The 68808-nt window shown below is 52.0% G+C and overlaps 4 protein-coding genes and 1 long non-coding RNA gene across 22 annotated transcripts in view; 1 reads left to right on the top strand and 4 right to left on the bottom strand.

The window, feature by feature from the left end:
- LOC129041146 (uncharacterized) overlaps positions 1–2246 on the bottom strand; it is a 14510-nt gene extending 12264 nt beyond the window's left edge. The window contains exon 1 of the long non-coding RNA XR_008503810.1: positions 2071–2246. This is a non-coding gene — a long non-coding RNA (uncharacterized LOC129041146). The remainder of the gene's footprint in view (positions 1–2070) is intronic.
- A 20820-nt stretch (positions 2247–23066) lies between these two features.
- Positions 23067–31091, bottom strand: LOC129040122 (zinc finger and SCAN domain-containing protein 2). 6 transcript variants are annotated; one of them, XM_063667943.1, is made up of 4 exons: positions 30046–31091; positions 27029–27933; positions 26733–26875; positions 23067–25354 (listed from the first exon to the last, which is right to left on the bottom strand). In XM_063667943.1, exons 1-2 carry the CDS (start codon positions 30373–30375, stop codon positions 27034–27036), a joined length of 1230 nt encoding a protein of 409 aa, XP_063524013.1. In that variant the 5' UTR covers positions 30376–31091; the 3' UTR covers positions 23067–25354; positions 26733–26875; positions 27029–27033. The 6 variants fall into 6 exon arrangements, 5 of the variants coding, with proteins under 5 accessions (XP_063524013.1, XP_054350033.1, XP_054350034.1 ...); XM_054494058.2 differs by lacking the exon at positions 26733–26875 and having other exon boundaries at positions 29620–31087; XM_054494059.2 differs by lacking the exon at positions 26733–26875 and having other exon boundaries at positions 30207–30315.
- A 5775-nt stretch (positions 31092–36866) lies between these two features.
- Positions 36867–56019, bottom strand: ZNF775 (zinc finger protein 775). 5 transcript variants are annotated; one of them, XM_054494046.2, is made up of 4 exons: positions 55890–55980; positions 52438–52554; positions 46925–47004; positions 36867–38984 (listed from the first exon to the last, which is right to left on the bottom strand). In XM_054494046.2, exons 3-4 carry the CDS (start codon positions 46953–46955, stop codon positions 37402–37404), a joined length of 1614 nt encoding a protein of 537 aa, XP_054350021.1. In that variant the 5' UTR covers positions 46956–47004; positions 52438–52554; positions 55890–55980; the 3' UTR covers positions 36867–37401. The 5 variants fall into 5 exon arrangements, with proteins under 5 accessions (XP_054350021.1, XP_054350019.1, XP_054350020.1 ...); XM_054494044.2 differs by lacking the exon at positions 55890–55980 and adding an exon at positions 53023–54020; XM_054494045.1 differs by lacking the exon at positions 52438–52554 and having other exon boundaries at positions 55890–56019.
- Positions 56020–61275: 5256 nt separating this feature from the next.
- REPIN1 (replication initiator 1) lies at positions 61276–66540 on the bottom strand. Of its 9 annotated transcripts, none has more exons than XM_054494036.2 (3): positions 66403–66534; positions 65476–65673; positions 61276–64091 (listed from the first exon to the last, which is right to left on the bottom strand). In XM_054494036.2, the coding sequence occupies exons 2-3, from the start codon at positions 65630–65632 to the stop codon at positions 62374–62376; spliced, it is 1875 nt and encodes a 624-aa protein (XP_054350011.1). In that variant the 5' UTR covers positions 65633–65673; positions 66403–66534; the 3' UTR covers positions 61276–62373. The 9 variants fall into 9 exon arrangements, with proteins under 9 accessions (XP_054350011.1, XP_054350013.1, XP_054350012.1 ...); XM_054494038.2 differs by having other exon boundaries at positions 61276–64088; XM_054494037.2 differs by having other exon boundaries at positions 66331–66462.
- Positions 66541–66603: 63 nt separating this feature from the next.
- Positions 66604–67248, top strand: LOC129040121 (uncharacterized). Its single transcript, XM_054494049.2, has one exon. The coding sequence runs from the start codon at positions 66737–66739 to the stop codon at positions 67145–67147; it is 411 nt and encodes a 136-aa protein (XP_054350024.1). The 5' UTR covers positions 66604–66736; the 3' UTR covers positions 67148–67248.
- The last annotated feature ends 1560 nt before the right edge of the window (positions 67249–68808 follow it).

Here is a 68808-nt window from a genome sequence, read left to right as displayed (position 1 = left end):
GGCCAGTAGATGCCTACAGGGTCTTACAAGGGGCGGGCTGAGACCGGGAACCCTCTCACTTTGCCCCATTCTAGTGGCCAAAGCAAGTCACAAGACCAAACCCAAACTCAATGGGCAGGGAAATACAGTCCACCCAAGATGAACAATGGCATGGGAATGAATGGAGGACAGGAAAGAATTGGAGTCAATCCTTCAATCCCTCACAGTACGGAGGGCAGGGCCTGCTGACAAGCAGCAAGAGGTACCCAGGAAGGCAGGGCCTGGCTGTCCCCACCAGCACCCCAGATACCCACCTCAGCCCAAAGAATGGCTCAGAGCCACGCTTTCTAGGCCACGAAAGGAGAGGGGCCCTTTCCCTCATGACCCCAGAGCAGATGGCAGAATACAGACTGGGAGGAAGTTCCAGGAGGAACATGAGAAACCTCACAAGCCTCGTGCAGTTTAGTTTCTGGTAACCACTTCTCTTTCTTGGTCTCATGTTTCCCTTCCTTCCTGAAGTTCCTAGAAAGTGTAAATTTTTCCTTACCTTTAATTTTTTCTTTAATTTTTCTTTACCTTTTTTTTAAGTTGCCATCTAATCTACCCTTGAAATGCTCTATTCTGTGCCAGTTGTCCATTTCAAGATGGAGTCACTTGTGTCAAACCCAAGCAAAGTAGAGTCAGGAGCCTAAGAAGGGAGGGTCCTCATGCACATGCGCCTACAATAAGAACAATTACAGCCAAACACAGTGTCTCGCACCTATGGTCCCAGCTACTTGCGAGGCTGAGGTGGGAGGATCACTGGAGCCCAGGAGTTGAGCTCAGGCTGCAGTAAACTATGATCATGTCGCTGCACTCCAGCCTGGGCGACAAGGGAAGACCCCATTTCTAAAAAGAAAAGAAAAAAAAAGAACTATTACAAAGACTCTCTGAAGGCTGTGACACACATATGCCTGTAATAAGGACTCTTTCCAAGAGCCTTCCAAACTGCAGCCTGCCACAGGAGTCACTGGACGGCCAGCCACGTGTTGGAGCACTCTCACCTCACATGCCATCTCCACTAAGAAACTGACCTCAACTCCTGTGCCCCAGTAACCAATGTTCTCTTTGTTCAAAAACAACTGAACAACTCCTGTGCACTCCTCCTTTTGCCTTTATTTTTTTGAGACCGAGTTTCTCTCTTGTTGCCCAGGCTAGAGTGCAATGGTACGATCTTGACTCACTGCAACCTCTGCCTCCCAAGTTCAAGTGATTCTCCTGCCTCAGCCACTCAAGTAGCTGGGATTACAGGCATGTGCCATCATGCCCAGCTAATTTTGTATTTTCAGTAGAAACGGGGTTTCACCCATGTTTATCAGGCTGGTCTTGAACTCCTGACCTCAAGTGATCCACCCGGCTCAGCCTCCCAAAGTGCTGGGATTATAGGCGTGAGTCACCAGACCCAGTCTTCCTTGTGCCCTTAAAAGCTTCCCCTTGCCTCAGCCTCCTGGATGCACCCATGGCTGCCGTGGCATGGGCACTCCGCATCACAATCACGCTGCTCATTTCCAGATAAATTCATCATCTTTGGAGAATCACTTCCGTTTGTTATTTAGGTTGATAATTCTTCAAACAAAAAAAAGTCTATGACTTTAGTGACAAAGAGGGAAGCTGGGGGGTCGGGAGGAAGGTGTGTTAGGAGGAATGCGTCTGACTCTGTGGTTAGTTGGGGAGGAGACCCTTCAGCCTCCTGAGTAGGAGCAGCAGGCCTGGGAACAGGGAAGTCTCCTTCCTAGGTCCTATTGCCTAGGCCCACATGATGCCTACCTGAGGCATACGCACAAAGAAAAAGTCCTTAAAATTTTGTTTTTCTCCAGAACAACCTACAATCCTAGGGACAGACACACCATCCTCCTAAGTCCTATCACACCCTGGAAAATTGTAACAAAAAGGTGACTGTCTCCTTGGGGCATTGCCTGCAGCCTTAGCTAGGGGCCATCCTAGTTATCTCAATTACTCATCCAATTTGTGATCAGCCCTAAGTTCTGGCTCACTCTAGCTCTCTCCTTCGACTTCCTCATCTCCCAAATGGAAGTGACTACCCCGACCTACCAGGCTGTTGTGGGAACCGAACGATGTGGCAGAGAGTCCAGCTCAGCTTCCTACCACTCCACGGGGGCCACTGAAAGGCCAGTCCTCTTCGGCCTGCAATGAGAGAGATTGAAAGTGGAAGCAGGTCTAAGCTCACAGAATCAGAAAGAAGGTAGAATGCTGAATACACTTCTTCCTCCAATCCCAAATGCTAGAACTGTGTTCCTATCGAAGTTTTGTCATGGACTTTTTAGAATCAGAAAAATGATTAAGAAACATGAGCTGAGATATGCAGGTGCCTTGAGCAAATAGGATTTTGTACAGCAGACACCTCCTGGTTTCTCGTTTCCTGAGATCCCCAAAGTGAGAGATAAGAAAGCTGTGGCCACAGCAGAGACTTGAAACAGTGACCAGAGACCAACTCTTCCACAGGAAGGTGTCTGCACAGAAGACTCACAGGGGCAGCTGATGAAGATCTGTCTATAGCCTGGTCCACAATAAAGATCAGGGGTTGGACAGGGGTGAGATACCCAACAGGGTGGCTGGAGCCACCCCCTGTAACTATCCAGAAACTTGCGGCCGAAGGTCGAGCACAAATAAGTGGGCACAGAAAGACATTTCAGGACACGAGCTACAGAGAGGCAGCGACCTGGCCATCCTCCAGCTGTCTGAGGTTTGCAGATGCCCTTGATGCCGCCTCCTATCCCTCCCAAGCACTCTCCTCTATGTGCACACAGATGCTTAACAAGAGCACCTATGACTCTCCACAGACCAGAGCACCAGGGACACAGTGCCCCTGGGAGATGCTGCCACCAAGGCCAGATGGAAAGAACACCCCTGCGTTCTTGCTCCATGGTTGGCATCTGAGACGCACCTGCCAGGGTTCCCCAGCAGGATCAAGCTCAGTGGCCCATAGTGGAAATGAGCTTACCCGTCACCCTCCAGTGGCCTCCTGTCTTTCTCACTTTCCCACTGCCCCACCAGGGTTTCTCGGGATCCACTCTCAAATAAACTACTTGCCCTTGAATCCTTAATTTAGGGGGAATCAAAACAAGGACGACCAATCAAAGACAAATATTAACCATAATGATGTCTATTACTCAGATAGGATTGAAATCAACTCAGAAGGGCAGGAATGTGTGAAATCTTCTCCCTTTCCCTTCTCTGCTGAGTAATTGACTCTCTTGCCCTAGAGCCTTCTCTACCCCTCTATGAGCACGTGGATTCAAAACTGAATGTCCAAGTTCAAACCCAACTCCCCATAACCCAACGTTCCCACGTCATCTACAGAAATTTGCTTCGCCTCTTCAAGTCTCCATTTCTCCAATGTTAAGACAGGAGAGTCTCCGACAGTTCACAGCAACCAACCCATCCCTACTCAGCCACCACCCACATAACATCTTATTGGGAGATTTCTCCCACTGAATTCAAGTTCACAGCTGGAGAATATGGAAACTGCACACTCACCATGGAAGATAACACAAAGAAGTCTTTGTCTTTCCTGCCTTCTGCTTTGGTCATCTGCCCCCTCCCACCAGACTATGTTTCTCCATGACACCCTGTAGTTTGGGCACAGCCAAGCAGATCTGAAGACCATTGCCTCCAGAAGTTGGCATGAAAATTCTAAGTTCTCCAGGTGGGAAGAGGAGGGGGATTTACTTATGTTTTTTAAATGTTCTAGGACTTGTGTGTCCTGTTGAACTTCAAGATCTTTGGAAAAGGGAGTCACAAGAAAGACAAAATTCTCATAGTCCAGCTTCACAGGCACAGAAGGGCCTCAGCACCACCATGGAGTAGGCCCAGACACAGGGCTGAAGCGGGAGCCAGAGTCTCCCCAGCACCTAAGCAAAGCCTCTCTTCCCCACAGCTCAAGGTTTCAACGGCCCCTCCTTCTCACTCCTTTTTCCCCTCCAAGTCTTCCAAGTATGCACTCCAGACTGGTGTTGGTATTCAGTGTGGGCCGATGAAGGGAGAGTGGGGTGACAGAGTTGGTCTGTCCCTTTTCAATAACTGCCAAGAGGACTGTTGATGTTCTCTCTAGAATCTGAGGTACTTGACTGTCCTCGACTTTGAATAGAATATTCAAAGTGGGAATACAAGCTTTCCCACTCAAAAGCTATTTACACCTAGGAAAGAAAATCAACGGTATGTTTTTATAAGCAGTATACAAAATAGTTGCCTAATTTTCTCCTTTTCCTTATAGCCCTGTGAAACTGTTTTGGAATGCACGTCATTTAAAAATATATTCATAACCCAGCACAGTGGCTCATGCCTGTAATTCCAACTCTTTGGGAGGCCAAGGCAGGAAAATCGCTTGAACTCCAGAGTTCCAGACCAGCCTGGGCATAATAGCAAGACTCCATCTCTACAAAAAATAAAAAATTAGCTGGGTGTAGTAGTGCATGCCTGTAGTCCCAGCTACTCAGGAGGCTGAGGTGGGAGGAGCACTTGAGTCCAGGAGGTTGAGGTTGCAGTGAGCTGTGTTTGCACCACTGCACTCCAGTCTGGGCAACAGTGAGACCCCCATCTCAAAAAAAAAAATGTATCTCAAGACTTGTTCACTTCAAGAAAAGTTTAGAGTAGCCCAATCCCCTGAGGAAATTGGAACCAAAGGACAATGAAACAAGGGTCGTATCTCCTTTTTGGCTTCTCTGCTGATATGGTTCTTTCCCGAGAATCATATAAACTTTTCCCAGTGGGCAGAGCAATAGCACAGCCAGGAGTGTCTGGGGAAACTGCACCGTCCTGAGCCCCCTCCCGAGTCATCTGTGTCTGGGTTCCCTGCTTATGCCCCACAAGTAGGACATTCAAACAAGTACCCCATAGTACCCAAGTAGGACATTCAAACAAGCACCCCGGACACAGAATGTAATCCGCACCACAGCCCAGCGTATGGCCTGGCTTTTTCTCTTCATCTTCATCCTTGTATATCCAAAGAGAAATGTTTGGGTGGGAGGAAATGACATTTGAGTTCGTTAATTCAAAACACTGGTGGTAAGATGACATTCCAGGAACTTCAGTTCTGGATTTCATCAAATAAACTCAGGGACTCAACAGAAGAAAGTGACCATCTTGGGAGTCCACTGAGCTCTGTCTCCAGAACAGAACCCCAAGGAGTCGAACACAAGAGCAGCAAAGTGCAGGCTGCCCACTGCACCCACACCAAGGGGAAGGCACGGTCTCTGCAGGCACCTGCCTCCTACCCCAGCAGCTGCACGTTGCTGCCAGCGCCTGGGGACTGCTGCCTCAGATGGAGAAGCTGGAACTCAGATCCTAGACTATTCCCTTGGGGGAATGAGATGATGGTTTCTAAACTTCACAGGTGCAGGCAAGGTTCAAACCTCTGCTTTGCCCTTCCCAACTACCTGAACTTGAGCAAGTGACCTCCTCCCCCAAGTACTTCAGGTTCCTGATCTGTAGAAGGAAGATCATAACGATAATGGTCTTGTGGAGTAGGATGAGGATTAAATAATCTCTCTCCAGTGGGGACTGTTTATTATCTCACACCCCAGGGACAGAAAATGGGGTTAAGGGGCAGGGCGTGGTGGTGCACACCTGTGGTCCCAGCTGCTCTGGAGGCTGAAGCAGGAGGATCGCTTGAGCCCAGGAGGTCGAGACTGCAGTGAGCCGTGATTGCACCACTGCACTCCAGCCTGGGTGACCAAGGGAGACCCTGTCTCCAAAACAATAGTGTGGTTAGAGTTAGCATCTCCCTTGCTCCTTGGCTTTCAGGCCATAGCTCTTCTCCTTTTTGAGAACTAGTCGGCCTCTTCGAGTGTTAGCTGCTGGTCACTTCCCTTCGTGCTTTGAGGTATGGGCGTCCAGCTCAGTCCCCTCCTCCGTCCCCAGGCTTTGTCCCAGGACATGCCAGGTGTATTTGTTCCCCATTGCTGCATAATAAACTACCACAAAAAGTGGTTTAAACAACACAGACTTACTCTTTTAGCGTTCTGAAGTCCAGAGTCTGAAATGAACCTACAGGGCTAAAATCAAGGTGTCCACAGGGCAGGTTCCTTCTGGAGGCTCCAAGGGAGAATCTCACTGTTCCATGTCTCCTTCAGCATGAGACAGAGAAAGAAAGAGGGAGAGGTGGGGGGTTGGTGAGGTAGAAGGTGCCACACACTTTTCAATGACCAGATCTCATGCGAACTCAGAGCGAGAGCTCACTCATCACCAGGAGGATGGCCCAAGCCATTCATGAGAGATCTGACCCCATGGCCCAAACACTTCCCACCAGGCACCTCTAACACTGCAGATTCCATTTCATTCAACACGAGATTTGGGCAGGGACAAATATCCAAACTGTATCAGCTATTAAAGTCCCCAAACCTTCACTTTAGCCTCCAGCTGCTTTCCTTTGGCTTCTGGGGCAGCCTGCAGAGGGCAAGTGCCTTTGCTCTGACAGCAGCTGAGTAAGAACACTGCCTTCTCTGACTACATTGAGCACCAGCCCCCCATTCACCAGGCATCCGACTCTCTGCCTCCAAACAACTGCTTTATGCAGGTCCAGGGGCTGGGCCTGGCTATTCTACGCCACCCTTGGGAGTCCTTCCCATCTTCAAGGATTTTCTGAAAGGTCAAGCATGTCTGCACTGGGGAAGGGAATGTGGAAGCCACAGCCCCTCCTAGCTGGCAGCCTGGGCAGCAACTGGAGGAGGTGGAGCATTTTCCTCTCCCTGTGGAGCTGAGGACTGTGCAGAAAATGAGCCTGCAGGTTCTTTCCAGGTTGCTCAGGAAGGGGTCTAGGGATGTATCTGAGGGGATAAGGGTTTGGGTAGGGACCCAGGCCGGGACTCCAAAGCCCCAGTGCCCTGGCCCTGAGAGCTTGCCTGCCAGTGACTTCTACCTTGGCTGGAATGCACTTTGCCTTTCCCTCTGTAGACACTTCCTGGGGCAGGTGCGGCCATCCGGTCTACTCCACAGGAGGTGGGAGTGACAGCAGCAAATAAAGAAGACAGGAAGAAGGCGGCCAAGGGCTGTGTGAGTGAACATAAACAGCAGGAGGGCACTTTACCTGGTGTGACTTCTGAATCGTGCCTCTGAAAGTCCCTGTGTGTGCACGCAGCTGTGGGCAGTGCTTACATTTCTCTGCATGTGTCTGGACAGTGTGGTTGGGGATCGGAGGGGGTACCTGTGAATTCCTTAGAGAATCCTGGAGGGTGGGACTCTATGGGACCTGCAAGCAAGTCCAGTGGGTTCCAAATGTTTTCTGAAGGTTCTGGTGGGAGCCCCCGGACACCTAAGGGGCGGGCCCAGCAGACAAGGTTGCTGGGGAGAGGGAGACCCATCCCACGCTGTAGCTGGAACACTCCTGGGGTGATCCATGGGTCTTCCCAGTGAGATTTTGAAGAAATAAGATTTTACTTTCATTAAAAAGAAAAAAAACTTTGGAAGTAGTGACTTCCTGTCCAACCTCCTCATTCTTCAGTGAAGAAACTGTAGCCCCCAGAAAGGAAGTGACTTCCCCAAGGTCGTGAAGGAACCAGCTGGGGGAGAGTTTCAGGCCTCCTGACTCCAAAGTGGGCGCCATCCACAGTTGATCTTGCATCTCTCTGCCTGCAGGGCTGTGGAGGTACAAGTGGCTGGAGGGTGCACTCTGCCCAGCCTCACCCCGGTGAGGACCAAGTGTCCCGGTTCTGAGGAACACAAGGCAAGGCCTCCCGCTTCTAAAGTCTCTTCTTGTTTCCTGAACTGCTGCACTAGTCAGGCCTCCGGTGAAAGGCGCTCAAGGCCCTCAGCACCCTCATGTGACCTGGGAGCCCCAATACGCACGGAGCTGTTGGCACCACTTGCCACTGCTTGGCCTGGAGAAGTTCTCATTAGCCCTACAGGGACATGGGACAGCGGGATACATAAGTTGTGGTGGATGGAGGATGGAAAATCGGCCCCGTAAGCATCAAGAGCGTGCAGCTGCAGAGTCAGGGCACCTGACAGGCAGCCAGGTGGTGACAGCTGGGAGCCCTGCTGGGCACTGACGCAGCCCATGCTGCAGGGCTGAGAGCCCTTCCTGCCTCAGGTGTGGCCTCCCACTAAGAGGATTTGCCCAGTGAAGGGCAGAGTGGGCCCACACACCTGGCAGGAAGGGCAGAGAGACACGGTGGTTGGGAAAGGCAGAGGGTGCAGCCCCCAGGGAACAAATCAGCAACATGAGGAGTCACCGAAGATGCCAAGTACTTTAGGCAGACGCTGCAAAGTCAGGGGTCGGTGTGAGCCATACACACACACACACACACACACACACACACACACACACACATTACCACCATAATGGCTCCTCCCCCCACCACCACCACATTCTCCCTGATGGGGCAGGAGGAGGCCCCAGCACACAACTATTTCAGAGACACCTGTGCCTGTGCTCAAGCCCCTGCTGCTTTAGAACAAGACACAGGGGACAATGACTGCATAATTCCCCCACATACACACACACACACATACACACACACACACACACACACGGAGCCCTTGAAATTGAGGAGAAGAGTCTGTCCTTGGGGAGACAGTCAAGTGACATTCAATGTGGCAAAGGGAATGTTCTATCGATCAAAATACCTTCCCCTCCCAGCAAGTGAAGGGGCCGAGCCGTCACCAGGGGCAGATCCAGGATTTGTGGAGCTTGAAGCTTAAAGAACTTGGGGGGCCTCTTTTTCAAAAAATTCAAAAATGAAAGTACTAAATTAGTGACCTTGTATCTATTGATTTCTTTTTAACCAGTAAGGCTTGACGTCTCAAATTTTCCAAATTGAGTCCTCCTATTTAGTCACTTTGTTAATAATAATAATAATAATAATAATCTCTACACCTATTGAATTTCAAGTGCTACCAGCAGTGCTGATTTTCCTTTCTCCTTTATAAGATTGGGATTCACCAAACATATCATAATATGCAGAATACATGAAGAATAACCCCATATCAAAAAGCCCTACACATTTAAACACACAAAGTCATTTTACACATAAGGTATTCAAGGTTATACAAAATAGATGACATTGGTGCCTATCACAACCTCTGTGCCTCCGGGTATGACTGGCAATAATTGTGTTCTTGGCAAAATACTATAAACTATTTTTCTGGAAAACATTAAGCAGTTTATTTTTCCCAAAAAGAGGTTCCCTGCCTTCCCATTGAATGGATGTGGCCAAAATTAATCACTTACCTTCAATTCATATTGCCATGAGGCCAGGCGAGGTGGCTCATGCCTGTAATCCTGGCACTTGGGGAGGCCGAGGTGGGCGGACCACCTAGGTCAGGAGTTCAAGACCAGCCCGGCCAACATGGTGAAATGCCATCTCTACTAAAAATACAAAACAAAAAAAAAAAGCTGGGCATGATGGCGAGCACCTGTAGTCCCAGCTACTCAGGAGGCTGAGGCGGGAGAATCGCTTGAACCCGGGAGGTGAAGGCTGCAGTGAGTTGAGATCATGCCACTGCACTCCAGCCTGGGTGACAGAGCCAGACTCCATCTCAAAAACATATATATATATTGCTACCAGATGGGAAAGGCTCTCCATGTTCTTTAGCCTCATCTCTGCATCTGTATGTTGGAGAATGTGAAAAAAATATTGGCTCATTGCATTTGAGAGAAATACTGCTTGATTTTCTATTTCATCCATTTTCAAATACCTCAAACTTAAATGCTATACAACTAACAACTGAAGAGCCATTACTCAATACAAAAACCAAATGTTTCGAGGGGAGATCAAGGCAGGCAGATCACTTGAGTCCAGGAGTGCCAGACCAGCCTGGCAACATGTTGAAACCCCATCTCTACAATAAAAAAGAAAGAAAGAGAGAGAGAGAGAGAGAGGGAGGGAGGAAGGAAGGAAGGAAGGATGGAAGGAAGGAAGGAAGGAATTAGCTGGTCGTGGTGGCACACTCCTGTCATCTCAGCTACTAAGGGGGCTGAGGTGGGAGGATCACTTGAGCCCGGGTGTTAGAGGTTGCAGTGAGCCGAGATTGCATCACTGCACTCCAGCCTGGACAACAAGGACAAACCCCATCTCAAACACACACACACACACACACACACACACACAAGTTTTTAACGTGTATGACTTTGTCAAATTCAAGGAATTTTAACCCTCTAGTTTGACCTATCCACAGCACTGACCATGTAGCCTACCACAGTGGCAGGAAACAAATCACAAAACTAATTGTATTCCAGCTGGAGATTGAGGAGTGTAATGATAGGTATACATCTAAAATAACTGAAAGAAGGATATCGAGAGACATTTGTACACTCATATCCGCAATGTCATTATTCACAATAGCCAAAACGTAGAGGCAACCCAAATGTCCATTGACAGATGAATGGATAAACAGAATATGGTATATACATGCAATGGAATATTGTGCAGGCCTTAAAGGGAAGGAAATCCAGTCTCAACATGCTACAACATGGATAAACCTTGAGGACATCATGCTAAGTGAAACAAGCCAGTCACAAAATTAAAAATACCACCTGATTTTATTTATATGAGGTATCTAGAGTAGTCAAATTCATAGAAACAGAAAGTAGAATGGTGGTTGCAAAGACCTGTGGGGAGGGGAAAATGGGGAGTTGTTGTATAATGGGTGTGGAATTTCAGTTTTGCAAAATGAAAATGTCCTGGAGATTGGTTGCACCACAATATGAGTATATTTAACACTACTGAACCATCCCCTTAAACATGGTTACGATAATGTCTAAGTCTGTTTGCGCTGCTATAACAAAATACCTGAGACTGGGTAATTTATAAAGTACAAAAATTTATAAAATTATAAAAAACAGAAATTTTCTCCCAATTCTGAAGTCTGGGAAGTCCAAGATCAAGGCGCCAACAGATTCAGTGTCTGGTGAGGGCTTCCCTCTGCTTCCAAGATGGCGCCTTCTTGTTGTGTCCCCACATGGAAGGGCAAAAAAAGACCTAGCTAATTCCCTCCAGCCCTTTTATAAGGTTGTTAATCCCATTCATGAGGGCTTTGCCCTCAGGACTTAATCACCTCCTAAAGTCCCCACCTCTTAATACTGTTGCATTGGGGATTAAGTTTCAACATGAATTTTGGGAGGGCACACAAGCATTCAAACCATAGCAGATAGTAAATGTTATGTTATGTGTATTTTACCACAATCCTTAAAAAAAAAAAGAAAGAAAGGCATAAGGAACCCCTAGTTACCTCTCATCCAGCTTCAAAATTGTCAACGCATGGTCAGTCTTGTCTTATCTGCCCCTCACCCACCCTTTTCCAGAAAGAAGACCCAGAGGATTCCACATCTGCCTGGAAACCACGACCAGTCTCGACTGGAAGTTGATGTTAATGTTGCATGTCTTCATACAACCTCTAGTCATTTCTAGTGTCCCTCAGAATTTTTCCAAATTCAGGCAAACACAGAAATTACTTCCAAAAATTCAGCAGAGCAGTCACTTAGCCTTAATTCAGAGGATTCTGTTACAGATGGGCATCAGCATCTGAAATGCTGGCATGAGCTGGGCATTCCCCACCTGCACCCCCAATTTAGTATCCAAGTGGCTGAGAGATCAGTTGAAGATAACAGTCATTTTAAACAGCTGGAATTCTCAAAAATTATTTATATCATTTTTCCTTTTAAAAGCATTTAGTTCAAAACAGCAAAGACCATCAAAGCATTCCCATTTAGAACTGTCATTCTGGAGAGTCAAACACTGGCACATGTCAAGCTGTGAAAAGACATGGGGGAATTTTAAATGCATATTATGAAGTGAAAGGAGCCAATCCAAACAGGCTACATACCATATGACTCCAACTCTGGAACATTCTGGAACAGGCAAAACCTTGGAGACAGTAAAAACATCAGTGGTTCCCAGGGGTTTCGGTAGAGGGAGGGATAAATAGGTGGAGCATGGAGGAGTTTTAGGGCAGTGGAAAGACTGTACAGTGGATACGTGTCATTATACGTTTGTCCTAACCCATAGAACATACAACATCAAGAGTGAGCCCTAATGGAAACTATGAACTTAGGGTGATAATGACGTGTCAATGCAGACTCATCGATTGTGTGAAGTGTACCACTCTGACAGTGGGGGAGGCTGTGCTTGTGGGGATAGAGAGTATATGAGAAATTGCTGTACTTTCTGCTCAATTTTGCTCTGAACCTAAAACTGCTCTAAAAATAAAGTATTTTTTAACAAAAGTTGCTTCATACTCAACTATCCAATGGACAGCAAAAAGGTGTTTGATGCAATTCTATTTATTCAGTATTATTTGGAAAACTTCATATTTTCTAGTGAATATAGAAAAGTAGGTTCTCCCCTGACTGGGGCAGTGAAGAGGAAAAGAAAAAAGAAGAATAAAAGAAAAGTGGATTCATCCTCCCATCAATTCAACCACAAAAAAATTATTTGGATCAATTATCTCATTAGTTTGCCTTTCCCAATCTTTCTTTTTTGAAAAGAGACAAGGTCTCACTCTGTTGCCCAAGCTGGAGTGCAGGGATGTGATCATAGCTCACCGCAGCCTCAAACTTCGGGGCTCAAGCGATCCTCTCATCTCAGTCTCCCAAGTAGCTGGGACTACAAGCACCACCGCACCCAGCTAAAGTCTTTCTCAATCTTGAAGGGACTATTTTGAATTCACCCCATATATAAATTAAGCAAGCAGTCCTCTTAGCCCCTCCCCCTTCTCAGCCATCATGATCTCTTGGGCCAAAGGAAATAGCCCAAAACCAAAACTTCAACTGAACCAAAAACATTTCCTCTCCTCCTCCCAACACATTTACTTTTTTAGGAGTATTAGGAGAGAAATTTTCAAAAGGAACAAAAACATCATATACAAACATATATTAACTTGTCACAGGAAAATTCTAGCACATGATGATAGTAGAGCAAAGTGTGATGAACTTTCCCTATCACCCCTCTTCGAAATTATCAACACAGAGTCACTGTTGTTTCACCTCTACCCCCACCCTCACCCACACCCCAGATGATTCTGAAGCAAATCCCAGACAGTGTTTCATTCAGTACATATCTTTGAAGGATAAGGATCCTCGTATTTCATAAGCACAACATAATCATAACTAAGAAAAATTAATAATCCTGGCCAGGCGCGGTGGCTCACACCTGTAATCCCCGCACTTTGGGAGGCCAAGGCAGGCAGATCACCTGACCTCAGGAGTTCAAGAACAGCCTGGCCAACATGGTGCAACCCCGTCTCTACTAAAAATACAAAAATTAGCTGGGCATGTTGGTGGGCACTTGTAATACCAGCTACTCGGGAGGCTGAGGCGGATGAATCGCTTGAACCCGGGAGGCGGAGCTTGTAGTGAGCACAGATCAGGCCACTGCACTCCAGCCTGGGTGACAGAGTGAGTCCCTGTCTCAAAAAAAAATAAATAAATAAATAACAATTCTGTAATATCAAACATCCCATTGGCGTTCAAATTTCCCCAGTAAACATCTACATTTGAAACGTACTTACAGATAATAGCAGCCACGGCTTTTCAGCTGGCGTCGTCGGCTTCCCACTGCCTCTCCACCCGGCCTCTCTCCTCCTGCAGTCGACTGGAGTTGGTGTCTCACCCGATTGATGCACGGCCTGTTCGGTATTGTAGGTCTTAGTGAGCAAGCTTCCACTGCTGGATTTTGGGCTAATTCTCGCTGGAAAGTTACCCTACGTTTTCTTCTTATTTCCTCTTTAAACCAGAAAAGAAACACATTTCTTTCCTTTCTTTTTGTTTGAGACCGTGCCTTGCTGTGTTGCACAGGCTGGAGTGCAGTGGCGCAATTTCGGTTTACTAAAACCTCCGCCTCCTGGGTTCAAGCAATTCTGCCTCACCCTCCTGAGTAGCTGGAATTACAGGCGCCCGCCACCACGCCCGGCTCATTTTTTGTATTTTTAGTAGAGACGAGGGTTCTCCATTTTGGTGAGGCTGGTCTCGAACTCCCGACCTCAGGTAATGCGCCCGCCTCGGCCTCCCAAAGTTCTGGGATTACGGGGGTGAGCCACCGCTCCCGGCCCAAGAAACACATTTCTAACTGCATTCCTTCCACCTTCTTGTCTCCTATACCTCAGCTGTCAACCTTCCTTTCATCTCTAACAGGACCATTTATTTTTATGACTCTGCTTTTCGGACTCACTTCTTTAGGGCAGTCCGAAAAGTTCATGGTTCTAGACATTAATTCACTCGACAAATATTAACGGGACGCCTACATGGTCCCTGACTTGCATTCTAACATCAATGCGGCCCCTGAGGGCACTGGAGAAACAGCCCTGGCTGCGGGTCCATCCATTCACTCAACGTCAGATCTCAAACTTGCACTAGAGGGCGCCGCTCTCCTTCCGGCACCTGTGAAAGTGGTGCAGCCGCGCACCACCGATAATACTAAGCCCTTAGGTCCTTTCTACCCACCCGCGCGGTCTAACAAATGAAGAATCTCACACAATCCGCACTTTTAAAATGAAATAAATTCCATTTATTGGAAGCACAAACAAAGAGGGAGTGACAAACATGGCATAACTGCCCCAAACAGGTCCATTTTCCATTAGAGATGACAGGCAAAGGGCCTAGTTTACGAGTTTGGTAAAATTATGAAAAGGTTAAAGGTTGTTTTCAACCCAAAATACCAAAAGAAAACTGCAAAATCAAAATCAATAAATCTGAAACTCGTGTCTACAAAGTGCAACCTATCAACTCTGCTGTTAAATGTAGTCCCAAATATTACAGTACATTTGAAAAATTAATCGGTTTGATTTGCTCACATTATAAAATTTCCTGAGAAGGCCCCATAATGGCCAAGGAAACAGAGCCAGTTAATAGAGCAAACATTTCTTGGGCATCTGAAATGTGCCCAGTTTTGTTCTGGCCAGTGGAGAGACAGGGTCCCACTGTCCTGGACACTCACGTTTGAAGCGGGATATCCTGAATAAGCAAACATGTAAATAAGCAAGGCAATGTCCGTCATCAACGTTCAGGGGGAAATAAAACTGGGCAACTTGCAGTAGAGGGCTGGTTATTTAGAGATGGGTCTGAGCAAGGCCCCAGAAGATGACAGCTGTGTTGATACCTAAGTGACAAGAGGGAGCCCTGGGAAGCTCTGAGAATAGAATATTCCATGCAGAGGTAACAAGGCAAAGGCATTACCCGTGACGGTGTGTGAGTTTCTAAAGGAAAAAGAAGAGCAGGAAAGATACAGTATGACAAGGAAAGGGAGAAATGGACGGGAGCAGAGAACAGAGGTAATCATGGAAAGGAGGGTGGTTTGGCTTTTGTTTTGTTTTCTTGGTTTTGGATTCTGTCTTTTAATTAAATTGAATCAAATTACAGCAAATGCTTTTTTTTCATCTGTTGAGATAATCATGTTTTCTCCTCCACTAATCTGCTGAAGTGGTACATTTCTTTAATAGATTGTCTGATGTTGAATCAACCTTTTATTTGTGGGATAACACCTTCCTGGACATGTTATACTTTTTTTTTTTTTTTTTTTGAGACAGGGTGTCGCTCTGTTGCCCAGGCTGGAGTGCAGTGGCGTGATCTTGGCTCACTGCAACCTCCGCCTCCCAGGTTCAAGCGATTCTCCTGCCTCAGCCTCCCAAGTAGCTAGGACTACAAGCATGCACCACCATGCCCAGCTAATTTTTGTATTTTTAGTAGAGACAGGGTTTCGCCATGATAGCCAGGCTGGTCTCCAACTCCTGACCTCAAGGGATCCGCCCTCTTCAGCCTCCCAAAGTTCTGGGATTACAGGCGTGAGCCACCATGCCCAGCCATGCTATACTTTTAAATACATTTCTGGGTTTAATCTGTTAATATTTTATTTTGGATTTGTACAATTCTGTTCCTAAGTGAGACTGGCTGAAAATTTCTCTACATGGTGCTGTTCTGCTCTGGTTTCGTCTTCAACTTTTACTAATCTATCTCATTAAATGAGTTTGGATGTGTTTTTCCCCCTACTCGCTGGAACTGTTTGTACATGAGAGCTTATCTTTTCATTAAAGGTGGACAAACCTCCTCAGTAAAACTATCTGGGCCTCCTATCTTAATTAACTTGAGGGAATGAAGGTTATATTTTTGACCACTGATTCAAGTACTCTAATGCTTATAGGTATATTCAGATTGGTTTAAGTTTCTTTTAGTAATTCATATTTTTCTAGAAAATAATCCATTTCATATAAATGTAAAATAGTCATAAATTGTTCACAGTATTTTATCACGATTTTTCAAAATCTCTACTGTATCCACGGTTATCATCTTCTTTTCATTCCTAGCATTATGTGTGACTTCTCTATTTTTTCTTTTTGCAGAGGTTTGTCTGTTTTATTTGTCTTTTCAAAGAACCGGTTTTGGTTTTACTGAGTCTCTTTAATATTATTTTTGTTTTGCAGTCCATTAATTTTTATCCTTATCTTTTTTACTTCTCTGGCTATATATTCCGTTATTTTTCTAACTTCTTAAGTTGAATTTTTTTTTAAGGAGACAGCATCTCACTCTGTCATCCAGGCCAGAGTGCAGTGGTGCAAACACAGCCTCGAACTCCTGAGCTCAAGGGATCTTCCGAGTAGCTAGGACTACAGGCGCATGCCACCATGCCCAGCTAATTTTAAAAAAAAAATTTTAGAGCGGATTTCGCTGCGTTGCTCAGGCTGGTCTCAAACTCCTGGATTCAAGCAATCCTCCTGCCTTGGCCTCCCAAAGTGCTGGGATTACAGGTGTGAACCATCCCACCATGCCTGGCCTTAAATTGAACTCTTGACTTTTTGATTTTCAAAACGTCTTCTTTTCTGATGAATACGTTTAAAGCTAAACGTTTTCTCTAATTGATTTCAGTTGTATCCACAAGTTTTGAAATGTAGCATTTCACAGTAGTCATTAATTCATAAATATTTCATTATTTCCATCACAATTTTTTCTTTGATTCGAATTATTAATAAATGTGTTTTCAAAATCCCTGAATGTGCCAGCCTGGGCAACAAAGTGAGAACCTGTCTCTACAGGAAAAAAAAAAAAGTTTTAATTAGCTGGGCATGGTGGCACATGCCTGTAGTCTTAGCTACTTGGGAGGCTGAGGTAGGAGGATCCCTTGAGCCCAGGAGTTTGGGGCTGCAGTGAGCCATGATGACACCACTATACCACTCCAGCCTGGGCGGCAGAGTGAGACCCTATCTCAAAAAAAAAAGAAAAAGAAAAAGAAAGAAAAAACCCTGAATGTATAGAAGCTTTTATTTGCTGTCTTTTGTGAATGACTTCTATTGCATTGCGTTCACAGAACGTGACCTACCAGTGATGCGTAGTATCTGTTGGGACTTGCCTTATTGCCTAAAATAGGACCGCCATATTAACTGGCCCTGTTTCTTGATTTTTTCTTATTGTAAAATGTCCTGAATATGCTCCAACAGTGGCCAAGAAAACAGTCCCATTTTATAATACTCTCCAGGCACGAGGGAGAAGTCACTATAAATACCTACCCACCAGGGGGAGGCAATATGGAACCTCAGGAGCTCCAGAAGTGATATTTTGGTTGTCCAAGAGTCCAGCTCTATGCCCAGAACAAGAATCCCGTCAAGACAACCTTCATGCAACCAGGCCAGCCATCTCTTCATCAGGAGCTCCGCATGTCAGACACTGGGAGCCTCAGGCCTGCAAGATCACGTCCACGCCCTCGAGTTACACCTGTGAAAGTGAACCAGAAAATGTTGCACAAATATGATTTGTCATTGATTGGAGATCAAGCCAAAAACACATGAGAAACTAATCTCAAGAAAATGAGAGAGAAATTATCACACAGGGCATGCGTGATAATTTACCACATGACGAGTCTGCATGGCAAAGTATGGGCTCTGAGCAGGGAGAAACCACAGAGTAGTAGCCAGGCAAGCCAGAGAGCGCCCCAGGCCCGTCCATAGACACCTCCTCTGAGAATAACGCTCACCATGCCCTTGTGAATAAGTCCCTGGGATTGATGCTTGGGACCTCTGTCACTCGGGCCATAGCTGCGGGACCAGGGGATGTGCCCCAGCCTAGGGAAGCCACCTCGAGGCTCACAGATGACACAAGCAGAGCCAGGAGAAAGGATTCTGCCTAAAAGATTCCCTAAACAAGACTGTGAGCAGCCACAGTACAACCTCCCTGAGGGTCCGCATGCGGCATAAGGAGAGCCACCTGCAGAAAGTAGAGTGCTGAGGAAGCTAGAGGAAGAAGAAGGCAATTCCTGTGGAAAGGTTCACGGCTGCTGGGTGCAGTGGCCCACGCCTGTAATCCTAGCACTTTGGGAGGCTGAGGCGGTGGATCACTCGAGGTCAGGAGTTCGAGACCAGCCTGGCCAACATGGTGAAACCCCACCTCTACTAAGAATACAAAAATTAGCCAGGCGTGGTGGCAGGCATCTGTAATCCCAGCTACTCAGAAGGCTGAGGCAGGAGAATCACTTGAACCCAGGAGGCAGAGGTTGCAGTGAGCCGAGATCACACCACTACACTCCAGCCTGGGCGACAAAGCGAGACTCTGTCTTAAAAAAGAAAAAAAATGGTTCATGGCTGAGACCCCCATAACAAAAGCCAGGTCAACAAGAGAACAGCATACAAATGTGTTTAATATAAATTTCATGTGACACAGGAACCTTCCGAAATAAAGACCCAGCTGGGCAAAGTGGCTTACGCCTGTAATCCCAGCACTTTGGGAGGCCGAGGTGGGCGGATCATCTGAGGTCAGGAGTCCAAGACCAGCCTGGCCAACATGGTGAAACCCCGTCTCTATTAAAAACACAAAAAAGTAGCCGGGCGTGGTGGCGCACGCCTGTAATCCCAGCTACTCAGGAGGCTGAGGCAGGAGAATCGCTTGAACCCAGGAGGCGGAGGTTGCAGTGAGTCGAGATCGAGCCATTGCACTCCAACCTGGGCAACAACAGTGAAACTCCATCTCAAAAAAAAAAAGAAAGAAAGAAAAAGAGAAATAAAGGCCTAAAGAAACAGGGGAAACTGTCTTCATGCACAGTCGTGCAGATGTGTGATTGGAGGACGAGAGGGTGTGACTTATGCTAATAAACTGGGGGACTTAGCACGGCCTGTTTGTTTAGATTCTTCCTGGGGTCTCTGTAGGGCACTCCTTTTCTCCAGGGATAGGGAGGATGGTTCTGGAATGAGGGTCTTACGACCTGCTTTAGAGAAAGATCCGAGAATTCTTCTATGGCCTGCTTCGGGGGAGACAGGCGAGGGGAAGGGGAACGTGGCCTTCCTGCTTCTGCCGTTTTCTGGATGCCAAGGGGCTATATTTTGGGGTAGCATGTCCTGAACCCTGTTAAAGCCAAGAGCAGTGGCAGAAAGGAGAAGAACAGGCATTGGCCATGCACAGCAGACCCCATGAGTGAGCACCAGGCCAGAGGTGGGAAAAGCAGCAGCCAGTGCCTCGGGCCTTGCCAGCCTGAAACACAGTTCTCACGATCTCATAAAGACGGAACCCTCCGCAGTCCCTGGAACTATATATAGTCCATTTTCCCTCCAGGAGCCCCACACGCTTCCTCCTGCTCCATAATTTCTGAAAGCGCTCACGTGCAGCGGAAGCTGTCACCTCTGTCCATCAGCCAGTCCCTCCTCCACCTCTCAGAACGCCTGTGCACCATCATGTCACCCTCTCCAGAAGACTCTCTCGCCCCACACATGGACACAGTTTTCACTACTCCTATAAACTCAGATTCTCTTGAACCCACATGCTTTAAACCCAATCTCAGGGGACCCTGCCATCCCCCGGCAGGTTTCCATGTGCCAGAGGAAGGACCAGCTCAGCCCCTCCCCACTGAGAGATTTTCAGGTCCTTCCCACACCCCAGAGGCCCCTGTCCCTGATGCTCTGCCTTACAACAGCCTTTTGACAGCGATCGTTATGAAACAGGAGAGCAAACACACCGGCCTGAAGTGTCTGTGTTTGAGATGCTTTCCAAGTCCAAGGCCAGTGCGAGAGTAGCAGTGTGTATTTGTTTAGCATTGGTTTAACTGCGAGGGCCTGATGACCTTCCAGAAACAAAGAAGTTCTGCTCCAAGGTGACTTTCTGTGTCTGCTGCTAGAAACTGCTAGCAACTGCAGTTCTCCTGCTTAAAGAAAAAAAATCCAGTTTCAGTTCACCAAGCATCTGTACAGAACAGAGATGGTGGTAGCCTAGCGCAGAGCAAAGCCCGACTCACAGGAATGGTGGCAAGCCCAGAGTAGCAGCAGCAGCATCCCAGGGGCCTCTCCAGCCTGCCCCGTGAGGCCTGGCCACTCAGCCGAGCTGGGGGGTCACCACCCAAAAGAGGCCTGCACAAGCAGTCGGGGAAGCATCCGAGAAGAACCTGAGGTCAGCCAGTCCACCCCATTCATTTCATGTATCAGAAACTGAGCCTCGAGATGGTAAGGACCTTGGCCAAAGACAAGTGGTCAGACTAGACCCCAACCCTTGACCTGTGAATTTGACTCTTGTCCCTTGTTTCCAGTGGAGAGGGGCTTCAGCGCAGCTGGTGAGGGCCACCAGCATTTAGATCCTCTGGCCTGGCCTCTCACCAAGGAGATGGTCACCTCCAGTCCATTCATCCGGCAGCAGCTCACTGAAGGCCCAGAGGTAACCAGTGTCACACAGAACCGCCAAAGAAAGGGGCAGGTCATGATCTACTATGTGCAAGATGCTTTCAGCTGGTGTTCTTCAAAGACCTTGCCTTAGGGTGGGGATCCTAGAAGCAGAGCCTGAGACAAGGATTCTTGTTCAGGAAGGGAGGGTGAGAACTGTCAGGGAAGGGTTCTAGAGAAGGAGAGTGGCCGGAAGCAGCACAGGGCAGAGAAAGAAGCCAGCAATGTTCCCCCAGGAGAGCAGCTTCAGTCTGATCCCTTTGTGTGGGCAGTCATTTGCCAGGGGGCAGCCCCCAGGCTGGGCAGCTGTAGGCCATCAGTGGCCCACACTCACAACCGCTGGAAGGTGGCTGGGCTGGGGCTCTGAGAGCATCACAGCAGGTGTCTCCTCCATGGGCATGATGAGAAAGGTGAGGCTCAGATGTTAAGGAGGGTTGGGCACAGTGGCTCATGCCTGTAATCCCAGCACTTTGGGAGGCAGAGGTAGATGAATCACCTGAGGTCAGGAGTTCGAGACCAGCCTGACCAACATGGCAAAACTCCATCTCTACTGAAGGTACAAAAATTAGCCAGGTGTGGTAGCATGTACCTGTAATCCCAGCTACTCAGGAGGCTGAGGTAGGAGAATCACTTGAACCCAGGAGGCAGAGGTTGCAGTGAGCCGAGATAGTGCCACTGCACTCCAGCCTGGGTGACAAAGTGAGACTCCATCTCAAAAAAAAAAAAAAAAAAGTTAAGGAGGCCTTAAGGAGGGTGGAGATGGGAACCGGGGGAGGGTCCCAGACAGTGGGTAGAGGAGCCATGCTGTGTGAGCCACCTGCTTCTGTGCCCAGGACCGGCCCTTCCCTTGGTGTTTCCCTCCTGTACTGCGTCTGTACTCCAGGAAATTCCTATACAGCCAGGCTGGGCAGGCCAGGTCAGGATGGGCCCCGCTGATGTGTGCGCCAGTCCTGGAGGGTGGGGGTGGCGGTGGCTAGTATCTGGGCCCTGGGGAAGGCAGCAGCCTCTCGTCTCTACCAGCTCGCCTAAAAGGAAACTCCATCATTGTCCTCCCTGCAAGCAGCAAGGCCAATGGAATGTCTGAGGCAAAGGCCCTCCTTGGAGGGCAATGGCAAAGTGGCGCTGGGTCTGACAGCAGATGCTGACCGCCTGGGATCTTGAGCACATGCAGTTTCTGACTGGAGTCCGGGGTGGGAATTGCAATTGTGCATTAACAACTCCCAGGTGACACCAACGCTGCTGGCCCGGCTTCTCCCTGCACCACCTCCACCCCGTCCCCATAGCAAGAGTGTGGGTGTGCTGCCTGGAGTCCATCCACCCATCTTCTCGTCTCGGGCTTTCCTCTGCTGAACAAAACCTTCCCACTCCCAGCACATGGACTCTAGGTGCAGCTGAGCCCCCTCGGCCATGGGTGTGCGTGTGACAAGGCCTTTCAGAACCCTGCACTCCCCTGGCCACTGAGACGGGTCTAGTAACAGGCACTGACCTGATTCAGGCCAACAAGAGTAGGACCCTCCGCTGTCTCAGATTCATTAGAGGACCGGAAGCTGCCAGGCAGAAGGCTGAGCTGCCGGCTTCTTCTTCCTGGCTGGGTCCGTGTGACCATCGAGTCACTGTACTTTTCATTTACACGAGCTCATCATTTCCTTTTTTGAAATGAGTTGAACACAGAGCCCTGCCTGATTCACTCCCAACATCACCCACCCACGTTTCAAAGGTGCAGTCCCTAAGTTCCTTACTCGCAGGACCCTCCTGGCTGACAGAGGCCACAGAAGAAGTCAGAGTCAGATGGCGCAGCACAGGGTCATGGTGCCGAAGTGAGCCCACCGCACTCCAGCCAGGCCTTCCATTGACGGGAAGGAAGTTACTTACCCAGGTCTCACGGCCACCCGGCGGCGGGCAGGACAGGTCAGCTCTCCAGAGCGCTCTGCGAGAGGTGGTCTGCAGCCAGGTCCTACTTGAGGGGGAAGGCCCAAAGAGGAATGGTAGAGTCTCTGTGCTGCGCTGTGCACTCGCATCTTTTACACATTTACTTGTTCGCTTCTCACAACTCCACAAGGAAGAGGAGCAGGGAAGGGGACTAACATCAGGAGAGGCATGTGCCTGGCCGAGACCTCCCGTTGGAGACAGAACAGCACAGGGGCCTGGTCTCCTGACTCAAGCACTCTTAGCGGTCCACTGCTCAGTCACTGAGGGAACCGTCCGACGCTTCTCAGCAAGTCTGGCCTCACCGTGGGCTGAGCAGGCAGCAAGGGCTGCAGCCTCTGTACCTGTGAGTCAGATGCAAAGGGCAGTCGCTGTGTAGGTGCCGGAAGCCTACATTAGCTCATCACTGAGGCTCTGATGTGTGTCTTCTAGGGTCTTTGGTCACCAGCCAACCTTGAAACATAATTCCTCAAGAGATGATGGAGACAGAGACAGAGGTCACCACCCTGCTCCCCGCTAAGCCCCAAATGACCACTCCTTACACCAGCTGATGTTGAGAGAACATTTATTCCACTCAGTCAGCTCCCGCAGGTGTCAGCAACCTATAGAAATATCCAGGCTGGACAACCACTTCTGTGCAGTCCTGCAGAGCCAGGGCAGGCAGTCCCTGATGCTCCCACTGCCCCAAGGAGGTAAGAGCCTGAGGCCTCTGACATCCACTTTTGACCCAGGGGAGCCAGCCCACAGCCCAATAAAAGGCACCCTTGAGTTAACTCACATACCCTCTCCCCACGTGCACTGCCAATTACCGGCCACCGACAAGCTCCAGCACTTGAGGCACCAGTCAGTCGACAAGTGTTTCCTGAGAGTTAGGAGCCCAGTCCTGTGCTAGACCCTGGTAGGGCTCAAGAGGAAATGACAGTCCCTTGCCCTCAGGGAGCTAACTGTCTAGTTGGGGACTCAAGACACACACAGAAGAGACTGGAGCATCCGTGGGACAGCACGCAGTTCAGGGGCAAGGGCTCACACAGGGCCTGTTCGGAGCGGGAAGGAGGAATGTGGGCTGGGTGGTTTGGGAAGCCGGGCCCCGTGGATCAGAAGGGCTTAGCTGGGTAGAGGAGAGGAAAGGGGACATGTCCAAGCAATATAGGGGAAGGCACAGAGGCAGGAACAAGCACAGCACAGTGATGGGCAGAGGGGGACACAAACTGCACCATTAGCACAGGAGGAGTGTGTGTGGAGGTTTCCTCTAGGTCGGCCAAGGATTAGAGCCAGATTGGAAGCTCCTGGGGCTGGGAGCACCTTCTCATTCTCGGATCTCCCCCTGAGCATTCTGCTATTCCAGGGTGAGGCATACAGTAGGAGGGAAGAATGTATGATCCAAACTGCATCGAAGACAGCAAGACTCCAGTGCGGGGATCCACAGGCTGCCCTCCAACCACGCTGACCCAAACCCATCCCAGCCCTGGTCAGTTTTGCCTTTTCTGATGTTCATTCTGGGGAAGCAGGTGAGAACTTGTAGCTTCCAGGCTGACTGGTTCAGGTGTGAAGATGGGAGGAGTCCTCGCCCTGCTGCCAGCCTGGGCCCTGTTCCCTTCAACTGCACTGCTGCACACTCAGAGAACACACAGAAAGCTCCTCCACCGACCTCTCACCCTGCCCAGAGCCACAGGCACCAGGATCGAGGCCCTCATCCTCTTCCTCCCCAGCCCGCTGGGCTGAACACTTGGCCAGCTGGGAGGTACTGCTGACTGGACTTGGTTGGTGGAAGCAGGATTCTTTCTCCCTGGGGCAGACTCAGACCAAACTCAAGCTCCTACCAGCATCCACAGCAGTCCAGCTTCCCCTGAGACCACACGGTGAAATCAGAGCCCAGGCCAGGAGCAAAGGGCTCCTTTGTGGAAGCCAGTGGCCAGTCAGGCAGAACAAGAAACAAAACCAGAAGAGAAAATCTCGCCCAAGGGACCTCTGCCAATGTCTGGGGAAGGGAAATGAGGTTCCAGAAACCTGATGCATCATTCGTTACGTCTGGGAGAAGGGACTGACTAAAAAGGTCTCCTCCTTGGAATTATTTATTCCTGAACAAGGGAAGGAGTCTTGGCCAGGGGCAGGGAGGGGCACTACTTTTACAGTGGCCTTGACTCGGGGCTCAATGTGTGACAGGTAAGGAAAGGGCAGCAGGTGATAGCCTGGAGTCCAGGGATGGGTTTCATTCAGGGAGTCCAGTGGCTCCTGAAATTCCTTGGGGTTTTTGAGTCTACATCAGTTATCTGTTTTCCTAGGGAAGGTCCGTAACCTTCATCAGATTTTCCAAGGGCTTCGTGTCTCCAAAGTGCTAAGAAGCACTGCTCAGAAAGGAAAATGAAGCCTGCAGGTTTCATTCACATCTGGCAGAAGGTTTTGCCTCTAGAACCAGGTCTGCCACCAACTTGCTGTGCTAGCTTCGACCAATCACTTCCTGTCTCTGAACTCTAGCCAAGTGGTGGACCAGGCGGGAGCAGAGAAGCCAGCTCTCCACACAGGCATCGTCCTACCACCAGTGGCAGAGAGTGGGGGCCTGTGGCCAGGCAGCCAGGATGAGGTCTGCCCCAGCTGTGATTCCCACCAGGCCTGGGGAGTTTGTCCACCAGAGCTTGGAATCTGCCTCCAATTCCAGGCTCCAACCAGTCACCTCCACTGGTCACCGCAGTGCACCTCTTGAGGCAGGTCTTCTTACTGGATGTGTCCTCATGCCTGGGTGCAGTGCCAGCTAGGCCTCCATGGAACCCCATTCCTGGTCTCCGTGTTCAGATGGGTCCTGCACCTATCGGGTCATAAGATCCTGCCCACTCTGCAACTGTCCACAGAAACAAAGAGATCAGGATCAGGTGTGGAGCCGTGACATGGCCCTGCCCAGCCACCCCTCTGGGGCTAGGAGGGAGCGATCAGCTGACCTACCCTGAATCTGTCCTAGGGTTTGAATGAATCCTCTTTGTCCCCTACCAAGCACTGCAAGGATTACTAATCCCATTTACAGATGAGACACCTTCGGTTCAGGGCATTTTGGTGACTGACTCCAGGTGTCCCAAGTCCCTGTTTAATTTCATCTTTGCCACCAATGCTAGTCTACAGCACCTGGGAGTGGTAGGGAGAGGACAGTCTCCGAGGAGCCATAGCCACACAGCACTGAGGACGGGCAGAGGGGGCAGTGGGGAGGGATGAGTCTCCAGCACCCAGCACAGGACTGAACGTGCAGGTCCCCTCGAAGCCCCAGCTCCCTTCCTCCCAAACCACTCCCAGGGATGCCATGTCCCCTTCAAACACCCGTACCACCCCTGACACCCCTGCCCCAGCTCCTATCACATGGCCCCAAATCCTCCCTGCTCCATCGTCCACTTTTTAGTAGTGAAGCTAAAAGGTTCTGGGATTCAGAATCCAAAACAAAGCCCTGGCTTCCACCCACTGTAACCCTAAGTACCAACTGTGGTGTAGGCAAGCTTGGCAAACCTGTTTCCTCATCTGCCAAAAGGCTGAAGAGGCCCGTGCCTCAGAGCGCCAGCTTGGAATCAGAGGTCCTGGAGCAGAGTCCTGGCTGCCCCCTTTCTCACTGCCAGACCTTGGCCAGGCATCTTAGCTGGGTGCCTCATGTTCTCTTGCCCAGACGACCCAAGCCCCTCGAGGCTCCAGCTCTTCCCACATCAGTCTGTCCTCACAGTGCCTCTGATTCTCCTCCTAAAGCATAAGTCTGAGATCATTGCATTCATCTCATTAAAAATCTCAGTGTCCCCACCCCCTGACCACGAAGTCCTTTGTAGGGCAAATCTCCCCTTGGGACACCTGGAGTCAGTCACCAAACTATCAGGACCCTCCCCGTCCCCCCCGAAAACACCCTTCTACACACTTGCTCTTCCTAGAACAATTTTATTTGTCCTCATGACCTGATTCAAAGCCATCAAACTCCCCTGGGTGATGAAGAGAAGTCAGTCACCCTCCTCGGTCTCACCCCAGATTGCTTTGTAGGTTGGCCCCGCGTCACCCACCGAGTGTGAGCACCCCGTGACAGGGCCTGCGGTCCTCATGTGTGTCTCTGGGAGAGCCCAGCGCGGCACAGTCAGTGGCACATGGTGTGGCAGAATCAACTAAGGATCTGTGCACCAGTGACCTCACCCTCTCTCATCCAGTAGCTGCAATATACCCCAGTGAGGAAGAGTCCCTCATCTATATCCCAAACTTACAGATGAGCAAACTGAAACATGAAGTGAAATGACATCTCAAGGACAGCAGAGAGTGTGTACAGGAGCCAGAAGGCCTGGGGGCTGAGGTTGGGCGTGGGGATTGTGGAAAGTGGCCTCTCCAAGTCTCTTTCAACTCTGACATTCTGGGGATGAAGATCCGGTAAGCAGCTCATCACAGAGAAACCTACAGCCCGGTACCCAGACCGCCCCACCTGCCATCAAGAATCAACACCACCCACCCCACCCCCACCACCCCCAGCCCTGAGAGGGGCTCTGGCCAGCCCCGCAGGTCTCACCTGCTCTAGGCCGAATGGGCCAGAGAAGGAGAACCATGGCAGGAGCCCAAAGCAGCTGTGCGCAGCCAGCCAGACGGTCCCGAGGGAGGAACACAAGCGGGCGGCCGGAACCTCGCTGCGGCCCACACCTTCAAGAGCCCAAGCCAGCGCTGCTCCTCTCCCGGGATCCCATCCAGAGAGGGAGCTTCAGCCCAGGGCCATCTCCAGGGGTCGGGGACGCACGTGCGGGGCGGGAAGCAGCCGTCGGCAGCAGGCCCCGGGCGCATCATAGCACGCGTCCTAAGTGGGCCGCCTGGCCCTCGGGCCCGTGGCCATGGCTGCGCTGATGGGTCTTGAGCGAGCCCTCGCGCGCGAAGCTCTTGCCGCAGCGGGGGCAGAAGTAGGGCCGCCGCTCCCCGAAGACGCCGGGGCGGCGCGGGTGCGGCGCGGGCATGCGCGCGTGGGTGCGCTGGTGGTTGAGCAGGAAGCGCGGCTCGCGGAAGCAGCGGCCGCACTGCGCGCACTGGTGCGGCTTCTCGCCGCTGTGGATGCGCTGGTGCGTGAGCAGGTTCTGCTTGAGGCTGAAGCAGCGGCCGCACTCGGGGCAGGGGAAGGGCCGCTCCCCGGTGTGCGTGCGCTGGTGCACCTCGAGGTTGTGCTTGACGCTGAAGGCCTTGCCGCACTCGGGACACACGAAGGCAGCCGCGCGGCCCACTCCGGCGTGCGCCTTCTGGTGCCGCACCAGGCTGGGCTGCTGCGAGAAGGTCTGGCCGCACAGCGGGCAGCGGTAGGGCTGCTCCTCCGCAGGGTGGTGGATGACCAGGCCTCGCTCGTCCCCCAGACCCTCCTCCCCGTCCCCTGCAGGGGACCCGCCCCCGGAGGACGCCAGCTCGGTCATGGGCACTTCCAGCTGCAATCACCAGTCCCTAGGGAGACAGAAGCGGGGGCGGGGGTGGGGGGGTGGAGAGAGAGGGGGGTGGGAGGTGGAACCCGAGGGTTAGCCAATCCCCAGCGTGGCAGGGACACTCACCTCCCACAACCTCCACCTTTCGCCCCGTTTTTGTTCAAGCTCAAGTTCCCCTGCTGGGAATTGGTGTTCTTCTTCCTCCACTGCCTTTTAAGCACGGCCTACACTCCTTCCAGTCCCTTCCCAAGGGCACCTTCTCCTAGAAGCCTTCCCTGACCTTTCCACCCCAGGCTTAAACACCGTGTGACACAACCATGTGGCTCTCACTCATCATACTGCACGAGGGTCAGTCATGCCACCTCTGTCCCCTGACTCCCAGCACCTTAAGGACACAGATGCCTTCTTTCAACCCCAGCACCTAGCACCATGCCAGCCAGCCACACAAGACACTAGACAGATGGTGATGAGTTTCAGTGAGGATTTTCAGTTTCAGTTTCAGCTAGGATTTTCAGTTACCTTCGTCTAGATATGTCTTATCCCTCCAACCAGATCTCAAGGACAGGGGGAGGTAGGGAAATGCACCCCGAACTTGGAGAAAAGGGTGGCATTATCAGTGATTTAAAGATATTTTTGTGAAGCTTAAAACAGGAAAAAAAACACAACCCTGTAAACTTGAAAGCGACCTCAGTTAAACATTAAAGGCGGCAGCTCTTTGTTTATCAAAATGAGGCATGTGTTCAAAAGGTTTCCAAGTCACTGAACCAGGGTGTGGGCTCCCAGGGGGACTGGTCTCAGCATGATTCCTCTTGGTATCCTCACAGCAAAGCCTGGCCCAGGGCTGAGCAGCACACTCAGTGCCCAGCCAACACCCCCAAACCCAGCTCCCTTCATGCTGGTTCTTCAAAGGATCCTCTTCCCAGGGCACTGTGTTCCTCTTAAATTGTTTCCCATTGTCCTCACAACAGCCCTGAGAAAGGGGCGAAGTAGGGTTATTGAGCCCCACTTTAAAGATGGGGAAACTGAGGCTCAGTGAGGTCAACATACTTGCCAAGGTCACAGAGCAAGGTGAGCCTGGACTAGGCCTTAAGTCTCCTGTCTCACTGTTGAAAGCTCTTTTCACTGTACTAGCTGCTCAACAACTAAACACTCCTCAAAACACACACACACACCCCACTGCCACCATCCCAGCCGTCACAGAGCCATGCATTCCAAAGGGCCACTTCTCCTGTAGATGCACTGTCTACTGCCACCACTCCCACGACCCCCACCTAAACTTGGGCTCCTGCAGGGCCCTAAGGCCTGCCTCATCCATTCTCCCCAACCCCATCAGGGAAGCCGGCTGAATATTCCACTGGACGTCCCGAAGGCCTCTCTTCACTTCCAGCCTCAGTCAACCTATCTGCAGAGTGGGGTCTCAGGGCCACCTCCTCTGTCTTCCGTACCCTCGAGGCCAGGGTGGAACGGACCCTGGGGAAGGAGACAAGTCCTACTTGCAAGAGACCCCACCCACAAGTCTTTTCCACAGGCAGCTGCACTGACATCTGCAAAGACAGATCATCAAAGTCCCCTTGGCCAATCTCAGCCAGGCCCTGTGACTGGGCAGCCTCCTCACTCTCCCCAGCTATACCCCTGACTGAGGCCCCGCCTGCACGCCGAGAGGCCCCCCATCTCTCCCCCAAGTTCTTTCATCCCATGCCACACTCACAGCCCAGCTGAGCCCCTGCTCCTCCGGTCTCCGGCCGCAGCTCTTTGCTCTACAGTCTGCGCTGCTCAACGCAAATACGGTAACTCTCCCGCAGCGACTCCCGCGCCCCTTCTCCCCGCCCCCATAAAGACGGCAAGCCTCCCGCGACGTTGCTCTTATCAAATAGCTGCATTAATCGGGAGAGCTGACCCCACCCCACCCGACCTTACACACAACCTTGCCAACTTCTGCGGCCGGAGCAACCCTGGAGAAATATGGTAAACTCTGCGTCGCAACCCCACCCCCACGAAAATACGTAGGCCTCCACCCTGCTGCCGCAACCCACCCCGCCCGACTGCAAGCCCCAGCTCCCAGAGGGCATGAATGCAGCCCACCCCCCGCGGCCGCAGCGCCCCCCCGCGGAGCCACGCAACCCTGGATAAATACGTAATTAAGTCGCGGCGCTCCCACTCCCGGAAAGGACCTGCGCGGGACCCGGCAAATACGGTAGCGCGCCCGCAGTGACCCGCCCCCGAGGGTCCGGCTCTGGCCTCGGTAAATACGGTAACCTCCCGCCGCGGCCCCAGCGCGGCCCCGCGCGGACTCACATGGCGCCGCCTCCCGAGCCTTCCGTCTCCGCTGCAGCGCCGCAGTCGCCGGCGTCGTCGCAGCCGCACAGCAGCCCCGTGAGGCTGGGAGGTCTAACTCTCCGGCAGCCCGGCTGGCGGAAAACGGGGCTGCCAGCGCTGCGCCCGCCCGGGCCGGAGCGGCAACCATGCGGGGGCCGGTTCTGGGGCCTGAACGTCCCACGGAGCGGGCCCTCTCAAGCCCCCGGATCCGCCGACCCAGACATTCCCCCTTTCGGGATTCCCTGAGGCCCGCATTCGGCCGTTATAGCACCATCCCTATTTTCCTAACCCCAAGGCCAGGCCCACAAACCGCCCCCAGCGACCAGGAAAGAGGGTCGGACGGAGGCGCCGGCCTTTCCCCGGGTGATAGGGGCTGAGCGCCGGAGCCTGGCGGCGGAGCGGCCCTGGGCGAGGGTTTCAGGACTGGAGACAACAGTCAAAGGGGCCGAATCGAGGAGCTGCCCTCGCTGACAGTTTCGCCAAAGTCTGCCTGACTATATGGCCTGGGTTATATCACTAGAGTGACCAGAGGGAAAGGAAGAAGACATCAGGCCCCTGCTGACCCCACCTCCTCAGAAAGGAACCCGCAGTCAAGCCGGAGATATCCCATAAGAGAGCAACTTACGACGTCTGGAGTAGCAGCAGCAGCGGGCGTGAGAGGGCAGAACCAAATTACAGCTTCCAGCTGCCATTTAATGATAATGTCCCTTACTCGGACATAACTTTGCCTTTTACAAAGCCCTTTTCCATGTATGATCTCGTGGGAACCTTCCAATAACCATGTGCACCCTAGCTTGTGTGGGTATTATCCCATTTTATAGACGGGAAAATAAAATTGAAACACAGAGTGGCTTCCTCCAACACACAGCTCTAAGTAGCAGAGCACAGATGGGGACACGGCACCGTGACCCAGCACCGTGACCCAGCTTGCGTTCCACTGCACCGCCCTGGGACTGAGACCCTCAGACATAAATAGGGTGTGACGACAGGGAAGTAAAAACCTGGGCCCCAGTGAGAATGTGCCTGAGGGTGTACATTTGACAGACAAAAAAACAGACGCCTGAGAGGAAAAGTTATTTTAAAAGTCACAAGTGGTAGAAGAACATTAAATAGGCTTTTTTCTCTGTGGCCTCTCTGTAGCTGCAGGTGGAGAAACGTAACTCTCTCTCCAAGGCCCAGGCAGGGATCCTTGCAGCAGACAGTGGATGTGGCAGTTGGGGTGGCGCTGTCCCTGATGGAGGGCATTGAGAGATGCAGGCCTCCCGATATCATGAGGGTCCTCTCTGCAGCTCTGCAGGTGCCCACTGTGTCTTCTGGAGCCAGGTGGGAGCCCCTAGGCTGTAAAATCAGCCTCTTCCTCCCAACACCAGGCCTGGAGGTCAGGCCTGCCTGCTTTCACAGCTCGCTTGGAGGACCAGTCCGCCCCACCAGGCCCCACCCGTCTGGCTTGTGGCCTCTGGGGAATCCACTCCTACCCCAACCCCCACCCCATCCCTTCACTGCACTGCTGGATGTGGGACTTTAGGAGTTCCACGTCCCAGGGAAATTGGCATTTTAAACAGAGACAACGGGAAGGGCATACTGGGAAGACAAAGAAACGAGTCCATAGGACAGATGTTGAGTTCTCATGCAGTGACACCAGCACCCCAGGTGCTGATGACCAACCCCACCCATGCCTCCACTCGAAGCACATCAACACTGCTCAGCTCTCCAGCCCCTGCTGTCACCTGCCAGAGCCCCCAGTGTTCATCTCCTCTGCAGACCATAAGAGAAATGGGGACACTCGGTGAACACCATGTTTTTCAAAAGCGAAATCAATAATATGCCTGAGGATGTCTCCCATATTTTTAGCAGCATTTCTAGGTAAGCTGAACCAAAACAGAAAGGAAAAGAACACGGCTAGGGTGGACACAGACACGAGCAGTACCACCTTAAACCTGCCCTGTCTCAGCGGGGAAGCCAAGGCCCAAGGGCTCCTAGAGGTCTCCATTCTCTGCTCTGCCACGGTGGTTTGAGCTCAGGCACTTCACTTCTCTAGTTTCGTGCACATACACCCCCCTCCCCTGTCTCCCCCAAGGTTCCCCCTCACCCCATTCTTAGGTGCTGAGGCAAGCACGATAGAGTGCCAATATGGAAACACCCTGCAAACACAGCCCTGCTTCATGCTTCCTCATACAGGCAGCGCAGTGGCTGGCACAGGGATCACCACTATCCTGACAGATCCATATGGCAGCTGGACTCTGGACCGTAACAAAAGCCTGGACTGCCTACAACCAAGGCGTCCTGGAGAACAGCAGACCATGGCTCCCGTGTGGGTAGACGTGTAGCTCATGGCTCCTGTAGACCATGGGTAGATGTGTAGCTCAGGTGAACCCTGTCCCAGACTCTGCACTGTAGTCACCCTGGGGCACAACAGGTGGACAAACAGATCACCCCATGGGCCTCCTCGGGGCAGCTCCAGACCCTGCTCCCCGCATCCTCCGGCTCCTCCTGTGGGGCTGCGTCCCCAGGGCTTCCTCACTCAGCAGGGCAACCACCTCCCCCTTGACAAGCCTCTCCCATCTCCCCAGGACTGGACAGCAGTCTGATCTGTCTCTCCAAAGCACCTTATGCTGATCCCAGATTTGGAATTTAGCACACTTTTTTTTCCGCCACCAGGTTATGAACTTCAAAGGGCAGGGACTATTTTAGTGTCTCTTTGTCCCACGTGTCCAGCATACAATATGTCCTCAGTCAATGTCTGTTGAATGAACGTATGCTCCTCTGCAAGCTACATCTGATAGCTCAGGCAGCACAGAGAGAAAAGATGGCCCCCAAGGGTTTGGAGGAGAAGAAGAGCTGATGCAATGCAAGGAATGAGGAGGTGCAGGCAAAGCTGCTGCCCCAGCCACCACTGTGAGGGCTGAGTTGCTCTGCAGAGACCTGGATGGAGATGTGAGGCTCAGCGTGAGGCCTCATCTGCTCCAAAGTTCTCTTTCCTTGGAATTAAAACCCAGGATGTGACCTATGACATCAATTCAAACCCTTAAACTTGCAGCAGGCCTGCTTCACACTGGGGATGGTTAGTTCTTTATGTGGGTTAAGCTAAACAAGGGAAAAACCCTTTTTTCCCTTTCCATGGGCACAATTGCTCTGCAAGTAACCACTCAAGTTTATTAAAACAACAATAGCTACCATTTATTGAGTGCTTGCTGTGTGCCAGGCACTATACTGCATGCTTTACATAAGTTACTTGCCCAAGGACCTATGGTTTAAATGACAAAGCCAGAATTGAACCCCAGAACTATCTGGCTCTCCCAGAGGTGGTGAGCAGAGGGAAGAAGGTGATGGGAAAAGAAACAATGTTTCTAGCTTCTTATCAATAGGAGTGTCATCCTATCATCCCTGGGGCTGTACTGCCCAGTAGTTACGTGGGGCTATTTAAATTAATTAAAATTGAATAAAGTTCGGCTCCTCAGCCGTACAAGCCACATTTAAATACTCAATAGCCATATGTGACTAGTGGCTATGGTCTGGACAGCACAGAAATAGAGCGCTGTCATCATCATGGAAAGTCCTCTGTTGAACAGCCTGTTTAGGACACCTCCTCCAAACCCAATCAACCCAAGAGAGGCTGTTCTCTTTTTAGCCTAAGGGATAACTTAAGGGAGTCCATTCATTTTCCTCTCTCACTGCCCCTGCCACAATCCAGGAAGAACAGTGATACGTGAGAACACACTATTTTTGGCCCCAATACTCCTCCTCCTGCCTAAAGGTCAGATATTTCTCTACTAAATTCAAACCACTGAAAAATAATACCAAAAGGTTTCACATCCCCCACTCCCACCCGTTTCTCTCTGCCAAGTCCACGAGGGGCCTGCCCTCTCCCTCGGCCTGTGCTATTGCATGGCTGAGTGGCTGCCTCTGGTCACTGCAGTCTACCCTCCGTCAGGCAGCTCCCCTGGGACTGGGCAGTGGGACACCAAACCATCTCAATGAGGCTGACCGCCTTACCGTACGACTTGAAGATCGTGTCCCTTGCCAAAAAACAACCATTTTCCGAGAACCTACACCATTTTTCTTAGGTCCAGACTTGCTCCTAACAAAGAAATACAAGGATGATGCAGGCAGTTCCAGAAGCCCCAATATCACCAAGCTCACCTGGCTCCTGATGCCAGCCACTGCACCGCCTGTATGAAGCAGCGTGGCTGCGTTCGCAGGATGTTTCCACATCTGTGACCACGTGGCCACAGATCCCCACTGCAGACCTGCACTTACCTGGCCTTGGAAAGAATACAAAGGTCTGCACTTACCTGGCCATAGACCCGATCTAAATCCCTTAAAGTCTTGATTTATTTACTTATGGCTGTTTTCTCTTCCCTTGGCAACCACCTTAATCTCAGCATGCTCCGGAGTATTTTGGATTGTAACCCACTAGGATAACAAATCTGACCATCTTGTCTTGGACTTAATGACAATGCCTCTTCCTAAATATCCTCTGACCCAGGTTTATCATTTTAAAATGAAAGAGAATGAAAACTGAGGAGGACAGTACCACCCCATCCTTGCAGAAGGCTGCAATGTGACAGTAGAAGCAGCTTGGGCTAACACGAGGCCTGGGATCTGCTGTCAATTTGCAGCAGGACCTGGTGGACAGGTCACACTATCCCCACCCCCACCCTCCTTTCCCATGTGTTACTGCCCTGCCTGACTCATGGCGAGATTAAATGAGATAATGAATTACAAAGCCTTGCTAAGAGAGCTGGGGCTGGGAACCATTTTTTAAAGAGTTGAACATATAGATGGTCCCAAGCCCTGTGTGTGTCAAAATGATTTTCCATAAAGGTCCTTGAGCTCTTCAAGGGTAGGGGCTGTGTCTCGGGCAGCATCTGAGCATGATGCCTGGCACACAGCAGGCTTCTTTAGTGAATGAATGCCGTGCAGCCCCAGCCTGGTCAGTGAGTCATACACCTCAGTCATTCTTTGCCTGAGGGATTTGACCCTGTCCCCTTTGTGACCCAAAGCACCCATTTGTGGGAGGCTCAGTCAGCTGGGGTCGGCAAGCAGGCATTCTCATGAATTGGTGCTGGAGAAAAAAGCTGCAATTAGGCCTCATTTTTAACCCCAAGTCCTACCAGCACAGCTATTTGACTGATTTGATCATTAAACAGGCCACACTTATGGAAAATAACAAGTTCTGTTGTAAAGATGCTCCTGCAGGACTGATCTCGTCAGCATCTGCTGACACTGCACCCTCCGGCACCTGATTCACAGGGACCTAGTGTTTCCACAGATCTGTCCTTGCGGGCAGTGTTTCTCTAACCCAGGAATGAAAGACGGGACTCAGTGAGGCCTGAAGTGGGTGAGCTTGCTCAACTTGATTTCAGAATTTGGCAAGTAGCAAAGAGAAAAAAGCAAATGACTCCTGAGCCTCCCCCATGGTTAAAGCAGGGTTTGATGAGCTGCAAGGCAGTCAAGCATTCCCTGGGGTGGTGCAGGATGGAAGGGGAGGAGTTCCAGGAGAGGGGCAGGACATTAGAGTCAAGGGAGCCCCTAGGGCTGGTGTCGGGTGGAGGTTGCCCAGGAAAACCCTTCTGGTTTGGTTTCCTGTGGTCCTAAGCGCTGAATGCTCAAGTAGATGGTAGCAACCCCGGCGTACAACACCCCGTGTGATTTCACACTGCATGGTTTGTGATCAAAGAACTGGACGGGCATGCAGCAGCCCTGGCTGAGTACTAACCATCATCGGCACTGTTACCCTGGTAAGCCATAACAATCAGGGCGACCCTCCGGGTCCACCCATCACCTTCATATGTCCTTCCATAGATCTACAACTGGAGTATTTTCCAGATACAGAGGATTAAAGAACAGTGACCAGAAGCTAGGCTGAACCGTGGCAGCTCCCAGAAGATAACACTTCTCTGCATGCAGAGAAGGATCTGGGCTGTGAGATGGGGGCAAGTGCACTTCTTCCTTCTCTAGAGCCATGTTGGGGTCCTTTCTTCCTCCTACCTCCCAGCTACCCAACCCTGCCACCCCAATACCCATCACCACCCTCTCCAATTCCCTCCTCTCCTCTGGGAAGATACCATCTGAGGTCACAGCGTGGGCTGGAGTCCTGGGCTCTTCTGTCAGCACCAGGGACTCAGCCAACCCTGCTTTGGAAGGGCGTGAGGGGTGACCTCTTGGGGGCAGGAGGCTGAGGAGGGTATGTGGGAAGATACTAAACTGACTTGGAGAGGGGAAGAGAGAAAACACCCCTGGCAAGAACTGGGTGTGGGGAGTGCTGTGCTCCTAGCCTGGGGCAAATGGATCTCTGAGCACACACAGACCTGGGCTTCAGCAAGGGTGGTTCAGAAAGGAAAGTGAGACCACGTGGAATAGTCCATCCATTTTCTCTTCTGCAACACCAGACTGATAAGGATCCAAGCCAGTCAAGACAGCCAGCCCACTTCAGACATGCCCCAGACAGGAATAGAAGCAGCGTGTTTGGCTCTCTCCTGCACAGCTACCTCCTCCGGCAGCCAAGCCTCAGCAGAGCCCACCCCGCTCGTGCCTGCCTGACCATCACACGCATACCAGTTCTAGAGTCGGGCCCAACCACACACACACCTTGGGCAGGGGGCTGGCAGGGATGGAGAAGGACATCAAACCATTCACTCCTTCCAAAAATATTTATTGGATGTCTACGACGTGCCAGCACTGGCCCTGGTGCTGGGAATATGCTTGGCTCTCCCTCGCCACAGCCTCTGGCTTCCATCCTTGCTATCACCGAGTCTTGGCAACTCTCCCACAGGGGCAGCCCCCGGCCATCCTGAAGCGTGGGCAGGACCGGCTGGTGCCACAGCTGACCAGTCCAGACCTAAGCCACTTCACACCAGAGACTCTCCCAGCGTCCCCAACAGACCCCTCACTCGGTGCTTGAAGCCTGGGGTCCAACCTCTGAAGAGGGTGGTCACATCCCAGCCTGCGGTGAGGAACTCGGATCTTCCCTCCTCCCTCAACCCACGCTGGGACCTTTCCCAGCACCCTTTGGGACGCTTTTAGAACTGTTCTCAGCCCTTCAGAGCCTTAAGGAATCCACCGGTCCCGCTCTAAGGGGTTCCAAGAGCCAGTAATCCTGGCCACCCCCACTCCCCACACACACCCCGCAAACATCCACCGCACCACCACGGGTCCGCTGAGGTCCAGTCCACTAGCGCGCCTCCTCCTTGGGGCTGCACGCAGGGGCCGCGCGGTGCACGCGCTGGTGCTTGAGCAGGTGCTGCTTCTGGCTGAAGCCGCGGCCACAGGCGGGACACAGGTAGGGCCGCTCGCCCGTGTGGTTGCGCCGGTGCCGCGTCAGGTTGGGCTTCTGGCTGAAGCGGCGGCCGCACTCGGGGCACGGGTAGGGCCGCTCACCCGTGTGGATGCGCTGGTGGATGGTGAGCGCCGACCACCACGAGAAGCTCTTGCCGCACTCGTTGCAGATGAACTGGCGCGGCTCGCCAGGCCCAGCGAGGCCCGCTTGTCCCCGATCCCACAGCGCATCCCGGGCCCCCGGGGACCGTTGAGAGCTCCGCGGCCTCGCGGCCAAGCCCGGCATGGCCTCCGCCTGCGGCTGGTCGCCCGGTTCCCCGGCCGGAACGGCTGGCTCAGCAACAGCGTGGGCGCGCTGGTGGGCGCGCAGCGCGGCGCGGCTGCGGCAGCTCTTGCCGCAGCTGGGGCAGGGCGCGGCCTGGGCGCCGGGCAGGTGCGTGCGCAGGTGCTTGAGCAGGTGCTGCTTCTGACGGAAGCCGCGGCCGCAGTGCGGGCAGGGGTGCGGCCGCTCGCCTGTGTGGTTGCGCAGGTGCCGCGTCAGGTTGGGCTTCTGGCTAAAGCGGCGGCCGCACTCGGGGCACGCGTAGGGGCGCTCGCCAGTGTGGATGCGCTGGTGGATGTTCAGCGACGACCACCAGGTGAAGCTCTTGCCACACTCGTTGCAGATGAACTGGCGCGGCTCGCCCGGCCCCTCGGGGCGGGAGACCGCGGTCCGGGCCCCGGGCTGGCCCCACCAGCCCTGGCAGAGCCCCAGCCAGGCCCACTCGGGGCGCCCCCGCGGCGGCCCCGGCCGCAGGCGACAGGCCCGGCGCGCCGCCGCGTCCCGAATCAGCTCGTGCAGGCCGGCGCGGGAGACCTGGCGGTCCCGGGCGTGCGCGCGCTGGTGGATGCGGAGGCCCACCTGGTGACGGAAGCAGCGCTCGCACTCGGGGCACGAGTGGGTGGTGGGCCGGGAGTGGGTCTTCTGGTGCTTGAGTAGGTGCTGCTTCTGGCTGAAGCGCCGCGCGCACTCGGGGCAGCAGAAGGGTCGCTCGCCCGTGTGATGCCGCTGGTGGCGTGCCAGGTTCGGCTTCTGGCTGAAGCTCTTGCCGCACTTGCCGCAGAGGTACGGCTTCTCCCCGGTGTGGGTGCGCTGGTGGATCTTCAGGGACGACCACCAGCTGAACCTCTTCCCGCAGTCCAGGCATACAAAGTGACCCTCGCCGGAGGAAAGCGAGGGGCTCAGGGGGCCGGAGGCTGACCCAGGAGCCCGGCCTGCCAGCCCCGCATCCTGCTCAGTGGGAGGGGCCCACCTTGGACTCCCAGACTCCTCCTGTCCCCCCAGGGCTCGAGGCCGCCCCATGGTCTGGCGTGGCGGGAGGCCCCGGTGCTGCTGGAAGATGTTCTCCTTGTCCTTCCCCACAAGCATGGCCTGCGGCGCCAGCGTCTGCAGCAGCCGCTCCGGCTTCTCCTGCTTGACCTTCATCACCAGCCCAGCTCCTGCCAGAGGCAAGCGGGAGAGAAGAGGGAGAGAGGTCACTGCTGCTCCGCTGGGTGGGATGGAGAGAAGGAGCGAGAGAGAGGGAAGGGGTGCGGGAGGGCAGAGAAGGGCTGAATAGAGGGCACGAGAAAAGGCAGAAGAGAAAGATTTTTAAAGGAACAGAAGAAAACAGGGACAAGAGAAGAAAAAAGAGTAGGGAAGGCAGAAAGGACAACAAGGGCAGGTTAAGATATAGAAAGGAGTGAAGGAGAAAAATGCAAGAAAGGAACCGTAAGTGAATCACTCGGGTGCCCAGGCCACAGGATCCCTGAGGCACCGGCTGCTCTGCCTTCTCCACCCTGAGGCTGAGGAGATGCAGAGAAGGTTAAAGAAACCGATCCAGTGAAACCTGCTGACCCAGGGGGCAAGGAGAAAGCGGCCAAGCTGCAAAACATACCATTCTTTTCCTAAGAGGATCGATGTGCTGGAAGCTTCCTAAGCAAAGGCATGCCCAGTCCCTCAGTGGTCAGGGACTACTGGGTCACTGCAGCACCGTCTATACTGGCGGGGCCCCTGCTCCAAGGCAGAAGCCATGGTGGGGGAGCACTTCATCTGCTGGGGCCTTGGCTGCCTGGCAACTCATCTTCCTTCAACAAAACCAAGAACAAGAAAGTAGGCCAGAAAGACCTCAGCACCCAAAAGAGGTGTCGCCTTGCCTTTGTGTTAAATCCAATCCACTTTACTCATGGGGGTCCCACACCCACTGCTCCCAGCCCACACTTGGGCCATGCACAAGTCTACAGAGGCACTTTGTCTTCCCAGCTCACAGAATAAGAAGCCATAAAGAAACCATCTGCCACAGACACTAAAGAATGCATACTGTGTGATTCCATTTATGTGAAGAGGAGAAACTGGCAAAATGAACCCACGAGTTAGAAGTCAGGATAATGCCCTATTACAAAGGGCACTGTGGGTGGAAGGCAGCATGGGCTCTGAGGTTCTGGCAATGTTCTCCATTGATGTGGGTGCTAGTTACAGGGGAATGTTTGCTTTATAAGAATTTATAGAGCTTGTGATCTACGCACCTTTCCAAAAAGGTTTACATTGAATAAAAAGTAGGTGGAATAAAACAGCTGTGAACAAAGAAAAGAGAAAAATCTTTAAACAGATGTCAACATTACAACACAACAAAATAAACCCAAAGGAAGGAGAAGAACGGCATTAATAAAGATAAAAACAGATTACAGATAAGGGACATGTGGCCGCAAAAAGGATTCTGAAAATCCCCAAATATGGACTTTATATAAATAAATTTGAAAATCTATATGAAATAGAAGATTTTGCAAGAAAATGTAAACTAAAACTGACTCAAGAGTAGGTAGAAAATCTGACTACATAAACAACTAAAAGAGACTGAGAAGAACATCTCAGTGTACCTCAAAAATGGGTAACAGGCTCTGTAACTATATAAACAGGTGCTGCTAAAGCCTCAAGGGAAGGACTTTTTCCACCTTATATATATTACAATGAATAGGAGCAAAGGGAAAGAAAAGTCTACAAGGTTAACACAACTCCAGTATGAAGACAAGAATGGAGGTGGGCAAAAGGTTTATCATTTTTGAACATAGACACAAACATTAGCAAAGCAAGTTCAGTGGTATTAAAATAATAACATACCCTAACCTTGCTGAGATTTTCCCCAGGAAAGCAAAGATGGCCCAATATAATTTATAACATTACCTTATTAAAAGTGAAAAAAACTCCCAATAGATGTGAAAAAGTCATATGATAAAATTCAACATTATTTCTGGAGGGAAGGATCAAAGGAGGGAGAAGGTAGGGAAGGAGGAAGATGGGAGGGAGGGAGAGAGAGAAGAAAGCTCCTAGCAAACTAAGAAGAGAGGAAACTAAGTTGACAAAGAATGTACTCTAGAAATTACAGCGAACATTATAACCAAAGGCAAAAGATTAGAAGCCCATTCATTACAGGTAGCAACAAAATGCAGTGCTCACCATCCCTGAAATCAGTCGGCTGTCCTTGAGGAACTAGCCAAGACAGAGGGGAAAACAAAGAGAAACGCATCAACATTGGAAAGGAGAGGAAGCTGCCATTTGCTTATGATTATTAACAACCTGGAATGTGCAAGGGAATCCACCGAGAAATAGAAATAAGAGTTCAACAAGATTGCCCAGTACAAAAACATACAAAAATCACTTTTTAAAAAATGGCAATACAATACTAGGAATATACCTAATAAACATGCAAAACTTATACAAAGAAAACTATTAAACTTTACTAAAGAGATAAAGAAAACTAAAGAAAAGGAGCAATATATCATATTCTTAGATGAGAAGCCAAAGATGTTCTTCACTCTGAAATAATGTTTAAATTCAGTGTAATCCTATTTAAGTAGATTGTAAAATTTATCATCTATACAAATTGCCCAGAAAATCCTACAAATGAACAAGGAAGAATTTGGCTTATATGACATTAAAAGCAAAAATGCTACCACTGTACACATATGAATGGCTAGAATTGGCCAGGCATGGTGGCTCATGCCAGTAATCCCAGCACTTTGGGAGGCCGAGGCGGGTGGATCACCTGAGGTCAGGAGTTCAAGACCAGCCTGGCCAACATGGTGAAACCCCATCTCTACTAAAAATACAAAAAATTAGCTGGGCATGGTAGCAGGCACCTGTTATCCCAGCTACTCAGAAGGTTGAGGCAGGAGAATCACTTGAACCCAGGAGGCAGAGGTTGCAGCAAGCCGAGATCACACCATTGCTCTGCAGCCTGGGCAACGAGAGCAAAACTCCGTCTCAAAAAAATAAAAATAAAATAAAATAAATGAGACTGGCTAGAATCCAGATCGCTGGCATGTGCACACAGTGAGGCTGAGCAGCAACAGAGGCGCTTTCCTTCCTGGTGGAAATGCGAAGTGCTGCCACCACTCTGGAAGGCGGTTCAGCAGTTTCTTACAAAGCTAAATACAGGCTTACCATCCAATCCAGCAGTCGCTCTCCTAGGTGTTTACCCAAAAGAGTTGAAAACCTCTGTCCACACAAAAAACTACACATGGATTTTTATAGCTTTCTTCCTAACTGCCAGAACTGGGCAGGAAACACAATGTCCTTCAGTGGGTGAATGGATAACTCCACATGATGGAATATTAGTCAACAATAAAAAGAAGTAAGCCATTAAGTCAAAAAAGCCATGGAGGTACCCTATATGCAAACTTCTAGGTGAAAGACATCAACATAAAAGGCTACACACTGTATGACTCCAACTATATGACATTCTGGAAAGGGCAAAACTACAGAGAGAATTGAAAAACCAGTGGTAGCCAGGGGTTGGGGGGGTAGGGAGAGATGAACAGGCGGAGCACAGGGAACTTGGGGGGCAATGGAATATTCTGTATGATACTATAATAGTGATACGGGACATTATGCCTTTGTCAAAACCCATGTAAGGTACAAGACCAAGAGAGAACCCTAATATCAACTATAGACTTTAGGTAATAAAAATGTATCTATATTGGTTCATCAGTTATAACAAATGTACCACACGAATGCAAAATGTTAATAATAGGAGAAACTGGAGCTAAGGTATAGAGGAACTCTACTTTCTTCACAATTTTTCTGTAAAGCTAAAATTGCTCTAAAATATAAAGTCTAGGTCAGGCACAGTGGCTCTTGCCTATAATCCCAGCACTTTGGGAGGCTAAAGCAGGAGGATTGCTTAAGCACAGGAGTTGAAGACCAGCCTAGGCAACATAGCAACACCTGTCTGTATAAAAAATTTATCAAATTAGCTGCGTATGGTGGTGCACACCTGTAGTCCCAGCTACTCTGGAGGCTGAGGTGGGAGGACAGCTTGAGCCCAGGATGCTGAGGCTACAGTGAGCCCTGATCGTGCCACTGCACTGAGAGAAAGAGAGAGAGAAAGAGAGAGAGAGAGAGATCCATTTGGGAAAAAAAGAAAATAAAACCCAGCTCTCGACTGACACAGTTGTTAGTGTTATTGACATGGCTGTTCCATGGCAGGCCTAGTGACTTAAGGCTGCAAGTCAGATTCCCTTCCACACACAAAAAAAGTAAAAGTAAAAATGCTAAATACAATCATTACAATAATGTACAGTACACATAATAGACAAACAGGCCAATGGAACAGAATCGTTTGATACATGATACAAGAGATATTCCAAGTCAATGGAAAAAGGCTATTCATCAACTTAGAACCAACTCTCTCTTTGGGGAAAATATTTAAGTTAGATTCGTAGTGCAGATTGTTTATAAAAATCAGTTCCAGATGGACTTAAGTGCCAGCTTAAAAAAAGCAAATGGAAGTATTAGAAGAATTAGGAGAATTTGCTTAGAATCCAGAGGTAATGAAAAGCCTTCTTAAACAGGATACAAAAGATAAAAACTAAATTTAAAACATCTGTATGACAAAAGAGACTATAAACATAAGTCCATTAGAAATGGGAATTTCGGCCAGGTGCAGTGGTTCACACCAGTAATCCCAACAGTTTGGGAGGCCGAGCCGGGAGGATCACCTGAAGTCAGGAGTTCAAGACCAGCCTGGCCAACCTGGTGAAACTCCATCTCTACTAAAAACACAAAAAAATTAGCTGGGTGTGGTGGCACGTGCCTGCAATCCCAGCTACTCAGGAGGCTGAGGCAGGAAAATCACCTGAACCAGGGAGGCAGAGGTTGCAGTGAGCTGATATCACACCGATGCACTCCAGCCTGGGCAACAAAAGCAAAAACTCTATCTCAAAAAAAAAAAAAAAAAAAAAGAAAGAAAAAAGAAATCGGAATTTAGAGCAGCATTTTCCCACAGAACTTTCTACAATAGTGGAAACAGTTTACATCTGAGCTCTTCAGCCAAATGTGGTTACTGAGCACTTGAAATGTGACTAGTGCAACTAAGAAATGACATTTTTAATTGTATTTAAGTTAATTAATTTTTATTTATTTATTTATTTTTGAAACAGAGTCTCCTTCAGTCACCCAGGCTGGAATGCAATGGCGCGATCTTGGCTCACTGCAGCCTCTACCTCTGGGGTTCAAGTGAATTCTCCTGCCTCAGCCTCCCAAGTAGCTGTGATTACACGCGCCCAACACCACGCCCAGCTAAGTTTTGTATTTTTAGTAGAGATGGGGTTTCACCATGTTGGCCAGGCGGGTCTCAAACTCCTGACCTCAGGTGATCCACCCAACTGGGCCTCCCAAAGTGCTGGGATTACAGGCATGAGCCACCGCGCCTGGCCGTACTTAAGTTAATTTAAACCTAAACTTAAACTAGAAGAGTCCTATGTGGCTAGGCCACGTGCTGGACAGTGCAAGTCCAGGAAAAAATATGTGCAGACATAGAATAGACAAACGCTTAGTATCCACACTATAAAACAGACTCCTATACATGACAAAAAGAGGTTCAACCCCACTAGTCATCAACAAAATGCAAACTAAAAGTGTAGCATCTTTCAACCCCTCATACCAACAAAAATTTAAAAAATCAATAATACTTCTACTTTACAATATGCGTGGACACTACACAGGAGAACAAGTATACACATGGGTATTCTGAGAGTATAAACTGAGGCAGAATTTGTGGAGGACAATCTGACAGTGTTTATTAAAATTAGAAGTGTGGAGGGCCTTCTGGCTCTTTCCAGCCAGCAATTCCATCCCACGTGTTCACCTAAGAAATACTGACATACGAGTGTAAAGAGGAATGTCCAGGAATATTCACTGAAATATTCTTTGTAATCAGCAAACAATGGAAAATAACTTAATTATCCTAAAAAAATAGTTCCCTTCATAATATGGAATACTATGCATCAAGTAAAAAGAATGGAAAAGAACTATGTATGCCAATATGAAAAGATTCTCAAAACATTTTAAGAGAAAACAAAAAAACAAGTTGAAAAACCATATGAATCATCTGACTGAATTCATAAAAAATTAAACCATATGTCTCTATGTATACACACAGGCATGATCCAGGATGAGTCACACCAATCTGAGACCGGTGGCTGTGCTGTGTCCATCAGGTGGCTAATGGCTGCTTCCCGCTCAACCCTCTCCAGCCAGAAAGATGACTGTGGGCCAGAAAGCCCCAGGATACCAGGACAGTGCTGCTACATCCACCTGCCGAAGGGCCCCTGGTGGACGCAGATGACTGGGTTGGGCGAGGTGCTAAGTCCAGCACACATCCCTGGAGGCCCTGGAGCTGAGGTGGAGTGTGCTGGGGCTCCAGCAGCCCCAGGCACACTCTCGAGGGTTCAGGTATCCATATGAAGAGCGCAGGCCACTGGCCTGCCCGTGGAGAGTCCTGAAATAATGGCACCGCTCCTCAGTCATCATGAAAAGGATCATGTTTCAGGTTTTAATGGTTCAGATAAAAGTAAAAGGTGCAAAGCACGGATTATTGCTTGATGAGTACAGTTTCCCAGGTGATGAAAATGTTGTGGAAATAGATGGCAGTGATGGCTACACAACACTGAATGTACTGATGCCACTGAACCGTACACTTAAAAATGGTTACAATGATAAATGTTATGTATATTTTGCCACAATAAAAAAAAAACACACACACAAATAAAAATTAAAAGTTGCTTAAAAGAGGTAAGCTGTCAATTGTCTGAAAAACGGGGTCCTCCAGGTGAGCAGTTCCCTCAGTCTGGCCAGAGGCCATTCCCCACGTGCCTCCATGTCTCCAGGAGTCTAGGCTAGTGTTTTTCAAACTCTCCTCTAAAACCACAGGGTTCCCCAGAAGCTGCCATAGAGAGGAGAGAGGGCCCCGGCAGACTCCACAGCTCACATCAACCAGAGCAACCTCACAGTGACTCAGGATCCCAGGTATGAGTCTATCTGGGGAAAGGGCCTTCTATAATACGCTGGGCACGTGCGCTCTGAGTTCCACTGGAATTTCCAAAACACACATGCAGCTAGGGTGCTCCTGCCACCACCTGGCTCCTCGGACAGGCGCGCAGCTGCATGGCTAGGCTCCCTGAGGGTCTGCGTCCACATACCACACTGCCATGCTTTGCACTTGTGGCCACGTTTCTCTTTTACCCCGCTGCCTGATTTGTGTCTCAGTCTTGGGTCTCCTGACATGATATTCCTGGGAGGGGAGGTGGCTCTTCCCACAGGGGCAATGAGGCAGGGGCCCTGGGGTCTATAGGGCAATTCCCCTGGGAGGGGAGAGGGAGGTAAAGAAACCCGAGTCGCACTGTGCCAAAGGGCAGGGCTCCCAAGGGTAGCCTGCGTGCTCTGGACTCAACCCTGCCGAGAGGCCTAGAGCCCTTCTGCAGCCGGGTCACACGCCACACGCGACAGGGCACGCCAGGAAGGGCTGCAAGTGCTACGCACAGACGCCAGGGGCTGCTCCACCCCAGGCGCAGGGACGCTGAGCAGGGGCTCCAGCCAAAAGCACATGACTGTGCGGGCAAATTTTCCACTGGCAGCATGTATTTCATCACAACCAGCTCTAAGCAGCTTAGCCAATAAGGACCCTGAACTTTGAGTGACCCCCAGGAAGCGTTAATGGACTGAACTGAAGACAATGTCCTGACTGATGAGCTACAGGTTTGTTCCAACCATCCTACCTAGAGTGCTAGTTTTCCATGTCTAATTAGTATAACCCCACAAACTCCCTGTTCTAGCATGTAAATAACACCTCAATTTCTACAAGGCATGGATGCATGTGTCCCCTTGCTGGGCAAGTTCATGGACCAGGCTTTGCCATTTTTTGAGCTCCCATAGTCCCTGTCATTGTTCCATTCTTTGACATGGCTGTCTAAGCCCTGGTCCCCACCCTGAAATTCTGCATCAGTGGGATGTACTAGCTACTGGCTGAGGGCACTGGCTCACGCCTAGCTTCAGAAAAGATAAGGGCACGCGACCTCAGCGGACAAGACTCCGGCTCCTCTGCCTCCTCTCTCTTCTCTCTTACCTGTGCTGTTGCCAGCCAGGCCACTCTCCATCCCTGGAGGCCTCCCAGCATCAGCGCCAGCTGTGTCCCTTTCCTGCCATCTGTCAGAAAGAGAAACAGAAGAAAGAGAATGGGCCTGTGGGACAAGGACAAAACTCAGGGTCCCCAGCCCCCCTCCCATCCCATAAAGCACTCTCTTTTCCAAAGAGCTTTTGTATCCATAGCCACATTCGACATGGGCAGGGGTTCTTTCATTGTAAGCATACCTGCTGAGAAGGTAAAACAGCCATAATTCCCATTTTACAAAAGAGGAAACTGAGACCACGAAGGACCCCTGATGTGCCCAGAGTCATGGAGGTGATGAATGGCAGAGCTGGACAAAAACCCAGGTCCTCTAACTCCCACACCAGGCCCACACCCTCAACATTCGCAGGGCAGCGTGTGATGGACGCCACAACTGAGAAGCAGGAGCCTGGAGTAAGGTTAGAGACATGTCTGCGACTGGCCATGAGGAATGCACACGGAAGGCAGAACGGCCCTACACGTTTCCCCAGTCACAGACCCCCTCCTTCAAAGTCCCCATCCATGTTCTAGCACAAACCCCTCCGGGGAGCTTCGGGGCCAGCCATCTCCATACAAGAACACACACGGTCAATTGGACATTGCTGAGCCCATGCCCAGTTCACTGATCTAGGATTCATCTTTTTTTTGAGATGGCGTCTCGCTGTGTTGCCCAGGGTGGAGTACAGTGGCGCGATCTCAGTTCACTGCAAGCTTCATCTCCCGGGTTCACGCCATTCTCCTGCCTCAGCCTCCTTAGCATCTGGGACTACAGGCGCCCACCACCACGCCCGGCTATTTTTTTGTATTTTTAGTAGAGACGGGGTTTCACTGTGTTAGCCAGGATGGTCTCCATCTCCTGACCTCGTGATCCGCCCGCCTCGGCCTCCCAAAATGCTGGGATTACAGGCGTGAGCCACCGCGCCCGGCCTTCTTTTTTTGTTTTTATGCCCAAGTCTTCTGAGCATTTCCTGAATGGCTCACTCCGTGCCTGAAATATGGCAGGATAGATCACACTGCTGTGTGGATGCCCCAGGCCTTTGCCCTGGCTGTCCCTTCACCGCAGATCCCCGCCTGGCTTGCCCCCTCACTTCTATCAGCTCCCAGCTTAAATGTCCCCTTCTCAGAGCGGACATCCCTTGTGCTTCTTTTTTTTTGAGATGGAGTCTCCCTCTGTTGCCCAGGCTGGAGTGTAGTGGCCCGATCTCAGCTCACTACAATCACCACTTCCTGGGTTCAAGTGATTCTCCTGCCTCAGCTTCCCAAGTAGCTGGGATTACAGGTGTGTGCCACCACACCCAGCTAATTTTTGTATTTTTAGTAGAGACAGGGTTTCACCATATTGGCCAGGCTGGTCTCAAACTCCTGACCTTGTGATCCACCCACCTCGGCCTCCCAAAGTACTGGGATTACAGGCGTGAGCCACCGTGCCGGCCCCTGGCGCTTCTGTATACAGTCACCAGCCTAACTCCACCTCCCATTTCCTCTCTAACATTTTTGCCACCTGACATGATCTTAACTTGTCTGTTCCCCACCACAGCAAGGTCAGGAGCTCTTCATGCTTGCCGCCGGATCCACAGGGCCCAGAGCAGAGCCGGGCACACAGAGGGCCCGTTACAAACGCAGGTGGCAGGAATGTGCTGCCCCGCCTGGCCAGGAGCTGTGCAGCCTGAAGACTCATCTCCTCCTCGCTGGGGGTGCACCTCTCCTAAGGACAGGGATGTGGTCCCATGCACCTGTACCCCCTAGCAGAGCAAAGACATGGCTGCCCCGCGGAGATGCGCAGCTCATCCTTCCTGCTGCCTCAGGGAGGGGCTCTTCTAGACTTCAGTCAGCCCTTCCTCCCAGGCACCCTGGCTCGGCCACCCTCACAGAAACAGCCACCCCAGGCCCCGAGAGCCTCGCAGAGACCCAGACTCCCTCTCCCTCTCCTAGGTCCCCTTCTGAGCCCAGACACTGGGGGCACACACCCAGACTGGGAATCTGGACCCTGACAAGAGACGTGGGGGAGGGGTGAATATGAATCTAGAAAATGCAGAAAGTCATTTTCCCTGGTGCAAAGAGAAGAAGAGACACCCCCTTTTTTCAAGAGCATTTTGTTTAGAAACTTCTAATTAATAAGCTCTATCTCTGACTTTTTGAGATGTATGTGAATCTTTTTTTATTTTTTATTTTTGCAGTAAATGCTCCTCAAGTAGAAATAAATCTTTTTAAAAGTTAAATAAGGCTGGGCACGGTGGTTCATGCCTGTAATCCCAGCACTTTGGGAGGCTGAGGTGGGTAGATCACCTGAGGTCAGGAGTTTGAGACAAGCCTGGCCAACGTGGGGAAACCCCGTCTCTACTAAAAATACAAAACATAGCTGGGTGTAGTGGCACATGCCTGTAATCCCAGCTACTCAGGAAGCTGAGACAGGAAAATTGTTTGGACTCAGGAGGCAGAGGCTGCATTGAGCCGAGATTGTGACAGAGTGAGACTCTGTCTCCAAAAAAAGCTAAATAAGCCTTCTGCCAATATTACAACCCAGGACTATCTTTCCCAAGGTCCTGGGGGCCATTTCTTTGAAATTTAAATATCAAGGAAGACACCACCCCTGCCTCCCAGTCTCCATGGGAGGGTAGGAGCCTAACTTCAGGAGGCGCCTGGCTCCAAATCACAAACCTATCTCCTGTCATAAAAATATGAGAACTTTATTTTTCCTGTGGGTAAAGGCAATTAGCTAACACAGATGGTCACTCCAATTACGAGGTGAATTTAGGACAACCTGCCTGCATGTGACAAATGGTAATGTCCAGTCCTCTTGCTGGAGGGCTGGTTGCCGTTTATCCTGAGAACATGTCTGTAACGGGCTGCACCTGGCGGCTATATGCAGGCTGAGAGCTCCGTCTTTGCAGTCACTCAGGGGATTGCCTATGGTGCGCACCACATTCTGGTTTCATGCACACTCAATCTTTTAAAAGCTGTTTTCCTCTTCTACTTTTGTAAAGAGCTTTTCTGGGTTGGCAAGAGATTTTGTTTTCAATTCTATTTCCCCAACAGGGGTCTGTAAGCATGCCTACCATGGTTTCTTACAGACACTCAAACCTGCTTGTAGTGCAGAGAAAAGGTGAGCAGTGGGGAAGGGGGCGGGAGAGGCCCCTGGTGGGGCTCTGATGGGTGCTGGGGGCTCCTCCCTCCCTCGCCACCCTCCTCCCTTGGGTCCACTCTGTGAGCTTCTGCATGCGACATCTTGGGAAAGTCCAGACAACTGGACTTAACATCCACCTAAAGAGGCGCAGAGGGGCTGTTGGACAGAGAAGCCATCTTGGTAAGGGGAACTCAGACTGAGGAGGGCAGAGCCCAGGCCAGAAATTCAGGAGGACAGAAGGATGGGCCTGGGTCTCCACAGAGCGAGACCCCCAAGGCAAATCAAAGACAGTCCTACTTCACCCATCCTGCCTCCCAAGAGGTATTAGGACCTAACAGCCACTCCGGGTAGTAGCAGGCCTTCCACTGTCCGGGACCTCCCAGAGCAGCTTCTCCCTCGAGCCTCGGTGCCTCTGTCTCGGGCCATACCAGGGCTCGAGGGGAAGCAGCCTGTGGCTTATGTAAGAACAGAAGTGGAGACAGAAGGAAGAGGACCCAAGAGGAAGAAGTGAGAAATTCAAGGGGGAAACACAGAGGACAGGAATGAGGGGAGGCCAAGTCTTTGGGGACCCGCCTCTACCTGTGTGCTCAGGTGGGCTATGTCTGGGAAATGGCACAGCAGGTGTCCTACAGACAAAATCCAGGAAAGCCCTCCATGTGACATGTTCCAGGCTGGCCAGACACACACGTCCCCACCCTAAGCTTCTCTCCTATTCTGCCTTTCGCTCTGCTCTGTGCATGGCGGGCCCCTCCTAACCTACCATCCTGACACGTCCTCGGCCAGCTGGAGACACCCAGGAGCCAGGTAAGCAGGCTGCCCAGCAAAGTGCCCGGCTGGAAGACATGCCTCATGGGCCAGATGCGCCATCGGCCACCAGTGCCCATACCAAGTCTTGGAAGGCTGCTTTGTCTATCGCACAAGGGCCCCCGGACCCCTACCGGACCACCTTTCCTCTCTGCTGCCCCTCGGGCTCTGAGGGGAGCAGGACACACAGGGGCCCCTTTCCCACGCCTGGCTCTGGCCCGGCCCTCTGCGCACCAGGTCAGGCTGCAGTTCAGTAAGAGCCCCACAGTGGGCAGGCCTCAGCCTGGGCCCAGCTGCCATGACAACTGAGGACCAACCACACAAAGAGGGGATTGAGCTAGCAGCAGGTGCAGAGGCCCGGGGCAGGGGGAGGCAACAAAGGAGCTTTGGTAGTGGCAGAGACTTGGGGGTGGGGAGGCCAGACAGCAGCTGGGGGAGGAGAAAGGCCACAGGCCAGAAAGAGGCAAGGTCCTCCCCATCGCCGCCCCTGGAACCTCCCACCAGCCCAGCACAGCTCTCACAGCCTCAGCACCCCAGGTCAGGCAGTCAGAAGCAGACCATGCCACAGGTATCATCTGCTGCTAGTGGAGCAGGAGCAGGATCCGCCACCAGGCGCTAAGGCTTTTGGGGGTGGGGGCAGCTCTCCAAACCCCAGCCAAAGGCCCAGTATCAGGCCCTTCTCAGCCCCGAGGTCCCAGCAGATCCTCACTTGCTGGGCACAGCTCAGCTGGTCTTCCGTAGGAGACCCCCACAGAAACTGGCCTCCCCAGTCCCAGCCCATGCCCAGCCAATGCCTCCCTGCCATGCTGCCCCTTTCTATGGCCTCGTCCTTCCCAACTCCACCGGGTCCCCAGCACCTCCCTGCCCTCTCCCCCAGCCCATACCTGACTGCTATGTCCTCACCCAGTTCTCTCTCCCTCCGAGATCCCTCACTCAGGTTAGCCCCAGGGAGCGGGGGCTTGCTCCCACGCCTGCGCGTCCCTCACATGCAGAAGGTAATGTGTATTGAATGAATGAATGGATCAGTGAATGAAACAATGGAGGATCCAAGAGGTGGCTCCTCAGGCTCCCGTCTTCTGTCACTATTAAGAAATCCCTCAGGACCAGGCAATGGTATTCTCTGCCTCTGATTTCAGTTAATAGCAGATGTTTTTAATTTAAATATATGATCATAGGGACATGAGAAACTGATGTAAATGCTAAACCACACACAAACACACCCAGATACAATCATATCTAAATACAGCTAAGTAAACAAAAGTTCAAAGACACAAAACTACATGAGAACACCTGCAAAACTGTCTATGCAAATACAGAGAATGTGAGATATTTTTTAAAACTCACAGACACACCTACAGATCCACAGACACACAAATGTGCCACTGTGAACCAGGTCAGCACAAATCACTGCACAGCACACTTATGAACACAGAAATGCAAAGTCACCCATGACACAAGTATCCTTGTACACCCATGGCCATCCCATCAGGGCCACTTGCTCCAAGGAAAAGAACTCAGAGAGGTAGAAACAGAAGCAACATACCCTCATCGAGCCAGGAGGCTGGGGCCATGAGTCACCGTTGGATGACCTGTGCTGGGGTGGGACAGGTCAGCAGGAGTTGCAGCTGGCTGGAGAGACGTTACAGCAAGACAGAAAGCCCTAGAGACAATGAGCCTGTGTCCAGCAAGCCTGGTGCAGCCTAAGATCCTCCAGGGCCTGGCCTGTGGGCTCTGGCCCAAGGGGATGCAGCGGGCCCTCTCCCCTTCAGCCATCTTTGGGTGACCCTGAGCCGCCACCTGGCTGGCTCCTCAGCCTTGGTCTCCCCCTAGAAACACACTGCCTGAGGCTGGCAGGGATGTCCTTCTCAAGGCCACCCTTCCTGGTCCCTCCCCTCAGGACCCCATGTCTTAATCAAGAACCCCAAGTCCCAGCCCACCCACCACTGAGCCACTGCTAGTCCCTGGCCAGTCATTACAGCGCTTTGAGCTCAGGTTCCTGATGGCACAGGTGAACGGAAATACCTGCTCCCTGAGTTTGGGAGGAGCACCACAGGGTGGCATGCCTGAGCCGGATGCACCAGGCAGTATCTGTGCGAGCCTCTCTGCCAGTGTCCCCGCTGCCACTTACTCTTCCTAAGCCATCACTCCTTCCAGCCAGTTGGGAATCTCAGAGGCCCCCAGCGCCACACAGGAGCCTCCACACTCCACCTTGCGGGAGGAAGAGGGTTTGCCACGGCTCTGGATGTGGCACTGTCTCCAGAGCCCTCCACTTACCAGGGTGGTTCTGCATGCCCCTCCCAGAGGTCCCAGCCCAAACCAGGTGGGCATCCCCTCCCCCACCTGGAGGCCTCCATCCTCACACCCAGCATCAGGCACACTGAAGCCTCCCACAACTCCCCTGTCCCAACCCCCATGACCCACCCTGCTCCTCTCCAACTTCCCGGATCCCACTCAACACAAGGCCACCCCCACTGTGACCACTCTCCCAGCCCTGACCCTTCCCCTCTTCCTACTCCACCATCTTCAGACCTCAGTCTCCCAAACACCCCAGTCCTCAGTCTGGGGAGGGAACAAAGCAGGGCAGCCAAGGGAAAGGGCAGGCCACTGTCCAACCCAAAGAGCAGGCCATAGTGGAAAAAGCCCGTTGAGACGCCCCAGACAGGGACTGAGACTGGGTTTGCTTCTGGTTAGCCGCGTGATCCCAGGCAAACCACTTTCCTTCTCTGGGCCTCAGTTTCCCCACCTGAAAATGGAAATAATGCTTGCTCGTGGTACAGAATTGTTATATCAAGTGGGGCGGGGGTGGTGGGGGGTGGGGATGGCGGGACGCAAACAGTGTGAGAGGACTCTGAGAGACATTCCCAAGGTGCAAGACAAATTCGATTTAGGTCGTTGCTGTTGCCATCACCCGCTCCCCACTCAGGGTTCTAAGAACTGTACCTCAGGGTATGGACAGCCAGCCTGGTTTCATGGCTTCAGTTTGCTCCCCTCAACATTCCCAGCAGACATGATCTGCATGCAGCCAGGTCACTTGCCTTACCCACTATGCCTGCCCACCTCCCAGAGGTCCCCAGTTCAACCCCAGCCATGATCCTGAGGTACCTCCTTCCAAGACTTCCTTCACCGGCCAGAGGTAAACACCCTTGCTGGAACTGTCCCACCCACACCTCCCCTGCCCCACACCCTTGGCCCCCTCCTCCTCACCCACCTCCCTTCAGAGGCGAGAGCTGCATTTACATTCCTCGGCCCCAAGTCTAATATTCAGGAACCTGTCAGGGCGTGGATCTGAGCTGAAGGCCGGGGATAAACCCAGCTGCTAACAATCTCTGAACAGGTGTCACATTTTAATTAATAAACACGTTTCCATCCCTTGCTGCATTGAAAGGACCTTGGGAAAGGAAAGTGAGATGGAGCAGGGACCCTGTCAGCCACCTGCTGCGCCCTCCAATCATGAAAATCAAGGAAAATCTTGAGTTCTTTCCAGGGAAATTCCAGGCACCTAGCTGGTCCTGAGAAGTAAATGTGCAACCTGATAAGAAGGTAATCGTAGCTAAAACAATAGCAAGGAAGTTAGACCACATGAGACGTGTGGTTGCCTATAGAAACTAAAGGTAACATCTTAGCATATGTCCTTGAGTTGTTTTTCAGAAACCCAGACCCCCACCAAATGGACTTGCTGGCACGCACACCTCGGATAAGAGGGAACTGAGAACTCAACTCTGCTCATCTTTCCCCATTGCACCCCGACACGCCCCATCCTCTCGTGGCTCTTGATCTCACCGTGTCCTCGCACCCTGTGACCAACCTTGGAAGGCCCTTGCTCAATTCTCCCCTTCCCAGCCCAGATTAGGGATCGCTTTGACCAGGAAGCCTTTTTGGACACACCAGGCTCAGCCAGGAACCCCTTCTCTGTTTAACCTGTGCACCTAGGGCCATCTACATGGAATCATCATTGTCATCAATATTTTGTTAGTCTGCACAAGACTACATGCATCTTAACACAGGGTCCTTCTCTCTCCCCTGCACCCAGTACAGGCCCCACACACAGTAATCCATTAATAAAAACTGTCATAAGGGAACACTTAAATAAAAGAAATTTCAGTACAAAACAGATTTGAAGCACGGAAGCATGAACCTTCAAGCTGAAAGGAGACAACTGCCATCTAATCTCTTCATTTTACAGATGAACATGGGAACAGTTAGCTGTGAAGCCTTGGACTGTCGTCCGCCTCCAACCCCTGAGGCTCTGACCACACCCAGCCCCAGCTCAGATCATCTTGCTCAAAGGGCTGAAGGAGGACCCATCTCCACACCTTCCACATGTAGATATCCTCAACGTTCTTCACAGGGGAGATGCCCGCACCCCGCCCCACCGAGTTCGCGGCTGCTGTGCCCATCTTCCTGGAGAGGAGTTCTCCGCCACACCCGACACCACACACTTCCAACTTCTACGGTGCTTCCCTCTCACTTATCTCCACCCCCAATCCTTATCCCCGCTCGTTTAATCACACATTTATTGGTCACCTACTATGTGTCTGTCACTCTGAAGCGAGCACTGGGGTTCCTGCCCCCAGAAACTGATCTATCAGGGAGGCGGACAGGGACGGGGAACTCGGAACAACGGGACAGCCCAGGAGGGGCCGTCCGCAGGCGACCCTCTACTCGCCACCGCGTCCTCCCTCCGTCCTCACTAGCCTCCCTCCTAACCTCGCTGCCCTGGCCTGGCGCCCTCCCCACCCTCGGCCGCGCCCCTTTCCCCTCGGCTGTGTGGGGGCAGAGGGAACGCTTGAGACCCGGGGCTCGGGGGGCGCGCGGGCTCGGGGGACGCGCGGGGCTCGGGGCACCCCAGGCCCCCGCCCCATCCCTCCGCCCCAGCCCGGGCCGGGCGGAGGCAGCACAGGAGGAGCGGGGCCGGGCGCTGGTCCATCCCTCGCACCGCCCCTCCCCGCCCAAAATGCAGAGGGACTCGGAGGGAGGCGACAGGGAAATAAATACCTTTGACTTTCTGGCTAAGGTTAACGGGAACTGCCACCCCGAGGGCGACTTGGGCACCGGGCTCCCGGCCCTGGCCATTCCCGGGGCAGGCGGGGCGGGCACGGGTGCCTCATTGGCTGGCGGGCCTGGCCATCCCCGGGGCCGCCCAGCCACCCCATTGGCTACGCCGCTCAGATGACCCGCCCGGCCCTATCGGAGCACCCCGCGGGGCGGCTCCTTTGTTCTCTGGAGCCAATAGCCGAGGGGGGAGGGCTGAACTCGCCCCCGGCGGGCGCGCAAGGCCCGGGCGCCGTGAACGCGCTAGCCACCGGCGGAGGGGCCGCTGGGCCGCGGGGAGGAGATCTTGGGAGGTCGGGCCCCAGATGGCCGGCGGCGTCCTGGCACACCTGCCAGGCCCGGACTCAGCCTGCGACCCCGTTGTAACTCCTGAACTCAGCGCACGTTCGCCGAGCGCCACAGCGCGCCGGACGCTGTTTCTCCCTGCTGGGGACCCATCAGGGCCCGGACAGAAACCCCGGCTGAGGCTGTGGCTGCCCTCAAGCCGCGACAGCCCCACCGTGGGGTGGGATAACTTTTAGGGTTCACTACGAGGGACCTTAGAAATCATTATACCCGACCTCTTCGTTTTCTGTTTCGGGGAGGTGGTCTCGCTCTGTCCCCAGTGGTACGATCATGGCCCAGTGCAACCTCGAACCCGTGGCTCAACCGATCCTCCCGACCTGCTAACTTTTTAAATTTTTTGTAGAGACAGGAGTCTCGCCATGTTGCCCAGGCTGGCCTCGAACTCTTCAGCTTAAGTGACCCTGCGGCCTCGGCCTCCCAAAGTGCTGGGATTACAAACCCGCGCCCGGCCTAATCCCTTTGTTTTCTAGCTGAGGAACCGCTCTGAGGTTACGTTACTAGGTCGGGTTACTAGGTAGGTTTCCCATGAGCGGAATCATCTCCGCCCAGTTGCCAACCCGGTCCAGACTGCCAGACCTTCAGGAAGGAGTATCTTCGCAACTCCCCACCCCATTGTAAGGAAATTCCTCACGCTTCTCCCTCAAAGGGGGCGCAGCTGGGTCAACTCCCACTGGCAGGATTCTCTCCGGAGCTGCTAGAAGCTGCCTCTGGGGCATGAGGTAGATACAGCCAGAAGCTGGGCCTCTGAGACTCTACAAACGGTTGCTGTTGGGCAGGCGGAACTTATTTTCTTCAGTCAACAGCTGATTAAACATTTGCCACAGGCCCGGCTGCGGTTTAGCCTCAGTAGCACAGCAGGAACTGGGGACTGAAATTCGATTTTGTCACTAACTTCATGTGTACTTTTTATAAAAGATACTTTTCTGTTTCTGGACTTTGACTTCTTCGTCTATAAAATAGGGTTAATAATTTTCTAGTTGCCTGCATACCTTACTGAGTTTTTACCGTTAATTTGGTTATATTATCTATAGAAGGATTTGTAAAATACAAAATCATACACACCCTATAAAGAGGCTACACATCACTGGCTATCAACACTTTAGAGTCTCATTCTCCTGTTTATTTTTTTAAAGATGGGGTCTTGCTATGTTTCCCAGGTTAAAGTACAGTGGCTATTCACAGGCACAATCATAACGCACTTCAGCCTCAAACTCCTGGCCTCAAGGGATCCTCCCACCTCGACTACACCTGAGACTACTGGCATGCACCACCACACCTAGCTTATTTTCTAGAAGAGTACCTAGAAGAGGTTCTACAAAGGCTTGTGGAATACATTCCTGTTTCTGAGACCAGTATTCTAGTTCCAGATTTGCCACTGGCTACAAGTGTTGAGACAGAGCAGGAACCTCTCTTAGGGGTCTGCCACCAGCCCCCCATTCAATGCATGAAAATAAAGAAACATTTGAGTCCCTTCAAGGGAAATTCCAGGCACCTAGCTAGCCCTGCAACCAGCAATTAGGAAAGTGAATGAATGACCTGCTAAGCAAGAAAGTAGTAACAGTTTAAACAATAGTACCCAAGTAAGAGTCACAAAACGTTAGCTTCCTTATAGAAACTGAAGATGACATCTTGACATATGTCCTTGAGTTGTTTTTCAGAAATCAGGACCCCCACCGGTGGGGGTCACTTCCACCCTCTGGGCCTGTTTCCTCCTTACAGAGCAGACTTCCTCCAGATTGGCATCCCATGACCAAGGGTATTTCAGAGGTGGAAAGAATGGAGAACCTCTGGGATCCTATTTCCACTAAGAAAAAAAAAAAAAAACAAAAACGGGGGGAGAGGCTGCATATGTGTTTGCAAATACACAGGAAAAAATGTTAGGAGAATACTCCTCAAACTTTTCAGTGTAAACAAAAAGGATTTTGGGAGTGGAATAGGGGAATGAAGGAGAACGTTCACATTATTATCTGAATTATTTATTTTTAAAGATACTTTAATGCTTTTGTAATTGTAGAGCAAAGAAAAACTGTGGATTCTTCAGAAGAGATGGGAAGCTCCTGCCAGCAGACCCCTATAACCCAGGCAGTCCTCCCCAGTGACTGCTGTGGTGACGAACCCGGCAGAGCAAGGGCTTGAGAACCACTGGGCCACCCACCAAGGGACTCAGGAAGGAACCATGCACAATTTGACTCTGTTCCTGCTTTACCAGCCCCCTCAAGGCCACTTGTGTGACCTTTCTGTCCTTTGGACCTCTCTTTCCCATCCCCACAATAAGCAGTGGGCAGCGAAGCACTGAGGACACCCACACCCCACTTTCCCCATGTCCCAGACTATTTCCTTTAAATGGGACTTTTCAAAAGGTTAGGACCCCTGGTCAGATCCCCTCTCACCCTCATCCTTGTCCCTAATGCCTCCAATACTAACCTAGATGCCAACCCAAGGACCTGCCCCTGCTCCCTGCCCATCATTTCCAGACATTGACCTACTTTTTCCTGGCCATCTCCCCTTCTCTGGAAACCCTGTGTTCCCACAAAGAGAAAAAATGTGACTGGGGCTTTCTTGAGACCACGCCCTCTGCTCCCAGGCTTTGACAGATAATTTGCCATCAATTACACAGGTTTTTAAGTGGCTCCATAACCCCATAAACCAATATGAAGCTTTGAAGCTGTTCTTTCCATCCTACACACTTTAAGCCCCACCCACACAGTTGGCATTTAATACATAACCAAAAACAGCAGCACGCAGCATTCATCCACTAAGCACACAGCGGTTGTCAAGAGCACAGGTTTCAGGAGTCAGACAGACTTGAATTTGAATCTGCCTCTGGTGATTACCAGTTATATGACTGTGGGCAAATGTTTTCATGTATAAAAGAAGACTACCTCCCACACAAGGACACATGAGATAATTTAGGTAAACTTCACCAGGTGCCACTCACGTCAACAAATTGTGGTTATTCTTATGTGCTCTGTGCTAAATGCTGGAGATATATGCAGAAATTACTAACACAGGCAAGAAAAGAACTATTAATGCCTGGTAAAAAGAGGTACTCAAATTTGTATGAAACCACCAATTCAGGGACGCATACAGAGTGACTGCTCACAGAAATCTGGAGTCCTACAGCAGGCCGGCCAGGGACACTGTAGGACAGAATCAAATCAGCCCCCCTTTCCTGCCTAGCAACTGGCACCTGAAAAGTCTGACCTGACCTTGAGATGGAGCAGAGACCCTCTTTTTTTATTTTTTTTATTTATTATTTTTTTTTTTGAGACAGAGTTGTTGCCCAGGCTGGGGTGCCATGGCGCGATCTCGACTCACTGCAACCTCCGCCTCCTGGGTTCAAGTGATTCTCCTGCCTCAGCCTGCCGAGTAGCTGGGATTACAGGCATGCACCACCAGGCCCGGCTAATTTTGTATTTTTAGTAGAGACAGGGTTTCTCCACGTTGGTCAGGCTGGTCTCGAACTCCTAACCTCAGGTGATCCACCTGCCTCGGCCTCCCAAAGTGCTGGGATTACAGGCATGAGCCACCGCACTCAGCCTCAGAGACCCCGCTTAGGAGCCTGCTGGGTTCTGCCCATCACTTGAAAAGCATGAGAATAAAGAAAAATGTGAGTCCCTTCCAGGGAAATTCCAGGCACCTAGCTAGCTCTACAACCAGGAATTGGGGAAATGAATGAATAACCCGCTAAGCAAGAAAGTAATAATAGCTTAAACAATAGTCACTCAAGTAATAGTCACAGAATGTTAGCTTCCTCATAGAAACTAAAGATAACATCTTTTTGTTTGTTTTGTTTTTTGGGTTTTTTTGTTTGTTTGTTTGTTTGTTTTGAGACAAGGTCTTACTCTGTTGCCCAAGCTGCAATGCAGTGGCACGATCTCAGCTCACTGCAACCTCCGCCTCCCAGGTTCAAGCAGTTCTCCTGCCTCAGCCTCCCTAGTAGCTGGGATTACAGGGGCCCGCCACCACACCCAGCTAATTTTGTATTTTTAGTAGAGATGGGGTTTAACCACGTTGGCCAGGCTGGTCTTGAACTCCTGACCTCAGGTGATCCACCCGCCTCGGCCTCCCAAAGTGCTGGGATTACAGGCATGAGCCACCACGCCCGGCCTAAAGATAACATCTTGACATATATCCTTGAGTTGTTTTTCAGGAGCCAGGACCCCTACCAATGTCACCACGTGACAATGCCAGCACGTAGACCTCAGACAGACCGGAACCAGAAAATGGATAAGGAAGTTCCAGAAATTCCTCAGCCCCTAACTCACTTTGAAACCTCCCCACCCCTGCCTTAAAAACCCTTGCTTCTAAGCCATCAGGGAGTTTGAGCCTTAGCTGCCCATCCTCCTCGCCTGGTGCTCTACAATAAACGCCTTACTTTCCCTGGCTGCAAATCTCACTGTCAGTGTTAGGCTTTGCAAACACTGGGCAAGTGGACCCAGGCTGGGTTTGACAACAACCTCAAAGAAGGCTGAACCCCTGGTGTGTGGAGTGTGGAAGCTGAGTGCTGTCTTAGCTGCAGGGAACCGCCTCCCCTCCCAGAGGCTCCTTCATCTGTCCAGCCTCTGAAGGACTACTGGAGGCACAGTCCAGGTATAACCAAAGTCTGTTTAACACCCAGCACCCCTCAAAAGAGCTCATAGTGCTTGCTGGAGTTCCATAAAGGCCTAGGTGGTGAGAAAGATTAGGTGTTGCTGGGCCCACCTAGGAGGGCAAGTGACCAAGAACATAAATCTTGGGACCAAGCTGAGAGCATTCCACCCACCACAGTTCTCTGGAGCCTCGGCCCACCACCCAGAGAATTAGCCCAACTGCCTGAGTATGCTCAGGGAAGAACTGAGGCAGGGTGCCAGAGCTCAGCAAGCTGGGCACGTGGCCTGTGGCCAGAGCCCCACCCACAGCCCCCCGTCATTCTACGGAGGAGAGCATGCTGCTCCTCCTGACATGTCGCAGCTCCCCAGGAAAAAGGAACACTCCCCAGCCACCAGTTCTAAAACCAAATCTTTATTCTCTAGTTTGAAAAGGAGGGGTTAATGGTTGTTCTGTTTAGTTTCAGAGAACAGAACAAGGCCCAATAGGTAGAAATTATAGGAAAGCAGAATTCATTCATTATAAGGAAGGATTTCTAACAATTAGAATTTCTAACAATTAGAATCATCCAGGGCCTCAGGAGGTGCGGAAGTTCCTGTCACCTAAGTGCTCAAGCAGAGGCCAGGTGTCCATATGCTAGAAATGGAGAAAAGGAAACTCACCGGTAACTTCCCCTCAGCTGGCCCTCCATCACCAATGCGGCAGTCCTTGCCATGACATGCTGAGCTCTGGAAGGAGCGAAGGAGGGGCTGTGGTGTTCAGACAAGAGCCTGGACACAGTGCTGCTGACAGCCAGGGGAGGCTCTCAGCGCTGTGAGGGGCGACAGATAAAGCGAGACAGACCAAGGAGTAAACGCCTTGGGGTCTGCTCTTTGGGAAGGAAGAGAATGGAAGTACTAACAGCAGATGGGTCTCTCCAAGTCTGGGTGCCTATGCAGGGGGCAGGTGGGAGGGGAAGGGAGAGGTAAGAGTGGCTTGGCTTCACCTCTTGCTGCTGGCAAAGGCCCAAGTGCTGTCTAACAAGGCCAGCAGGTTCTCCAAGCTGTATCTAGCCCAGAGCATTCATTTACAGGACTCTATCACGCCTGCTTCCAAAAATGATCTGAAGTAACTTACAGTAAAAGACAGGGGCATTAAGGCGTTAATACCAGAGGATGGAGGGTCTTCCTTTCCACTGGTGGCTCCTCTAGCCAGAGGGCTCTAAGGGGCGGATGCTATTGCTACTTTTCCAGGGCACAGGGCAGTCAGGACGGAGCCTTAGCACACACCAGCTGGAGGCCGGCGTCCCTGCGCTTGCAAGTGGGTTCCCTGGCCACCGGGGTTGACCTCCTCTCGCTAACAGGGCCCACCCAGATCACTCCCCGCGTCTTCTATCCCCTCTGGGATTCCCATTGTCCCCTACTCCAGCACCAGGCAGGCACCCCCAGCCCACTGCGACTCCCACCACGAAGGACCCAGCCCCCTCTCAGCCAACACGGCCCCGCCCACCGTCTCAGACATCGTGCTTCTTCTGGTGGGCCAGGAGTCTCTCCTCGTCGTCGAAGGTCTGGCCACAGATGGCACAGCAGAAGGCGCCGTCCCGGATGTGGCTCTTGCGGTGGGTGATGAGGTTGGACTTCTGGCTGAAGCTGCGGTCGCAGTCGGGGCAGGCGTAGGGCCGCTCGCCCGTGTGGATGCGCCGGTGCGACACCAAGTTGGACTTCTGGCTGAAGGCTTTGCCGCAGTCGGGGCAGACGTAGGGCTTCTCGCCGGTGTGGATGCGCCGGTGCGCCGCCAGGTAGGGTTTGTGGCGGAAGGCCTTGCCGCAGTCGGGACACACGAAGGGCCGGTCGGGGGCGTGGTCGCGCCGGTGCGCCGCCAGATGGCTGCCCTGGGAGAAGCGGCGGCCGCACTCCTCGCAGGCGAAGGGCCGCTCGCCGGAGTGCACGCGCGAGTGCGCCACCAGGTGCGTCTTCTTGCCGAAGTTCTTCCCGCACTCGGCGCAGGTGAAGGGCCGCTCCCCGGTGTGCTGCCGCTGGTGGGCCCGCAGGAAGCGCTCCAGCCGGAAGCTCCTGCCGCAGTCGTCGCAGCTGTAGAGGGAGGGGGGCGCTTCGGCCCGGTCCTGCGGGTGCTCTGGTGGGGCCCCCGGCGGCGGCTCCTGGGCCGGTTTCAGAGGTGCCGCCGGGGTGGGCTCGGCCGCGGACTCCTGGGGGCCGGCTGACAGCTGGGGGCTCCCCGGGCCGGGGGCGGCCTGGGCCGACCCCTCGGATCGCTTGTGAATCTTGCTGTGAGACAGCAGGTTGGGTTTGTGCCGGAAGCGGCGGCCGCACTCTTTGCACGGGTAGGGCTTCTCGCCGGTGTGGATGCGCCGGTGCGAAGTCAGATAGGGCTTATTGGTAAAGCGCTTCCCGCACTCGGGGCACTGGTGGGGCCGCTCGCCCGTGTGCACGCGGCGGTGGGCGATCAAGTTGGGCTTGTGCCGGAAGCGCTTGCCACAGCAGGCACACTGGAAGGGGCGGTCGACGGCATCTCCACCGGGCCGGGGGGCGGTCACCGCGGGGCGGCCCCTGGGCCGGGGCCCCAGAGCCTTGGCTGCGGCCTCCTCCAGGGCCTCGGCTACGTGCACCCGCTTGTGGGCAACTAACTGGTCCCACTGGGCAAAGCTCCGGCCACAGTTGCCGCATATGAAGGGCCGGGCCTCCGGGGCGGGAGGGTGGCACCGCCGCAGATGAGCTCGAAGCTGCTTTCGTCGCCAGAAGCGTCTCTCGCATTTGGGACAAGCGATGGGCCGCTTTGCAGCCGAATGAGCCCGCAGATGCAGAACCAGGGCCACCCAGCCTCGGAAGCTCTGCCCACAGAGGTGGCAGGCAAAGCCCAGGTCTGGGGTGGCAGCAGCATGGACCTGGCGGTGCAGTGCTAAGAAGGGGGCATGGCGAAAGCGACGGCCACACTCTGGGCAGGGCAAGGGCAGCCGGGCCTGGCACCGGCGGGTGTGAAGCCACAGAGCCACCCAGCCAGGGAAGTGCCTTCGACAGTGGGCACAGCGATGGGCCCTGCCTGGGGCTTGGGCACCAGACTGGGCCACTGACGTGCCTTGTTGCCTCAGCCTGCGGGACTCCTTCCCCAGGGTCTGGGGTGACTCCTGGGAGGGCCCAGAAAGGAGTCGGGGCTGTGCCGGGCCCATGGCCAGGGGGCCCCTGCAACGACGTTCCAGCATCGGTTCTTCCTCTGCTGAGGGTGGAAAAGCACAGTCACTCCAGAGACCAACTCACTCTGCCCCTGTTTCTCCCCTCCCAACTTCAGCCCCGGACGGGAGCTGCCATCTATGAACCCCTAGAGCCCTGGACATGGAGCTAGACTACTCTCCTGTTTCCTTGTGTGGTATGTATTATTTCAATCTTGGGTTTTTAGATAACATTTCAAGGATGTTTGTCTTATGTCTTTGTTGCCCTGGAAACTTCCAGAAGGGAGGGACTCTGATACTAGAATCCCCCTCATGGCAGCTACCCCAGTGTCAGACAGGGAATAAATGCTCCAGTGCTGAATGCACAAACATTCCTGCCACAGGACTCACCAGAAAATGTGGCCACTGCTCCCTACAGTGCCTTATGCTTTTCCAAGTACTTTCCTGCTGCCCTCTCCCTGTGTCTGCTATTTCCTATGCCACATCTGAGCTGCACAGCAACTCTGTGAGGCTGGACAAACAGACACTGAGCTCCCTGTTTAACAGATGAAGCAATTGTGAGACATCAAAGATGAGGAGAGCTGCCCAAGGTGACACAGTAAGCCAACAGCAGAACCAATACTAGGGAACAGGTCTTTAAACCCCCAGGCCAGTGTTCTTTCCTCTAAAACGCCTGGGTTTGTTTTGCAAAGATCTCAGAGAAAAAAGTTTCTATAGCTTTTCATTCCTAGCCCCACAGGGGAGGCACTTTCAGCATCACTAACTGCAGTCTCCGTAGGAGGCTGGAGGACAAGTGAGAACAGCCCTTCTCGGGGAACAGGAGCAGAGCCCTGGGTGCTACTCCCAGCAGTCTAACGCCAGACCACTGCCTGCCCAGACTGTGCCGACATTCTGCCCGCCTGCCCTCTTCCACCCACACAAATTAGGACACTGCAGGAAGGAATGCTCTCCCTGAATCCAAGGAACACCCACAGCCTGCTGCCCTCAGGGCCTGATCACCGGCTCTGCCTCCCTCAGGGTGCTGGAGATTACTGGGGCAATAGAAGGGGAGGGAAGATGAGATTGCAATCTCAGTCCCCTGCCCGTTCCTGCCCCAACCTCGCCAGGGGCTGCCCCATGTTCAGCTCTTCCACAGCTCAGGGGAGCCCAGATTCCTGCACAGGAGCCTCCTCCGCGGAAGGAGGAAGGAAGCAATTAGGCTCCTAAGGGCCCTTCTGTGCCTGCTCACAAGCTCCAGACACATCCTTCTAAATTCCCTAGAGCCCACTCTCTCGTCTCAGGGAACACAAAGGTCACTCCTTCCCAGTGTCAGACTGTGCACAGGGAAGACCCCAGGATATGAGAAAGGGCCATTTCCTTCCGCCGGGATGGGGACGCCTGTGCACCCCAGTTGTGGCGTGGTTTGGGAGCACAGCAAAGGCCAGACTCTACCCTGGAGACTGCAGAGCTGGGGATGAGGCTTTTTCCAGCTCCTCTTGGGGATGTTCCTGGGGATACTTCCGCGGCTGCAGCGCCTGCTTCGGCCCACACTCCGGTGGCCCCCAGGTGTCAGAGAAAACTGCAGCAATAAAGACACCCCTATCCCCATGGCAGAGCTCAGACCTCTGACTGCAGAGAGGCCAGCCTTACCTGTGGGGAGGGGAGAGAAAACAGAAGTGAGGCTCTGAGCTCCTCTAGGGCAGTCAGCTTTGTGTCCTCACCAGCCACAACCCCTCCCCCCACAAAGCCACACGCACCAGCCATAAGCCCCACATCCTGCCTGGCAGAGTGACCTTAATGGACATTGGATTAATAAATGAATGTGCCCCTTTCAACAAGGAAGCACACTGCTGTCTTTGGGGGTCACTTTCTTCCCTGGTAAGGTCACAGAACGAATTCTCCATTCTGTGGCCAGAGTCTGGGCTTTCCCTAATGGCCAAAGGCCGGCCTATGGCAGGAACTCCGGAATCCCTGCTGGCTCCCCTTCCCCCAGCCTCCTCCCGACAGGAATTCCAGGCCTATTTCCCATGGGGCTGCGCAGGGCCAGCTGGTGTGACCACGACTCGGTCAGAATCCCCTTCCGCATCGTGGCTGGCCGCGGGTGGCAAAAGCCCCACACCGCCCTTTTGTACTGATGCGTGTCCTCCGTCCACGCTCCCGGGCACACGGGTCCCATTCTTGCGAGTGAGCCATTTCGGGTCCCACGCACGGCGCAGCTCGCGGAGCCTGTGCGCAGGTGCGCTCCCCCACCCCCGCAGATCCAGCAGCGTCCCCCCCGCGCACTCACACACGGTCGCGCACACTCACGGTCACGCGCCCCGCAGGTGGAGCGGCCCCCCGCGGGCCCGCAGTGGCCCCGCGCCCCTGCCCCGGCCGTACCTCTGCGGCGGGCTGTGCAGGGGCGCGGCGCCCGTCCATGGAGCCCGAAGGCCGGCCTCCGCGGCCCACTCCCGCTCCGCGCCCCGCCGCGGCGACAGCGGCAGGTTCAAGTTCACAACTGCCAGGCCCGTCCCCAACCTTCCCCCGCCGGGTTCCCAGCGCCACGTGACTACAGGAGCTGCCGAGGGTCAGTCGCCGGCTCCCGCGGCCGCGGCCTGGGGGCGGGGAGGGACTGCCGGGGCCGGGGCGCGGGGGCCCCCCCCAGAGCGGGCCGGGTCACCCAAGCCGCTGCCGCGCCAGGGCGGCAGGCCTCGGAGGGTCCGACTCCGTTGCCATGGCGACGACCAGCCCGGGTCTCTCTGGGACTGGCCGGAGCTCAAGTTTCCCGACCCTTTGTCCCTGCGGAGCACGCGCGTCCCCGGGCGACCGCGTGGCTGGCCTGTGGTCACCGGGGCTGTTCGGCCTTCGCTGGTTTATGAGAGGCTGGGAGCCGGTCGGGAGACTTCAAAGAGGGCTCCGGCAAGCCCCCGGAGCGTCGTGGCCCGGGCCTTTCTCAGGCCGCGCAGCCCGGCCGCAGTGCGGCCGCGGCGGTCCCGGGACGGCGGTGGCGCACCTGAAAGGCCCTAGCTTCCGATTTGTTCCAAAGTGGAGCACAAAAAGGCCCGATCATGGGAACTTCGAAAAGGCCTCTCTTCCCTCTTTTCTAGAAATTAAGAAAGAGCAGAAGTTGCTGGGCTTCCTCTAGCTGCGGGCCAGGCGCGGGGCGACGGCCGCGGTGGCCGTTGGCGCACGTGGGGCATTTCGCTTGGAAGGGCGCAGCAGCCTGTGTGGCGTCTGCGGTGGCAGGTGCGAGCCTGTGCCCATGACTCACCCACTAGCAGGTGGCCCTGGCTTTCCAAACTAAACACTTCCTGGAGTTTCCAGGGTAGTACAATTTCATGTACTTTCATGCTTTTCAACACAGGCAATTTTTGAATTGTATAATTAGTCGTAAAAACACTTTTTAAATCTATTGCATAAATAGGAAATAGGGGAACATAAAACTCAGTTTTACCTCGTAGAGTCAATTACATTTAATATTTTGGTATGTTGCCTCTGGTGTTTTCTCTATGTATATCCATGGCATGTCTGGCATAATTGGAAAAACGCCTTGCAAAGATGTATTCTGCCTTCTTCACTTAACACGATCTTGTGAATTTTCTTCCATTTTATTAGATATTCTTTTAAACACGATTATTTATGGCTGTATAAAAGGAGTATATTTTTAAAATGTTTTCTAAATTATCTTCCAGGAAAACTTATTAGTTTTCCCTGAGAAATGCCCATTTTCCATATACTTGACAACACAGACTTTTTAAAAAAAAATTTAGTTTGAAATGGTTATTTCTCATCTTTTGTACTTGCATTTCTTAGAGTACTAGTTAGCTGGATTGTTTTTTCACATGGTTATTTTTTGCCAGTTTTATTTTCTCTTGTGAATTTGTTTATGTCCATTTGCCCACTTTTCTATTTGCCCATTTTAAAAGTTGGTGAGTTGGTTTATTGTTTGGGGGGCACTCATAAAGTACAGGTATTAAAGACTTGTCATGTTTGTTGCAGACGTGTTTCCTCGTACTTGTTAACTTTTTCTTTTTTTTTTTTTTTTTGAGACAGGGTTTCACTCTGTTGCCTGAGCTGGAGTACAGTGGCACTATCATGGCTCACTGAAGCCTGGACTTCCTGAGCTCAAGCAGTCCTCCCACCTCAGTCTCTGAGTAACTGGGACCACAGAGTCACATCACCACATCCAGCTAATTAATTATTTTAATGTTTTTCTTCTGTAGAGATGGGGTCTCACTGTGTTGCCCAGGCTGGTCTCAAACGATCCTCCTGCCCCAGCCTCCCAAAGTGTTGGGATTACAGATGTGAACCACTGCATCCGGCCTACCTTTTCAGTTGTCGATGTGAGAAAGTTTTGTTTCAGTCTATGTGCTGCTGAAGCGAGCATGAGAAAGTTTTGTTTTATTTTTATTTTATTTTATATTTATTTATTTATTTATTTATTTATTTATTTATTTATTTATTTATTTTGAGACGGAGTCTGGCTTGTCTCCCAGGCTGGAGTGCAGAGGGAGGCGCCATCTTGGCTCACTGCAAGCTCCGCCTCGTGGGTTCACACCATTCTCCTGCCTCAGCCTCCCGAGCAGCTGGGACTACAGGCGCCCACCACCACGCCCAGCTATTTTTTTGTATTTTTAGTAGAGATGGGTTTCACCGTGTTAGCCAGCATGGTCTCGATCTCCTGACCTCGTGATCTGCCCGCCTTGGCCTCCCAAAGTACTGGGATTACAGGCATGAGCCACTGTGCCCGGCGAGAAAGTTTTGTTTTAATGTGCCAAAACTTAGCAGTCTTCCTTTACGGTTTCT

The sequence above is a fragment of the Pongo pygmaeus genome, chromosome 6 (assembly GCF_028885625.2).
Source record: "Pongo pygmaeus isolate AG05252 chromosome 6, NHGRI_mPonPyg2-v2.0_pri, whole genome shotgun sequence".
NCBI lineage: Eukaryota > Metazoa > Chordata > Mammalia > Primates > Hominidae > Pongo > Pongo pygmaeus.
The sequence above is the reverse complement of the archived record's forward strand: the minus strand, read 5'-3'. Positions and strand labels throughout refer to the sequence as shown.

Excerpts from the sequence above, each read along its gene's own strand:
- LOC129040122 (XM_063667943.1), bottom strand. The coding sequence starts at position 30,375 with ATGGTTGCCGCTCCGGCCCGGGCGGGCGCAGCGCTGGCAGCCCCGTTT. Across the intron at positions 27,934-30,045 it reads GAGCGCCGCGACTTAATTAC|GGACTGGTGATTGCAGCTGG; the intron begins GTATTTATCCAG and ends CTGTCTCCCTAG.
- ZNF775 (XM_054494045.1), bottom strand. The coding sequence starts at position 46,955 with ATGGAGAGTGGCCTGGCTGGCAACAGCACAG. Across the intron at positions 38,985-46,924 it reads CCTGGCTGGCAACAGCACAG|GAGCTGGGCTGGTGATGAAG; the intron begins GTAAGAGAGAAG and ends TGCCTCTGGCAG.
- REPIN1 (XM_054494036.2), bottom strand. The coding sequence starts at position 65,632 with ATGGGGATAGGGGTGTCTTTATTGCTGCAGTTTTCTCTGACACCTGGG. Across the intron at positions 64,092-65,475 it reads CCAGCTCTGCAGTCTCCAGG|CAGAGGAAGAACCGATGCTG; the intron begins GTAGAGTCTGGC and ends TTCCACCCTCAG.
- LOC129040121 (XM_054494049.2), top strand. The coding sequence starts at position 66,737 with ATGGCGACGACCAGCCCGGGTCTCTCTGGGACTGGCCGGAGCTCAAGT.